The sequence below is a fragment of the Carya illinoinensis genome, chromosome 8, assembly GCF_018687715.1.
Source record: "Carya illinoinensis cultivar Pawnee chromosome 8, C.illinoinensisPawnee_v1, whole genome shotgun sequence".
Classification (NCBI taxonomy): domain Eukaryota; kingdom Viridiplantae; phylum Streptophyta; class Magnoliopsida; order Fagales; family Juglandaceae; genus Carya; species Carya illinoinensis.
In genome coordinates this window covers 18,077,475-18,149,563 of record NC_056759.1, presented here as the reverse complement: position 1 = coordinate 18,149,563, position 72,089 = coordinate 18,077,475, and the positions used below count along the sequence as shown (strand labels likewise).

The window sequence follows — 72,089 nt, the reverse complement described above, 5'->3', positions numbered from 1 at the left end:
CCGATGGCTCTGAAAATTGGTGGGGATGATCTCTGGTGGAAAGGGAAGAGAATGGTGGTGACGGTGCACTAAACAGTGGCCGGACGGCGGAGAACTGGCCGGTCAAAGTGGCTGCGACGGGAATGAGAAAGAGGGGCAGATGTGCGTACGTGGGAGAGGAGGAAAACGGGAAGAAGAAGAAGAAGAAAAGAAAGAAGAAAAGAAAGAATAGAAGAAAAGAAAAGGAAAAAGGGAAAAAGAAAAAGAAAAGGAAAGAAATGAGGTACAATCCTCACCTCTGGAGTCCAACAACTGATCCAACGAAAATAACTTTAAAAGCAATAAAACTAAGAAAATATTTTTAACACAACGTAAAGCTAAAATATAATAATCAACTAGTAAAAACAAACTATTTAATTTTAAATCTAAAGACAAGCTAAAATAAATTAAACAGCAATTTAAATTCAACAGCAATTAAAATCTAATTAAAATCTGATAATTTAAAATAAAAGAACTATTATATTAATTAAATTAAAATATTCATTCAGTGAAAATACACGTAAAAACGGGGTGTCACATCCTCCCCCCCTTAAAATAAATTTCGTCCTCGAAATTTGTGAGATCAATATCAGCGCCAAGTAGGATACACTACGCAACTCAGAGTATACTTGAGAAAATCATACCATCAGCCATTTCCACACAAGTATGATTAAAGATCTCTCCAATTACAAGCACCTTCTCGAAATTTTAAGTCATCACTAATTACTCAAAATCAGCACACCTAATCATGAACTATCACTCCTATTTCCTCAATCATCTCTAGCTACCTTAACTAAATCAAAATTCCGCAACGACACCCATGATCATCAACAAAGAAGACGATATCAATCAATTGCAACCTTCCAAATTAAAAACAAGTATCATTATCTCAAAATACGCCAATCTCATCTAAGATAAAGAACATAGGGCTCGAATCCGTCCCGACCAACTAATAAAGCACCTATAACTCCTACCTAACAACTTACACTTTCAAGATCATCACCTAAATTCTGAATATCGTCTAATTTAGAGATAACTAAATTCACTACGAACCACGATTAAATTCACGATAACCTTAGTAAACCCTTCTTATAAACTCACTTATCTACTTCTATTCTCATAACCCTAATATTAGCACGACTATTTCCTTCAATTGCATACAAAATTAAATCTCAAGATAGGCCATGTTATTCAAACCTCCAATCCATCAAAACTATGGCAATACTCTCCTGACTTCTACTGCTTATTACCTTACGTACCTGTTTAGGCTAATCACCGTTGATTCCCAAACTTCCACTTTCAAGATTTCATTATCCACTACACATGGCGACTCAACAATCTCTCTTCTAGTTAAATAAAATGTATATAATTCTCCCAATTGGACACTCAAACTCCAAAGGAAAGTATAGCCTCAAAATTTAAATTCCTATGTGACCTCGAGTCACAATTAATTCTTGAAGATAGTCTCAACAATAAATGCCAACCATCACTCCAATTGGTAACCCACTTCAACTGTACACTCCGATCAACTCATTAAGAACTCGAAGTTAAAATCTATTGCATTTAATACTATCACCTCTAATCCACTTCAGTACTCACCAAAGCCACTTCTCTTAAGCCAAAAAGAGACTAGGATTTGTACTCTCCGAAATCCATACACCCTCACCACCACTATAAATGGATCTCATGTACCCTTAGCTAAGATCAATAATCATTTTAACGTATAAGTGATCCATCACTTCCATTTCCAACATCCGTACCTTATCCTCAAAATAAACAAAATTTCATTTCCCAAAACCTGCATCATCTATTATCCTCAACTCGGTATGAATCAATCTTAAAACTTGTCACTATAACCTCGAGCTATAACAATTATTGCCAACCCACATTCCATTGATTAACACGCTTCGACTGAACGCTCCAATCGATTCACCACTATCACGTGTCAATTTCATACGTCCTTAGCCGAAACCAATAGTCATTCCAACGTACAAGTAATCCATTACTACTATTTCCATCATCTGGACTTATATCCGCAAATCAACATGAATCATTCCTATATCTGCTTAACTTATACCCTTAACATCAGCAAATAGTTATCGCTTAAAGCTTTTTACTGAAAATGACCTTAAACCTGCTAATAATCCGTTCCCAAAAGTCTCTAGAACATAAGGTCTCAACTTCAATCGAATTCAATACCAATAATTAAACTATTGCTTCCAAAACCTCAATGGATCTATTTCTTCCGAACCGACAAAAATCATTTCCTAAAATCGATTACTACAACCTCGAGTTAACAATAGTCATTTTCTGAACTAAATCAATATCTACAATCCTCAAAGAAGTATATGAACTAAATCATTACCTTCCATTCTGAAAGAAATGTACCCCAAAAAAATTTCATATTATTAACTAAACTCTGATCAACCCCATTTTAATGGTTGCAAACTAATCACTCTCCAGAGTGGATCAAGCTAGCACCCCAAGTCTGTAAAATTAAGAACTCAACTCTTATTATAAATTGGTCCTTCAACTCTGCAATTCTAAAACCTTAAATCAAATAAGAATAATTTCTAAAATTTCTAAGATCAATGAGCTTACACCCCATAATAGAACAATCGGCTCCCAAAGCTTTTAAAATCTAATATATTAACGGATAATAAATCATTTTCTGAAATCCTCGAGATTGATAGCTTTAATCCAAAACATTCACCTTAAAACTTGTAAATTTTAAAACCCCAATTGCCACCAAATTGTTCATCCGAATCATCTGAATCAGCGAACTTTAAAACTTGAAATTTAATTATTTCCCCCAAAGCTTGTCGAACCTAAAACCTTAATTACCAAAATCTTATTTCCTAAAATCTGTAAGGCCTCAAACCTTAGATAAAATTATCTTAAACCAATCCTTAAAGTTCGTTGAACCTACACTCTCCTATTCTATAGCTTCATTACATAAATTCCACAAAACCTAAGACCTCAACCATCTTAAGTGACTTAAAGCTAACTCCCCTCCTTAGTTGCAACTTACATTCCTACTCCCAAGAAATTGCCTAATCCATGTCGTTCCCTTCTAGCCACAATATTATAAAAGTAACCCACCTCTATAAAATTCAACCCTACTTCACTAAGTATTTTTTTTTTCCTATCAACGACATTCTCAATAATACCGTCCTCCTGCCATAGCACAATCCTCAACCCCACTTTAACTCCGGACAAAACAAAACAAAACAACTTAAAACAAAATAAATAAAACAAATAAACAACATACTTCCAATTCAAATAAAATAAAATCAAACCAAACCAAATCAAATGGAATTAATAAAATAAATTCAAATCAAATAAAATTGAATCAAGTTAAAGAAAAAAACAATTCAACTTAAATAAATTAAAATAATTTTAACACTAGCTTTTAAAACTTTCTGGTACTCCACCTATGGGACATATGGTTTTACCCAGAGCCGAACCGCTCTGATACCACCTGTGACACCCCCAAATCCCCACGCCCGAACACGGAAAAATCGAGACGTCCGGATGGTGACAACCCGGGTCACCATCCTATAGATGGGTGCCAAGTGTGTGCAAAAGCAACAAATGTGCACGAAAGAACACGCAGCGGATAACGAAAGTCATAACTAAGTACCAGAATTTTTCTTAACGTAATACAAGCTGTTTAAAACATACATAAATAAAGTATTAAAAAAACACAAATACAGCTTTAAACCAAATATAAAGCATAGCATCAGCAACCCGGCGGAGTCGCATCCTCGGGCTCGGCCTCCTCCTCCTCATCCTCCAATTCTGCACCAAAAGCTACGGAACCAAAAATGGTACCGCAGGTAAGTAAAACCCAAACACCACTAGATAAAAACACACAGAACTCAAACAACATGCATGAAGTGATGCCAATGCGCAAAATCCATAAAACATAACTTTCCACACACGCCAAAAATCCCATTGGCCCAAAAACATATCTTTTCCAAATATCACGCCAAAAGTCACATTTGGCCTTTATCCATTTCAAACCATTATCCATTTTATCCGTATGCACCATGACCTCCCCTAGGGGTCATCCGCACACCCTGGCTCCAGAGCCACACCGCAGAGTACCACCACGCATGTGAAACCTAACGAGCGATGCCCAGTTCCACGCCCCGCGTGTTCGTAGCCAAGCATCCTCTAGCCCTCGCCAGCGAAGGGCCACGGAGTCGGTGAGTAGAGCGATGCCCGGTTCCACGCCCGGCGCGTTCGTAGCCAAGCATCCCCTAGCCCCGCTCCCGTCGTCACCTAGCGACAACCTAGGGGACGTCACTCAGTTTATTCCACTCCCGAGTGACTAGAGGAGCTCCACTGAGATAATACCCCATCCCGGCTTGGGGTTGTGATACACACGCACTCGTAAGTCCACTTACGCCAATAAATAGGCTTTTCACACTTAAACAAAAACACACGTGCATGCACCATGTAATGCCATATCAATGCACAAAAATAACCAACCAACATAAATCAATAAAACAAGTAACTCCGTCCTCCATCCATCCGACTCCCGAACTCCTCGGACTCAGTCCGGAATCAGCCAACCAACAGATAAATAATTATTGAATGAGCAAAATATATTTAAATCTGAAAGTAGGGTTTGGAAAATACATACAGCACTATACGGTATTTTTAGAAAGCTCGCGGCGTTGCAAACGGCGGAGGAAGAGCAACGTAACAGTGTAATTTACACTGTTGCCGTGGGTAATAAATTACCCATTTTCGAACGGGGACAAACCAAGGCACGAAATTGATAGGATATGGTCTTGAGATATTTATGAAGCTAAAGGAAACGAGTTTTGGCCGTGGGTGGTGGTGGAAATGGCGGTCGAAGGCCAAAAAGGGGCTGAACGGAGTTGAGCTCGTGGAAGCTGCTCCGACAACGGATCGAGGCCAGAAATGAGTGGTTTAGGTTGGCAAGAGGTAGGGGAAGAAGCTGTGAAAAGATGGTGGCTGGAGGTGGTGCGACGGCGCCGAAAACGGTGAAAAACCGTATGGCTTGGAGGAGCTCGTGGCGGCTAACGGTGGCTCGGATGGAGGTGAAACTTGGTGGGGATGTTCACCGATGAGAGGGGAAGAAAAATGGGTGGGTGGTGTAGGCCACGCCGCCGGCGAGCGGCGGTTCTATGCTGCGAAAGCAACCGGCGACAGGGGCAAAAACAGAGCAGGTGCAGCGACTTCCGGCGGCTCTTGAAGGCTAACGGTTGGTCCGATGGCTCTGAAAATTGGTGGGGATGATCTCTGGTGGAAGGGGAAGAGAATGGTGGTGACGGTGCACTAAACGGTGGCCGGACGGCGGAGAACTGGCTGGTCAAAGTGGCGGCGACGGGAATGAGAAAAAGGGGCAGATGTGCGTCCGTGGGAGAGGAGGAAAACGGGAAGAAGAAGAAGAAGAAAAGAAAGAAGAAAAGAAAGAAAAGAAGAAAAGAAAAGGAAAAAGGGAAAAAGAAAAAGAAAAGAAAAGAAATGGGGTACAATCCTCACCTCTGGAGTCCAACAACTGATCCAACGAAAATAAGTTTAAAAGCAATAAAACTAAGAAAATATTTTAAACACAACGTAAAGATAAAATATAATAATTAACTAGTAAAAACAAACTATTTAATTTTAAATCCAAAGACAAGCTAAAATAAATTAAACAACAATTTAAATTCAACAGCAATTAAAATCCAATTAAAATCCGATAATTTAAAATAAAAGAACTATTATATTAATTAAATTAAAATATTCCTTCAGTGAAAATACACGTAAAAACGGGGTGTCACAGTTAACATGCATTCTAGTAGTATGAAGTAGTCGCAGCAGAATAAGTCATTTCATAAAATGTTGTACCAGAAGAAACTAGTACCCCGACTTCATTTATAACTTTAAATCATACTTTATAGTAATTGGAGTATCAAACTCCTTGTTATATTTTATCATAACAAGTATTGTCTTCAAATGTCTCTTACTAATAAGGAAATCATTAAAGCATATTTCTAATTTCTGCTATTGAATATGAGCAATTTTCAAGTAAATCACGACTAGCTTCATTCATTTCTTCGAGTCGGGCTCACCCTCAATCTTCCTCTTCCAAATAACCTTAATTATCATCCTGGCTAGCTATTTTCAGTCCTACTAAAAGTTCTACCATTCCAAGGGAAGTGGTAGTAAAAACTATCATCGTGAGATTTTAAGAAATCTTAGCAAGTTAAATAAAAAATATATACAGAGATAATATAAGCATGTATAAGGTAAACTATGAGTATGAATGCATGAAAATCTACTTTGACTGAAAACATATTTTTGTCCCATTTGTATTCTTCCTTTTACAAAAACACTGAACTTGTAACCATGTAATAAAGTAACAATATAACCACATAACAAAGTGTCATTTCTTATTAATTTGTTGTAATATTTTCAATATAACAATGTGGGTGGATACCTCTTGGCTTCCCTAAGCACTGTGGGCTCCCTGCTAGTTGCTGCGTCACATTATCGACCTTCTTGATCTGATGTGAGTATGCTAGACTCCATATGACACGAGAGTTTGCAATTTGCATTCACAACATTTAGAATATGATAAGATAATTCGCAATTCGCCTTAATTGTATTTTCAATGTGTTGCACCAACTTGCGTTAGGTGATACTTAGCTCCGAAATCCTTAAAAGGAAATCATTTGAAGTCTGTTGACTGTACACCCAAAGGTTAGCACTCCAATTTAAGCACTTCAGGGTGGATAACAGAGTTTCACTAGAATATTCCCACATCCTAGCATTGGGTCGTGACAAAACTATTTCTTTTAATACACAATCCAAAAACATGTGACATGTGACTATGTAACTTCCATGCCACAATATCATATACTTATGCCATATGCAAAGAGTGCATCAATGTATAGTTTGAATGAATTAGAACATGTTGAAACATATATAAGAATATAACTAGAGGTGCAACAAGTCCGATTCGGTCTGATTTTAACATTTTTTAGAACCGAACCTGTATATACTGGTTTTGAAAATTTAAGAATCGATACCGGACAAATTCACTACAAAAACTGAAATTTCTGACTTTTACAGTTTTGGTCCGATCCGGTCAAGTTTTTTCGGTTTTACTAATTATCTATATTAGTAATAACATGATATTTACATATACTAAACTATTAGTTTATTTATATATTATAGTATAAGTACATTATTTTATAATAATTAACACATATTAGTATAGTATTGAATTTAACTATAATCTATATAAGGTTTTAACTTTTTATATAAGTATATATGTAAAAATAATTTTACAAAATGAATATATATTATAATTTATTATGCTAAAATGTATTTATACTTGATATATATAAAAAATAAGTTTATTTTAATAATTTAATATTAATGTTCATGTTTAAAACTACAATTTATATGTTATATCAAATGTTATATTAATTTTATGTTACAAGATTAATTGGATTGAATAATAAGATTAGAATTTCATGTTATATTAATTAGCAATTTAGTATATAATATATTATATAATGTATATTATATAATATAAAAAATAAATATATTCACTAGTTGAGTTTTGTTTAACTTGGTTTTCAAAATATGAAAATCGATACCACACTAGTTTAGGATCAGTTTCCATTCTTAAGATAGGGTACCATACCGGATAGCTTACAAATCAGACCAAATCTATCGGTCCAGTTCGGTTCAACAGGTTTTTCATTTTTTTTTTAAACCCTAAATATGCCATATGAAAACTTCAACAAAGCATATACCATTTCTCAAAACTCTGAACATGTCATTTGAACAACTAATATTAACAAGCATCATTTGAGCATAACATGCACATATAAGGTACTAATCAATCATAGCATGTAACAAGTGGCAATTCAATAATCCAATTCAAGCAACCAAAATGCAGATTTTACACGTAAACATAAGTACATTATCTAGGAGTAAGTTAGAGGCTAACATAGAAACTTATCCTTACTTACAAAGAGTATAATCTTCATGGGCTAAAATAAAAGCGTACTAATGTTACGCCTAACTTTGACTCAAAGTTGTGAACAAAAAATTCAAAACAGCTTTACCTGCAAGTATACATGTATTGTAGTACCTAACAGGGTCGGATCCACAGAGATTGACTTATATGATAAAGAAAATAAACTTAAATAATTAAAACAAATTACTAAAAGGAATGTGCAATCGAATAGAAGAGAAAATTACTGAGACGAATATTCTTTAAAGTAACAGAATAAAACTAAAATGATAAAATAAATCGATATGGAGAACGACTAAGGTTTCAAGGATCTGTCTAATAATTTAGAATATTGTATCCGATCAATTTATTTGTTTTCAATGGAAGATTTAGCATTTAAGGTCAAGAAAACTAATCACTAATGATTAAAACATTCACAAACTCATTTGAATATCACAGGGATTTTTCAAGTATCTAATGTATTCAAAAATCACAATGAATCAAGATAAATATATAGATAATCAAAGTATCTAATAATAAAACCATTAAATCGATTAAACTCATAATAAAAACTCTATTGTTGATTTGAAAACAATGTCTAAATCATTAGATTTCACCTCTAACATTAGGACAAAAATTTAGCCAACCATGTTCATCACAAGAGCCATGGAAATCAAAGAAAAATTCTCCATTAGGAAATTGAAACAAAACACCAAACTCAACACTAGAGAAACAACCCTCACAAGAGAGCAATAGTTGAGAACCAGGAAAAACCAAAAGAAACTCTCCACGTGTTGCTGCATTATGTGCTTCTCAATGCCGCTACCCCCTTCGTCTGTCTATTCCCAAGATCGATCGTAAAGTCCCAAAGCTCTCCAGTCCATCTCTAAACAAAATAAGACCAGCGTCTTCATTTGTCTCCAAATGAGAAATAAAACTCTTGGGTTCTCCCTCTGTTTGCGTGGGATAAACGACATAGTCGTTCAGCCCACAGTGCCAAACGAAGCACCATTTTGGCTAGGAATAAATCTGTAGCCGTCAAGCCGAGCCATTCAGCCGAGCCATCAAGCCGAGCCGTTGTCTGAGCCAATAGCCAATCTCTAAGTCAAGCCAAGAGCCAAACTCCAAGCCGATTCTCGAGTTGTGCTGCAAGCCAATATCTGAGCCTAGCCGATAACAGAGCCATTGATCGAGTCGAGATCGGAGCCGTTGACTGAGCCTATATTGGAGCCATTGACCACCGATTTTATGCTAGACTCGATTTTACCCAGCTGAACCGGTTCGTGATAGATTTGCTTTTTCGGGCCGTTCAAGATCATTTCAAGCCCGATTTGGTCCATTCAAAAACCGTCGTGCTCCAAATTTTGTGCCAAATCATAAAAAATGCATTTATTGTCAAAATTATCATGGAAAAATCTATAGAAGCGGTGAAACATCAAGGAAAGGTCATGGAAATTCTCGATCAGGACGTCACTTTCATTATTCTCCTCACATAAATAGGAGAATTTCAAGGTTGCCTCCTTGGATTAAATCCAAGTATTATAATTATTAAGTTTGTAATAATTTTTAATTTATTCACAGTTGAACTATTGCATTAAGTTTATTTACAATAGAATACATCTATTATTTCTACATTTTCTTTGTTGTTAATTATTAAGGTTTAATACTTATGGCATTGAAGAAAAGTATTGATCCCTCGAGGATAGAAAAATTGAATGGAAGAAATTTCCGGGCCTGGAAAAGGCATATAACTTTTCTTCTAACCCATGAAAAAACCTTATATACATTAACAACACCAAAGCCATTGGAAAATGTAGAAAATGAAAATGGAAGTGACTTGACAAGTGAAGATAAATGGGTACAACACAATGCTTGGGCAAAAGTATTAATCTTGCATTGTATGAATGATCACATTATTCCTCTATTTGAAGACTATGAAACTGCTAAAGAAATTATGGATGCAGTTGAGGCAAAGTATGGTTTACGATCAAATACTTATATACAGTTATTATTAGATAAGTATAACCAAAATTGCATGAAAGAGAATGATGACATTGGCGATCATGTACTTCAAATGGAGTTGATTGCAAAAGAACTATATGATGCGGGTCATCCTCTCACTGATAAAATGCAAGTTACAACTATACTTAATAGTCTTCCTTCATCTTGGGATCATATTGTTACTTCATTAACACATAGTGGAAATGAAATAACAATGACATCACTTCCAGTACTTTTAATACTTGAAGGAGAAATGATGAAGAGGAGGAATAGAGATGGTGAATCATCTAATTTGTTAATGGCTCAGGACAAGCATTCTACACAGAACAAAATGAAGCCAAAACAATTTAAGAAAAAGAAATGGTTGAAAAAGAAACAAAAGAAACCATTTACTGGAAACTGTTTTAAGTGTGAGAAGAAAGGGCATTACAAATCACAATGTCCTAATAAGGGAAAAGAACAAGAAAGTAAGGAAATTGTGTGACAGTCTCAAAAGTAATGCTCGTGGAACCAGCATCAAATTCATGGTGGGTTGACTCTGTAGCAACAAGACATATATGAAGGAACTAAAATATGTTTGTCAAACTTGAAGATAAACAGGAGCACAGAGTGTACATGGGCAACAACACATACTGTGATATCTTGGGGCAAGGTACATGTAAATTTAAAGTAAATGGTTCTGTTATTTTACTAAGTGATGTATTATATGTACCTAGTATTCGTAGGAATCTAATATCAGTGCCTGTATTAGATCTAAAAGGCTACATAGTTGAGTTTAAGTCTGGAACCGTTGTAATAAGTAAGGGAAATGTATAGTGAAAGGCGTGAAACATCACGGTATGTATGTACTGAATATTGATACGAAAGTATCTATTTCTGATTATTTGAATGTGTCTACTGATTATGCATATTTATGGCATTTAAGATTAGGTTACATAAATAAAAATAAGATGATTAGAATGTGTAAAAGTGGATTAATACCACAAATAAACTCAAATAATTTTGATACATGTGAACCATGTATCAAAGGAAAAATGAGTAGTAAATCTTTTTCAAAAAGTTGGAAATCCATAGATTTACTAGAAATTATACATTCTGATGTTTGTAGACCTTTTAAAACTAAAACTCATAGAGAAATGGAGTACTTTATTACTTTCACTGATGACTATTCAAGATATGGGCATATCTACTTACTCAAACATAAATTTGAGGCAATTGAAAAATTTAAAGAATTTAAATTAGAAGTAAAAGCCCAGTTGGGTAGGCCCATTAAAAGTTTGAATAGTGATAGAGGAGGAGAATTTGAAGCTTTGGATAATTTCTATAAATTGAATGGTATAAGACACATTTATACTATGCTATATAAACCTCAACAAAATGGTATTGCAAAAAGGATAAATAGAACTCTATTGGATATGGTGCGATCGATGATGGCATATGCTGATCTACCAACACATTTTTGGGGTGACGCATTATCGATTGCAATATATATATTAAATAGAGTTGAAACCAAAGCAAAACCTCTTACACCTTACGAGTTGTGGACAGGACATAAACCAGACTTAAGCAAGCTCAAAGTGTGGGGCTGTAAGGCACAAGTGCTTATCCCAAGGCCACTAAGGGATAAATTAAAAAGTAAAACCTAGGAATGCAGGTTTATTAGGTATGTAGAAAATGGTAGTGGATACAGATTTTATCATTCTGAAAGAGGATTGATAGAAAGTAGGGATGTTGTTTTCTTAGAGAATACAAACCTTATTACTCTAGTTGATCAGATAGATTTATTAAATGATTTAGAGAATCAACAAATCTCCATGGACACTGACAATGAAAATTTTGATATTATTCAAATACAGAATAATAAGAATAAAAAAAAAAAGTCAGATGAAAATTAATCTTCAAGAATTGATGTTGGAAACAGTGGGAGTAAAAGAACTAGACGACCATCGATATTATTTCAAGATCATTATGCACTAAATACTAGTTTGGAAAATTTAGACAATGATCCTGAAAATTTTTTTGAGGCAATCAATAGTATCGATTCAGATAAATGGCTTGAGGCCATGAAAGATGAAATATAATCGATAAACAAAAATAATGTTTGGGAGTTAACAGATCTTCCAAAAGATAGAAAAGCTATTGGTTGCAAATGGGTTTTAAGAAGAAAATTTAAAGTCGATGGTAGTTTGAAAAGATATAAAGCAAGGTTAGTGGCCAAGGGATATACCCAACAACGAGGTGTAGACTTTGAAGATACATATTCGCCTGTGGCAAAGTTTACATCCGTAAGGATAATCATGTCTGTTGTTGCTAGGATGAATTTGGAATTACATCAGTTAGATGTAAAGACAGTTTTTCTTAATGGTGAATTAAAAGAGGATATCTTTATGATTCAACCTGAAGGATTCCAAATTAAAGGACATGAAGAAAAAGTTTACAGGTTGAACAAGTCACTGTATGGACTTAAGCAATCTTCAAGACAATGGTACTTGAAATTTCCCCAAGGCCATGGTATCAGAAATGGGATATGAAATGAGTTCGCTAGATCACTATGTATACATATGGAAAAATGATAATAAATTAACATTATTATCACTATATGTTGATGACATATTATTGGCAAATAATTGTATAGATATGATGAATGAAACAAAAGAATTCTTGAAATCTAAATTTGAGATGAAAGACATGGGTAAAGCCATCTATGTTCTTGGTATAAGAATTTCTAGAGATAGAAATTCAAATATATTGTATTTAGATCAAGAAAAATATCTAGAAAAAGTACTTAAAAGATTTGGTATGGAAAATTGTAAATCCTTAAGTACACCTGTTTGCAAAGGTCATGCTTTAAATAAAAGTATGTACCCAAAAGATGAGGAAGAAATAAGTGAAATGCTTAATGTTCCATATGCTTAAGCTGTGGGAAGCCTCATGTATGCAATGACAAGTACAAGACCAGATATTTTTCATGCAGTAGGATTGGTAAGCAGATATCAATCTAATCTAGGTAAAGAACATTGGCAAGCAGTGAAACGTATATTAAGATATTTACAAGGTACCAAAAATTTAAAATTATGCTTTGGAATCAGTGATCTAGAATTAATCGGCTATCGTGATGCTGATTTTGGAAGTGATGTAGATGATAGAAAATCAACATCTGGACACATATTTCTATTTGGTGGAACAACAGTTTCTTGGTTGAGTAAGAAACAAGGTTGTGTTGCTAAGTCTACTATGGAAGCAGAATATATTGCTTGTAGTAATGCAGTGAGTAATGCAGTATGGATGAAACGCTTTATTGAAAGTTTAAATTTGGGTACATCCATAGAACGAATCAATTTGTTTTGTGATAATTAGTCTACCATCTCATTGATAAAAAGTGGAACACAGAGTTCTAAAGGAAAACACATTGATGTGCATCATCACTATATTTTAGATATAGTAGAAAGATGTGAGGTCGAGGTTAATTTTATTTCCTCATCCGAGATGGTAGCAGATCCGATGACCAAAGGTTTATCTTTGGAGAAATTCAAAGAACATGTGACTAGAATGGGATTGAGAGAAACCTAGGAGAAACGATCTCATGGTCAATATGCATAACTCAGGAAATTCTAGGGACGCCTAGAAAATTGGAGTTATGGTAATACCCAAATAAAAATTTTGGTCATTTGAAAAGTCACTAATAAGGTGATCAAGAAAACCCCAGTAATGGCCTTAGGGTGAATACTTGATAAAATTTCAATGCAAGATGATTAACTAAGTAACAAGTTGATCATTTGTAAAGTCACTAATAAGGTGATTAACTAAGGAAAGACTCAGGTGAGGAAGTACTTAACGAAAATTCAGTGCCATTCACTAAAGTTTTAGTGAAATGTGATTTGATTGCCCAAGTAAACGGTTAATCATTTGCAAAGTCGTTAAGGTGATTAAGGAAAACCTCAAGAATAGCCTTTAGAGGAAGTACTTAATGAAAATTCAGTGCAAGTCGATACATGTGTTATGTATTTGGTTGAAGTCGTCAATTGTGACAAGATTATTGATAATTGATTAAGTCACAGAGAATTGATGCCGTTCACTAACTTTTGTTTTGGTGAATTGAAGTCACTCGTTATATGTGGTTAGTGGGAGCACATATAATGAAGGGTTTTGCTCACCTATCCGGACCTCTCACAGCTTTGACTCAGAAGAATACAGAATTTGTTTGGTCAGATAAGTGTGAGAGAAGCTTCCAAGAATTAAAGAACAGGTTGACGACGGCACCCGTGTTAGTGCTCCCAAAACCGCATAAGCCATTCGTAGTCTTCAGTGATGCGTCTAAGTTTGGTTTGGGTTGTGTCCTTATGCAGGAAGGACGGGTTGTTGCCTATGCATCTCGTCAGCTAAAGGACCATGAGAAGAATTATCCGACGCATGATTTAGAATTGGCTCCGATTGTTTTTGCACTCAAGATCTGGCGGCACTTCTTGTATGGGGAAGCTTGCGAGGTATTTACTGATCACAGGAGCTTGAAGCATTTGTTTTCCCAGAAAAATCTGAACATGAGGCAGAGGTGATGGCTAGAGCTAATCAGTGACTATCAGTGTGAGATCAAGTACCATCCGGGGAAGGCTAATATAGTTGCTGATGCTTTGAGCCAAAAGTCACGCTTGGAAGATGAAGCCGAGCAGACAGAATTGGATTCGTTGCTTTGTGGGATGAGAAGGCTCCTTATTGAGAGTTCGCAGCAAGAAGAGATTTTATCTTCAGTTCTTGATATTCGGGTAACTGATTTTGAAGAATTGAAGACTCTTCAAAGGAAGGATTCAAAGCTGCTAAATATCAAAAAAAGAGTCAAAAAATATCGAGGGCTGTTGCATTATAGCATGGATAAAGATGGGATACTTCAGTTCTGAGATCGCAGAGTGGTCCCCAAAGATTCAGAATTCAAGGAGCGGATCATGGCAGAAGCACATGCGGCCCCTTATTCAGTTCATCCCGGCAGTACAAAGATGTACCGGGACTTGAAGAAAAATTACTGGTGGGATGGAATGAAGAAGGATATTGCCCTATATGTTGAGAAATGCCACACATGCCGTCAAGTGAAGGCCGAGCATCAAAGACCTGCAGGTATGCTCCAACCCCTCCCTATTCCTGAGTGGAAATGGGATGACATCACGATGGACTTTGTAGTGGGTTTGCCGAGAACGCCTAGTGGGAAAAATTCTGTTTGGGTGATTGTTGACCGGTTAATGAAAAGTGCTCATTTCCTGCCTGTTAATAACACCGACTCCTTGGGTAAGTTGACACGCTTGTTCGTGAAAGAAATAGTGCGGCTGCACGGCATATCAAAGAGTATAGTGTCGGATCGAGACCCGAGGTTCTGGAAGAGTTTGCAGGCAGCTTTGGGTACTAAGTTGAAGTTCAGTACTGCATATCACCCGCAGACAGACGGCCAATCAGAGCGCACCATTCAGACCCTTGAAGACATGTTGCGAGCATGTGTCATGGAATTTCAAGAGAGTTGGGAAAACCATTTGCCGCTCATCGAGTTTGCATATAATAATAGCTTCCATGCGACCATTCAGATGGCTCCCTATGAAGCTCTTTATGGGAGAAAGTGCAGGTCACCCTTGTGTTGGGATGAAGTCGGGGAGAGTAGGATAATTGGACCCGAAATAATTCAAGAGATGCAAAGCCAAGTCCGGATCATCAGAGATTAAATGGCGGCAGCTCAGAGTAGCTAGAAAAGCTACGCTGATATCAGGAGGAGAGAGTTATCTTTTGAAGTTGGTGATTGGGTTTACCTTAAAGTCTCTCCCATGAGAGGTGTTAAGCGTTTGGGTAAGAAGAGGAAGTTGGATCCGAGGTATGTCGGCCCTTTTCAGATTCTGGAGAAGGTAGGGTCCGTCGCCTATAGAGTTGCTTTGCCAGGATATTTTGGGGATATTCACGATGTCTTCCACGTATCATCCCTAAAGAAGAGCTTTGGACAGCAAGAGCCACGCTTCGTCGACCCAGAGGTTATTCAGTTGCAACCGGATCTCACTTATGAAGTTGTTTCGTCACAGATCATAGATTGGAAGGAGCAACAGTTGAGGTCCAAGACGATACCTTTGGTTAAGGTGGCGTGGGGAGATCCTTTAGCACAAGACTTCTCTTGGGAGCGAGTAGCGGACATGAGGGAGCAGTACCCATACTTGTTTGAGTAATGAAGGTACGTATCTTAATCTTGGTCACAGGTGGTTTATGTGTTTTTATGTGGCTTCTTTAAGTTGGTGGTTGATCTTGCAAATTTCGAGGACGAAATTTGTTTTTAAGGGGGGGAGGATGTGATGACCTGCTTTCACGTGTTTTTTTTTTCTCTGAAGGGTTGTTTTTAATTTAATTAATATATTAGTTTATTTATTTTAAATTATTGCGTTTTAAATTTAGTTTTTATTTGATGGATGTTGTGTTTTATTTATTTATTTGTTTTACGGTTTTTTAATCTCTTTCTCGGCGGTTTTGTTTTGTTGTCCGGAGTGAGGATTGGACCTCATTTCTTCCTACATCTCTTTTTCTTCCTTTTTCCTTTTTTCCCTTTTTCTCTTTTCTTTTTCTTCTTTCTTTTTCTTTTTCTTTCTTTTTCTTTCTTTTCTTTTTCTTCTTCCCCGTGCGTTCCGTCGACCCTCTCTCTCTCTCTCCTCTCCCATGCCGTTCCAGCCCAACCCCTCGACCCACCCCCGTCCGGCCGCCGTGCTGCACACCACCCCCACCGGTCGAACCCCCTCCCTCCGGCGCACCACCCCACCGAACCTCAGCCCCATCCGGCCGGCCGGCCGTTTGCCCGGAAAACGCCCTTGAAGCCCCACGGATTTTGCCTCGATCCGCCGCCGTCGCTCCACCTCCGGCCACCACTTCTTCACCAATTCATCACCGGTTCCTTGTCGTCCTAACCCACCCATTTCCGGCCCCTAATAGCCACTGGAACAGCTCCCACGAGCTAGCTTTCCATTTTGGGAAATCTGGCCATCAACCTCCATTTCCACCGCCACCCACGGCCAACCACCACTTCCAATAGCTTCATAATCATCCTTAGACCATTCCCTATCAATCCCAAGCCCTGGTTTGTCCCCATTCAAAAGTAGGTATTTTACAACCCACGACCACAGTGAATTTTCACCGTTACGTTGCTTTTTCTCCGCCGTTTGCAATGCCGCAGGCTTTCTAAAAATACCATATAGCGCTGTAAGTATTTTCCAAACCCTATTTTCAGATTTAAAAATATATTGCTCATTCAATAATTTTATCTGCTGGTTGGTTGATTCCGGACTGAGTTCGAGGAGTTTGGGGGTCGGATGGATGGAGGATGGAGTTGCTTGTTTTATTGATTTATGTTGGTTGATTATGTTTGTGCATTGATATAGCATTTACATGGTGCATGCACGTGTGTTTTTATTTAATTGAGAAAAGCATGTTTAATTGGCGTAAGTGGACTTACGGGTGCGTGTGTATCACGACCCCAAGCCGGGATGGGGTATTATCTCGGTGGAGCTCTTCTGGTCACTCGGGAGCAGAATAAACTGAGTGATGTCCCCTGAGTTGTCGCTGGGCGACGACGGGAGCGGGGGCTAGGGGATGCTTGGCTACGAACGCACCGGGCGCAGAACCGGGCATCGCTCTACGCACCGACTCCGTGGCCCTTCACTGGCGAGGGCTAGAGGATGCTTGGCTACGAACACGCGGGGCGTGAACTGGGCATCGCTCGTTAGGTGTCACATGCGTGGTGGTACTCTGTGGTGTGGCACTGGAGCCAGGGTGTGCGGATGACCCCTAGGGGAGGTCATGGTGCATACGGGTTAAAATGGATTATGGTTTGAGATGAATAGAGGCCAAATGTGACTTTTGGCATGATATTTGGAAAGGTTTGTTTTTGGGCCAAATGAGTTTTTAGCGTGCGTGGAAAAATATGTTTTTATGGGTTTGCGCATTGGCATCACTTCATTCATATTGTTTGAGTTCTATATGCTTTTATCTGGTGGTGTTTGGATTTTACTTACCTGCGGTACCATTTTTGGTTCCGTAGATTTTGGTGCAGGATTCGAGGATGAGGAGGAGGAGGCTGAGCCCAAGGATGCGGCTCCGCCGGGTTGCTGATGTTATGCTTTATAGGTTGGTTTAAAACTATATTCGTGTTTTGTAATATTTTATTTATGTATGTTTTAAACAGCTTGTATTACGTTAAGAAAAATTCTGGTACTTAGTTATATGACTTTCGTTATCCGCTGTGTGTTTCTTCGTGCATATATGTTGCTTTTGCACACACTTGGCACTCGTCGATAGGGTGGTGACCCAGGTTGTCACCATCCGGACGTCTCGATTTTCCCGTGTCCGTGTGTGGGGATTTGGGGGCGTCACACACCCTCTCCATGGTGATGGTTCCCATAAAGGTTGATGTTTAAGGAAGTGTTAAGAGACACAACCCTTTGGGTTATGTGACTAATGAAGTGTTAAAGGACACAACCTTTTGATTTAGTCAAAAGGTTGTGTCACTTCTTAAGGTTGTGTCATTTACCAACAATTGAATTACCAATGGTTGTGCTATTTGCCAACTGGTGCATGATGGCCTATAAATAGGGGTTATTGGTGCACAATTTTACTCACCTAATTCCCTTTGTCTATCACCAACTTGTGGGACAAATACCCTCACGGGAGTGTCACCATTTTGTCAAAATTACGTTCAATTTCATGCATTTTATTTCTCCATTTTTCTACAAAAATAAATCTTCACAAAATAATTTCATTCAATTACATCACCAAGACTTCAAATTTCACAAAAATGCAAGAAAGAGTGTGTGTCAAACATTTGTGTTTCAAAGCACATCACATTTCTTTTTAACTGACACATTTTCAACAGAAAACCCACCCCCAACTACATGTGACATTGTCCTCAATGTTAAGCAGATGAATGTGTAATGCCCGTCCTTGTGGTGGGTCATTTAGAAGATAATTTTATGAAAATAGACGGGAATTACAGTTCCTTTTAAAATTTATTTTCCTTCCATGCCCGGATACAAAAGACTTCATGTTTATAAAATAAATGTGATTCTTAATTTAAAAGGTTACAGTAAAAAATATTAAATTTTATAATTAAAGTCTCTCGTACAAAATGTTATGCCTAGGCTTTTGTGCTCTTCCCCTTGGGCCGTGCTCGTCCTAACGCATTATGCTCATCTTGTCCCTAGGAGGGCATACATAAAAATTAAAATGAGTCGATGACTCGTAAGCATTACTTCATAGAGTTAAAATATAATAACATAGTTTTTTAGTCATGCATTCGTCACTCCATACATATCATACATAGACATTCAATTCATTTTAAAACGTTTTCTTCTCGTAAACAGTTCCTCACGCCTCGCTGCCTTCAGTTCTTAAATAATCCTTTTATGCATCTATCCTTTCTTAACATGCATACATTCGAATGCTGGCCTTTCAGTGAGAAAAAACCCCAAATTGGGTTCTAGAGAGAGAATCTCTCCCTTCTCTCTAAACATCTAACCGGGAACATCTCTAGAGGGAGATGGGAGCCTCGGCTCCTCCCTCCCTCCCCCCGTTAGTTTTTTTTGTTTTCTTTTGTTTTGTTTACTTTTATTCCAGTCTTTGTCTGGGCTTTGGGTGGGTTTTGGTTGTTTCTTCAGTCGGTGCTTGTGGTTACGGAGGCTTAGTTCTCACTCTCTATACGGAGCTGCCCCGAGGCGAGGAACACCTGCAACCAAAGACGTTTTGCTCCAGAGCGCAACCCTAAAGTTGGGTGGTTTCGCCGAGGGCAGAGATTTTGGACAGGGGTGAGAGGCTAGCCATCCAGTTTTGATGGCACAAAGCTGACGACGATGGACTATGGCGAGGCAAGGCGAGGCTACGGCAGGGCTGCTCGTCAGCGAGAGGCATGATGCTCTGTTTTAATAGAGATCTGATGGTACGAGCAGAGGTGCGGGATCACGACGAAAAGGCTGTTGGCCTTCCTTCTTTTGTTTTGGCAGTGGATCGTGTGCTTGAAACCGTGTGGTCAGCATGGCAGATCAGTGCTACACAACAATTGAAAAGTAAGAAGAAGGGGGGCGGCGGGAGAGTTAGAGATGAAACCCTAGCCGGTCGTGTTTCCTTCAGCCCTTATGGTCCGTGTGTTTCCCTTGTCTTAGGGCTTTTTAGGTGTGTTGGGCTAGGCCCAAGGTGTATTGTCCAGTTGTATGTTATTTTCTATATAGTGTTTTTTGGAGTGACTATTATGTAATTTTAGTTTGTCTTAAGTAGTATTAGGAAACTTTGTCTCTAGGACCTAGGGTCCGTAGAGTTTGTACTCCACTCCTTGGGAGGGGGAGTTGTGCAGGCTATCTTAGACCACCGTCTAAGATAGAGGTGTGTCTCCTAGACGGTTAGTCTAGAGGCCTGTCTCTCAGACCGTTAGTCTGGAGGGGTGGGACAAGACCCTACTAGCCGCAAAGAAATTTGCGGGCTGGAGTGCGTAAACTGATAGTTTTTGGCTTGTTTTTTCAAGTTAGAAGTTGTAATTGTTCGTTTATTGAATGAAAGAAACAATGTTTCACTTTAAAAAAAAAACATGCATACATTCTTTCTTATCGCTTTCATTGGCCGTTGCACACTATTACTGTCCATATGTGAGGGTTAGCGGTCTTTTGAACCTGATTCCGCCCATAGCCACGGGTTAGGAATCCATTCCGTCAGGGTGTAGCACTGGGTGCACTACCAGTACTACTTACTTGGCATTGCAATCTACCCAGTCCAGTCCTTCGATACCATTCATCTGTTCATGTGGCCGTTAAGTGTTTTCATACATAAATATTCAGTCCATTCGTTCATTTTAGTCCTTTATAGCTCTTTCAGTCCTTCAGTCATTTCATTCATAAAAGTCATTTTAAAAGCATGGGCTTAAAACGTCGTCTTCATGGCATCATTTAAAACATTAGTTCATGCATCCTGTAAAGCATCATCTTTCATAGGGGCATTTTAAAACACTTTCTTCACGTCGTTTAAAGCATAAGACATTTTATTTTCATTTCTTTTCATGAAAATGCATCTAGTACTTACTACGTACAGCAACTATTCACGTCCATACACTTACGTACTTGGGGTGCATGAAAATGGGCTGTCAAGGAGGGCCGTTACATACTTATACTTGAAAGCTTACACTTAGCATTCTTTCATAAAGCGTGTTTTGTATCATTTCGTAAATGAAAAGCATTTCAGTTATTTAAAAAACTCTAGAAGAGTATGAACGTAATACTTACTTGGACTTCATACCATACTCATTTCATGCAGTTCGTTCATGTGCGTGTCAGATGGCAACCTACATGCGTACACATAACCTTAATATCATTTTCTATCTAGTACATAAGCAACTATATTAGAAATAGAACTACATCTCACTTGTAACACTCTCCATCCATCCTTGTGTTCTTACGTGCTATTTATTATGCTAAAACCTTTGGGGTCTTATCTTCTAAAGTGAATCTCTATGATTCACCTTAGGGTTAAGATACTAAAACCTTCGTCTTATCTTTCTATTAACCACACGTGGACGCATGACTCAGACTGACTAAGTCATGCACCCCGATCCCAGATGACATACCCGTCACTACCTTTATGCATCTTAGCTCACACTAAACCCTCATGCCCATCCATACACATCACATGGCTTAAAGTCAACTTTGGAGCTAAAACATCGTGTAACCATGTTGAGGACAGATTACCCATTACATATGGTAAATTCGTCCAGTACACGTGTCTCACCAGATGCACATGTAACTTACCTCTTTATCACCTAAGATCAACTTATAGTCCAATAAACGCCCGCTTGTATAAACAAGCTCCATACTCCGATACCAATTTGCTCAGACCCAGATGGTAGGACTTTTCCTACTTCCCAGCCCATTTACAAGTTCATCCCAACACTTGACATGACAGGATTGCATCCACAAATGCATCTCTATCACGTCACGTAACTCAAGATTGACCCCGAGTTACGTCATGACGCCCGTCATGCTTCCGCTGCACTACTCTTACACATTTTCGCCACTTCACACATACTCTCAGCCATAAGTCAACCACAAGGTGACACCCGTCCTCTCGGACTACAGGCCACATCATAGCTATTTCAAGACACTGTGACACAGTTCCCGACAATACACAATATGCTCTACTCTTCTCAACCACGCTGTCCAAACCTTCACAACACGCCGTCAGGTGTATCATGACGCTGCACAGAGTACACTGTTTCATCTACACTACGCCATGCATCACTATAATGCATGCCTCACTGTGCATCACTGCACTACATGGAGTACGCACCAAGTGTACTCCCTTCACTACATCATGTATTACCACGATGCACTTCACACAGTGTGTTACTACAAGACATGGAACACACACCATGTGTACTCCCTTCACAATACTATGCAACATCACAACTATGCACACACCTCACACCCATACTTCATAGCACAGTCCACAACCTATCAACTAACATTTATCATATATAATGAAGGATAAAGGGTTATACCATCGAAGGGATAACCCGTGCGTTGCTCGCTGCCAGTTACAATCAAAGTCGTCGGAAGAGTCGTAAGTGGTGGTTAAATCGCATATGGTGGTTGTCCACCACGTAAAGTGGCAGTTTGAGCATAGGGAAAGGCTAGGGGTGGTCTTGGGAGGTTCATGGTGGAATCGAAATGGTGGTGAGAGTAAGGGTTTGTGAGGTTGAAGGGGGGCTATGGAATTTTGTGGGGACCTAGGAGAGGAAGAGGGAGGCTGGTGGTGGTGCTTGGTGGGGCCAAAACCGGCATACGACGGCGCTAGAGTCATCGGTGGTAGATCTAAGCCATGAGAGACCCATTTTGATCAAGGGTGAGAGGGGGAGAAAGGGAGGTCAACGTGGCTTGGGTTCATTGGAGGGAGTTCACTGAAGGAAGGGGAGGCTGTTGGTGGGGTCCAGTCGCCTAGACGGTGGTGTATAGTGGTGCAAAGTGAGAAACTCGTACATTTCGTACAGGCTGTGTGCGTGCGTGAGGTGGTGCAATGGAGAGGGAGAGAGCTGGGGGAAAGGAGACCATGGAGAGGAAGCCCATGAAGTGGTGGTGTCGATGAAAGTGCTCGGTGGCTCAGTTGAGCACGCATGGCGGCATAAGGAGGAGAAATGGGCTTGAAACCCATTTCGGTTGAGTGTTCATGGGAGGAGGAGTAGGCTACCGTGGGACTCACCACCGATGAGAGGGGGAGCTGTCGGTGGTGGAGGTGAGGCTAGGCGGTCGATGGTGGTGTCGGACTAGAGGAGGGAAGGCCACAGTGGAGAAGGAGAAGGAGAGAGCACACCGACGGGTTGGAAGAAAGGGAGAGGAGAGAGAGAGAAAGGAAAGGAAAAGGTGAGGGAGAAAGGTAGAGGCTTGGCTATTTAATTCAAACCCTTCGTTTCGGGATCCTCAAAGCGATTTAACGATGAGTTTAAATACTAATTTAAAAATACGTAAGCATTTTATTTAATTTAAAACACTAAGAGGAATTAAGATAGCCTTCATTATTAATTAAAATAATGAAGTCTAAATAATCACTTGAAGAGAATAAAACCATCTAAATTAATTTAGAGTTTTCAACATAATTTAAATCTCGTAATATTTTTAAATGACCGAAATCATTTAATTTAAATAATTTTCCAAAATTATGATATTTTTTAGGCTTTTCAAAAATATTATAATTGTGTTATTTAAAAATAAGTTTAGTCCAATAACACTGAAAATATCACTTATAAATATTTACAGAATATTTAAAATATTCGTAAGTTTTAAAATAACGGTCTTGCTTTAAAATCCACTTAATATATTTTAACACAGGCCATTGAAATTTGGCACGTAGATCGATGGTCATAATTATAAAAGAAAAAAGGAGCGGGTTATTACAGAATGTTCGATGAGGTATGCTATAGAGGCATGAATTGAAATAAGCTGAACAATGCAGAACTTATAGTGAAACAAAAATGATTAAACAGAGGAAAGAAATCACCTGAGATACTTGAGTGCACACAAGGAGTAGATTTCTATCAAAGTTAGAAGACGCAAAAGTAAAGGAAAGAAAAACAAAACAAACAAATAAGGTATATATAATGAGAATTTAGAAATTAATTCTGAAAAGTAGGATCTTTCGGAATAGTGGACTCAATCTCTGGAGTAAAATCATCCAAAAATGGTTTCAACCTCTTTCCATTAACTTTAAAAATATTACCATTCTCTAGATTTTCTATCTCAATATTCTTAAAAGGATAGACAATTTTTACAACAAAGGAACCAGTCCATCGGTATCGAAACTTGCTAGGAAACAAATGGAACCTTGAATTATACAACAAAACTTTTTGGGAAGGCTCAAAAAACTTTTGAAAAATATTTTTTTCATGAAAAATCTTCATTTTCTTCTTGTAAACAAGAGACTTTTCGTAAGTTTCATTCCTAATTTCCCCTAACTCATTAAGTTGAAACTTACGATAAGAGTAAGCTTGGTCCACATCAAAATTAAATTGCTTAATTTCTCAATAAACTTTGTGTTCCAATTCCACAGGTAAGTGACAAGCTTTTTCGAAAATGAGTCTATATGAGGACATACCGATTGGGGTTTTAAAAGCAGTACGGTATGCCCAAAGTGCATCGATTAGTCTAGACCAATCTTTGCGACTTGGGTTAACCGTATTTTCTAAAAAACATTTAATCTCCCAATTGAATACCTCAACTTGTTCACTTGTTTGTGAGTGATAAGGGGTAGCAACCTTATGGGTAATACAATATTTTCGCATTAAGGCCTCAAAAGGCTTATTGTAAAAATGTTTATCCACATTATTCATAATGGCTCGAGGTGTTCCAAACCTAGATAAAATATTTTCTTTAAAAAATTTCAGCTCAACTTTATGATCATTTTTCTTACATGGAACGGCCTCAATCCATTTAAACAAATAATCAACAGCTACAAAAATATAGAGATTGCCAAATGAGACTGGGAAGGAAATCGATGCCCTAACAATCAAATATTTCAACTATCAAAATTGGGTTAATGGCATCATATTTCGGTGAGTAATCCCTCCCAATTTTTGATAACGTTTACATGCTTTACAAAATTTATGGGTGTCCTTGAAGAGAGTAGGCCAATAAAAATCACTCTGTAGGATTTTAAAAGCTATTTTCTTATTAGAAAAATGGTCACTACATGCCCCAGAATGACAAAAAGATATTATACTTTGAAATTTATTATCAGGCAGACAACTTCTAATTATTTGATCTGGGCAATATTTAAACAAATATGGATCATCCCAAAAGAATTTTTTTACCTCTACAAAAAATTTCTTCTTATCTTGCTGAGTTCAAATATGAGGAATTTCACCTGTAATAAGAAAATTAGCAATGTCAGCATACCAAAAAAATTGAGATATACCAAAAAGTTGCTCATCTAGAAATGTTTCTTCAATAGGAACTCTCTCCATGGAATCTGAAAGAACGAGTCTAGAAAAATGATTAGAAACAACATTCTCAACTCATCTTTTTATTTTTAAATATTAAATCAAATTCTTACAACAAAAGGTGCTCATCTAGAAATGTTTCTTCAATAGGAACTCTCTCCATGGAATCTGAAAGAACGAGTCTAGAAAAATGATTAGAAACAACATTCTCAACTCATCTTTTTATTTTTAAATATTAAATCAAATTTTTACAACAAAAGGACCCCTCTAAACAACTTGAGTTTTGCATCTTTTTTAGTCAAAAGGTATTTCAAAGCTGCGTGATTATTAAAAATGACAATTTGGGACCCAATCAAATAAGAACGAAGTTTGTCAAGTGAAAAAATTACTGTAAGTAGCTCTTTTTCAGTTATTAAATAATTTATTTGAGTACTATTTAAAGTTCTACTTACATAATAAATAACACAAAGCTTTTTGTCCTTACATTGGCCCAACACAGCTCCAACTGCATAATTACTAGCATCACACATAATCTCAAATGGTAAATTCTAATGAAGTGATTGCATAATTGGGGCTGAAATCAACATAAATTTCAGTTTTGTAAAAGCTATCTCATAGTCCTCAATCCACACAAAAGAACTTTTCTTTGATAATAAATTGCACAAAGGTCTAAAAATTACACTAAAATCTTTAATGAACCTCCTGTAAAATCCTATATGACTAGAAAAGATCTGATATACTTGGTGTTCTTTGGAATGGGCAAATTAGCAATTAATTCAATCTTGGTCTTGTCAACTTTAATGCCTTGAGAAGAGACAATAAGATCAATGATAATTCCTTGAGTGATCATAAAATGACACTTTTTTCGACTCAAAATCAAATTCTTTTCTTTGCATCTAATCAACACTTTTTCTAAATGAGTCAAATATTTATCAAATAAATTACCAAAAATAGAAAAATCATACATGAATATTTCAACAAAACAATCTACCATGTCATTGAATATGCTCATCATGCATATTTGAAATGTAGTATGAGCATTATAAAGTCCGAATGGCATCCTTCGATATGCAAAGGTACCAAATGGACATATAAAATTGGTTTTTTCTTGATCTTTAAGAGCAATATCAATTTGATTGTATCCAGAATAACCATCTAGGAAGGAATAAAATTTACGACCAGTTACTTGTTTAAGGATTTGATCCATGAATGGTAGAAGAAAGTGATCATTCCTAGTGACTAAATTTAGTTTTCTGTAGTCAGTGTACATATGACAACCAGTAGTAACTCTAGTTGGGATCAATTCATTATCTGCATTCTTAACTACAGTCACACCAGATTTCTTAGGTATCACCTGTGTAGGACTAACCCATTTGCTGTAAAAAATAGGATAAATGATCCCTACATCCAAAAGTTTGAACACCTCTACTCTAACAACCTCTTTCATATTGGGGTTGAGTCTACGCTGCATATTTCTAGAGGGGTTAGCATTTTTCTCTAGATATATCATATGGGTACAAATTAAAGGACTAATACCTTTGATATCAACTATGATTCATCCTATTGCCTCTTTGTATTCAATGAGAACACCAATTAATTTCATCTTATGAATTTTATCCAGTTTTGATGAGATGACCACTGGTAATGTCTTTGTTTGGCCTAAAAATGCATATTTCAGTTCAGCAGGTAGAGGTTTCAAGTCGAGTTTTGGTGTTTGCAGACTTGAGAGGAGGGGCACAATATCACAACGTGGCAATTCCTCAAAGCGTGTCATCCACTTATCAGTGCCCATTATAAGAGTAGATTCTAACAAAAAATTCATCGATGCAAGCACATAATCATCATCAAATTTTTCACCATGAGCCAAACAAACCTCCAGAGGGTCAGAAAAAATTGACAAATCAAATTTATCTTGAACAAAAGTTTGAATCAAATTTATTTCATGCACATCATCATCATCACCAGGTTGTTTACAAATATTGAAAATATTTAGATCCGAAGTCATGTTGCCAAAAAAAATTATCATTACACCACTTCTACAATTTATCAAAGCATTTGAGGTTGCAAGAAATGGTCTGCCTAAAAACAAGAAAAGGAATTACAAAATCGCTTTACACCAAATGAGAATTTTGTAACAGATCATACTCAAAAATATAATAGTAATAACTCAACATGGATAAATGCAAATTTTCCTAGGCTTTATATTCTTATCCTTCCAACTTTTACCATGTAAAGTAAAATCCTTCAAGGACTTTTTTCCCCAAGTACAAATGCGGAAAGCATAAGCTGCACTATTGATCAAACATTTCAAATGCAATCTCTTTCCCAATTTCACAATTACTTGAATTTGCCACATATATATTAGGGGGTGAAAACAACTTCAGAAATATTTGCAACATATATAAAAATCTAGACAACAATTCATTGCCAGCACACAAACTCAAACCCCCAGTTCAAAAACATTGCCTTCCATACGACACGATCATTCTTCAATGACATTAACTAGCTCTTCACAAGAGAGAGATTGTTATCTTCTTTAACATCAAAATTTGTAGGTTCAGTGACCTCAACGCGACCCCATGATTTATCAACTGCTATCCTCATAAACCCTTTAAACATTTTAATCTTTGCATTCCACAGGACCATAGTGGGACCAGGCTTCATGATATCAACTTGATCACTATGAGCAGTGAAGATGATGGTCCCCGTCTCGTCGCCAACGAGGCACTCAGAGATTTGTACGGGGTACTGGGGCTTGGGGTACTGTAGGGGCCAAGATAATAAAGACGTGTTCAAGGGCTTGGAGTGAGACAATAAAGACGTGTTCAAGGGTTTGGAGTGAGATAATAAAGACGTGTTCAAGGGCTTGGGTTGAGATAATTGAGACGTGTTCAAGAGCTTGGATTGAGATAATTGAGACGTGTTCAAGAGCTTGGATTGAGATAATTGAGTCAAGCTCAAGGGTTTGGAGTCAGATAATTGAGTCAATCTCAAGAGGTTGGAGTCAGATAATTGAGACGTGTTCAAGGGCTTGGAGTACTGTAGGGGCCAAGATAATAAAGACGTGTTCAAGGCCATGTTGGTGACCTTTACTGCATTGGAGCTGACAACCTTAACAACAAGGGTGTGGCCTTGCGTGCCGGGTTTCAGCTGGTCCACCTTGATGAACACAGGCTTCCTCTTCGCAACTGCTTTAAACCCAGTTGACGTCATCGCTGTCGCCATTTATACGGTTTCCGAAATCTCAAAACCACTAGAAAGCTCAGAATGAGAAGACGAAAGGCCAAAAAAGGCCTTGGATTCTTTCAAGGACTTCAAAAGTAATTCTTTATGAGCTAATTTTCTTGTTGTTTTTCCGTTGGCAGCTGTACCTGTTTGCTCGAATGAGAGACCTTTAGCATATTTGAGAAATGAGTCTCGAAGCGGTTCTAAGGATTCCAAGTCAAATGTCTCTTGGCATTTCTTTGTAGTATTTGCTTCTAAGACCTACCAACTAGATATGGTTAACAAAAGTTCAACATGCCGTTAGTCAAGCAACTAAATGGAAAAACTGACGGCTTATCCGCAATGTTCAAATATTTTCTCAATGCACATTCTATTCTGAAAGCTTATAATGATAGACAATATTGTCATATAAGGAAAGATACATAGTACTCGCCAACGATGGGAACAACTAGCAAGAGCAAATTTATCAGAGGGACAACGCACCTTGGAGATTGGAAGAACATCATTCTGCTTGCAATGATCCAAATGCATCATTTTTAAGTTGGCAGCTTTGAGCAATGACTCAAGCCAGTGCATGATTGAAGGAACAAATGAGAAAGAATAAAATGTATTGATTGATATCGGGGACATAAATATATAATAAAGCTCCGGAGGCAATTCAAACGACGGCATACTTGATTCTGAAAGGATAAAACGTGTAATGTTTACTGATAAACAAGTATCATAGGACCAACCAAGAGAATCGTGATTGACTAGTGTTTGTGTCAAAAGAAATGATGAGAATCTAACATATAAGAAGTAAGAACTTCAAACCTTTCTCTTTTTGATTTCTGCAGCTTTGAAGGTAATTATGTTTCACCCTAAAACGAGGTCTCCCTCTAACCAAGGATTCATGCTCAAAACACAGCTTGATTCCATGCCTGTGTTTGTAATGTTCTACTGCGACTAGAACTCTTTTCAGACTTTCTATTTAAAGGGATTCGGTTTTGTATCTTCTGAAGGACTTTGAGTGACGAATTTCAGAGAGGATATTCTGAGCATTTATGAGAGAAAATTCATTTGAGAATTTTCATGGGATTTTTCATATCTTCTTGAGTGTGATCGTGCTTTGAGGGTGAAGGAACATCGATTGGATTTCAGCCTCTGGAGTTCCAGAATGGAAGTCAACATTTGAAGATTGCCAGAGGTTCTGGCTGCTACTGCGGTAGAAGACAAACAGGTTGTTTGTCTAGGCAAGTAAGAGAGTCGAATTGCAAAGGTTTTGTAATTGATTATTGCTTGTAATTGTTCTTCAAATAATAAGATTGACTTTCTTGGGTTTGGCTGCCCCGTAGGGTTTTACCTTTAAAGAGTTCTTTAAAGGGTTTCCCTTCGTAACCAATCCTTGTGTCTTGCAAGTTTGATTATTTATTTTTAAGTATTTGATTCGTTTTATAATCTTGATAATTGATATCTAACCTATTTGTTCAAAGAAATTGGTAGACAATTTCATGGTTTTACAGGGCTACCTTGGGAATTTCAATTGGCATCAGAGCGTGGTTCATTCATTCGAGTGTTATCCGTGCCCTTCTAGATCATGTCGACGTCATTATACGTTCCACCATACTTCGATGGGGAAAACTATGCTTATTGGAAAGTTCGTATGAGGGCTTTTCTCAAGTCTTTAGATGAACATGTATGGCATTTGATTGAATGAGGATGGACTAAACCCGAGACATCTATAGATGCTTGGACAAAAGATGAAATCAACAATTGCAATTTGAATAGCAAAGGATTTAACGCTATTTTCATGGCAGTATCCTCTTAAGAATTTAAAAGAATCTCTATGTGTGAGATTGCTAAAGAAGCTTGGGATATTTTGGAGGTTACACATGAAGGCACAAGAATAGTAAAAAATTCGAAATTGCAAATGCTAACCTCAAAATTTGAAGAGATTAAAATGTTGGAAGATGAAAATTTTAATGATTTTTATGCTAAACTAAATGATATTGTGAATTCTAGGTTTAATCTCGGCGAGAAGGTGGAGGATTCAAGGATCGTGAGGAAAATTCTAAGGTCTTTACCTGAAAGATTTTGACCCAAAGTTACCGCTATTGAAGAAAGTAAAGATCTTGATGCAATAAGGGTAGAAGAACTGATAGGTTCTTTACAAATGTATGAATCTTCACTTCCTCAAGCAAGAAAATGTAAGTTTATTGCCTTAAAAACTATAGAAGAAAATCAAGATTGTTTTTCTGATGAAGAAAATCTTAACAATGAGGATATAAATATCATAGTAAGAAAGTTCAGAAAATTCATGTTTAATAAAAAGTATAGTGGAGAGAAAAAAAGAGGTAAAGAATTTTCTACAAAGAAAAATTATTTTGAAAAATGGAATAAAGAAAAATCTGATAAAGTAAAGTGTCATGAATGTTCTGGTTATGGTCATATAAGAATTGAATGTCCAAATTTCAAGAAAAGTAAAGGAAAAGCATTGAATGTCACACTTAGTGATAATTCAGAATCTGAAATTTCAAGTTCATCATCTGATTATGACAATACGTTTGTGGCTTTTTCTACTATTGTTAATGATTTTTCTGATATTGAGCTAACAAAATCTGAAAATGATGATGACAATAGTGATTCGGAGGTTGCTCTAGTTATGGATGATCATGAGTTGAGTTTACAAGAAGCTTACAATGATGTGTGTGAAGAAGTGATCAAATTAAAGAAACTCAACAAGAAGCTGTACAAGAAATTCACTAATATGGAGAGTGAGAAAAATGACTTATCTGAGGCATTCAAAATTTCTGATATTGAAATAGCAAAATTAAGGGATCAAAAAATTGCATTAGAAAAGGAATTGGAAAAGGTTCAAGAAAAAACAGCAACACAGAAACTAGAAGAAATGTTGAGTTTTCAAAAATCTAGTTGTGATCGCACGGGTTTGGGGTATATGACTTTCCAAGGTATGGAACTTAAAGACTCATCTTCCGCTGCCACATCATCAAAAGATATCATTTTTGTTAAAGGAAGTCAGGATGAGGAAACTCCAAAGAAGGCCGTGTCTACAACTCATGTTCCAAGAGCTTCACATGATAGATCAATGACAAAGAAGCCCAACCAAGGTAAGTTTATTCCTATTTGTCATTATTGTGGTGTTGTTGGTCATATAAGATCAAATTGCTTTAACTTAAATAAAGTGAAGAAAAATGGATGTGAAAGAAATCCAAAAATGAAAGGAAATAGTCTAGAGAATCAAGTTTGTGATATGAGTCAACAAATCAATTTTTTAAGTCTCAAAATTAGTGAAGTAGCAGATTTTTGCTTTCAAAATAAAGAAAAGATCATACAAAGTGATGTTGATAAAAAAAAATAGGCCAAAATTTAAAGCAAAGTGGGTGGTCAAAGAGGATGCCATGTCACATTAATGGATAGGACTACTTGCATGTTCTTGCATCCTTTATATTATTGCATTAGCCTAGGACATGCATTTTATTTTTCTGTTTTATTTTTATGTTTTTATTTTTATGTTTTTATTTTTCTGTTTTAAATAAGAAAAATATAATATATAAAAAAAAATTCTGGTTTGGTTCAAAACTTTTCTTTAAGGAAAGTGCATGCTTGATGTGTCAAAATTTGAGCATTTGTGTTCTCACTTAATAAATTCCTGAACCTATGCATCCCTCTACTTTGTGCAATTCATTTTGTGCATACTAACCCTATGGATTATTTTGGCAAAGTTCATTTTCAATGCACAGTGAGAAACTTATATGTATGTTTTTTTATAATCAAAGTTCACATCATTTAATGAGATGCTCATCAAAGAGAGTTCATTCCTTAAATTGACTAATACTAGTTGAACCTAGTACATAAATAAAGAGCTCTCTTCTTGCCAAATACAAAGAGTTGATCCATATAGAAAAAGTCGGTGTTAATTCATTGCGAAAAAAGACAAACACCCTACATAGATCTACCACCTTAAAGTTCTTATAGAAAAAATCGTTGCTCTAATCATTATGGAAAAAGATGAGCAACAAACATGAACACAAAAAGGGGGTGTACAAACTAGTGTTTAGAGGAGATGCTCATGTATCTAGGCCCTAGCATAAAGTTTGACTTTTAAGGTGAAGCAACAAACTCTTGTGAGCATCTATAAGAAGCAATCATTCATGAATAAAGGTATCAAAAAAATAAATAAATAAAGATATTGAAGAAATGAGTTCATAAAAATGCTATGTTATAAGTATACTCACTCACACACTCACATGAACTTTGATATTGATGATCTTATGAGAAGTGAACATCCATAGTGATTGTTACAAATAAGAGGGTGTACTCTATTGAATTTGTTTTGTGAGTTACACTATGTTTGAATTAAGATGCATCTAGGCATGTTACTTGCCCTTTTGTTTTTTTTTATAAAAAAAATTAAAAAAAAATATTTCAAATTTTTTGATTTCTTTCTAATATCTATTTTTTTTTTTTTTTGGTTTATATAACATGGTATGCCCATCAAGTGTTTGTTTGTTTGTCTCAACCAAGTTGTCTCAATCATTTGTTCCTTGTTTAACATACATTCATGCTCATACATCATGTGCATTTAATCCATGAAAAATTGAGGCACATGGGAGTTGTTCATCATGTCTTTCTTAGTGTTTTCATATTGGCACACATAAGTGATATTTATTCTATTTTGTATCTTGTCAGATTAATGAAAAAAATGGGGAGTATTGGAAGAGCACATTGAAATATTTTGATATTATGAAATTTAGGGGGAGTTTGAGTAAGTGAGAGTTTAATGAATTTGCTGAAAATATAAAAAGGGGAGCAACAAAATATTGAGGGGGAGAACTATATACTTTAGGGGGAGCAGCAGAATATTGAGGGGGAGAACTAAGTATTGAACATGGTTATTGATGATGACTAGAACACTTTTTTTTTGTAGGTTTACATTACATCTAACCTTTGATTATTATTGGGACTAGTTTCAAAGAATGTTCTATGTCATTTCTTATCATTGCTGTATTAAGATATTTTTCACGGGATCTTGGTCTGCTGGTTGCTTTTGTCTTAGGTACACACTACATTCATCAAGTTGGTTTTGTGACTGATCCACCAATGGGAAGATTGTATATGCAAGACATTCATCAAGTTGGTTTTGTCACCAATCCGCCAAAGGGGGAGATTGTAAAGGCAAAAATTGGCTAGGATTAGATAACTAAATGATAAGATTTATCTTATCATTATTTGATTAAATTTGAATAAATGATAAGGTTTATCTTCTCATTATTTGATTAAATTTGGATGAATGTAAAATAAGTATTGATTTGTATCTAAACAATATTGAGTCTATCTAGAAGTGTTAGGAGTTGTTTAGATAAGGCCCTAAAGTCAAAATCGAGTTCTGATAGTTTTGCCCTTATCCAGAAGAAATCTGAAACAGAGTTTAGTATATATCAGAAGAAGTTATCACGAAATGTTAGCAGTCCGTCGGGACGCGTTTTCGCGTCTGTTGCTAACCGTCAGCAGAGTCCTACTGCAACTAGAACTCTTTTCAGACTTTCTATTTAAAGGGATTCGGTTTTGTATCTTCTGAAGGACTTTGAGCCACGAATTTCAGAGAGGATATTCTGAGCATTTATGAGAGAAAATTCATTTGAGAATTTTCATGGGATTTTTCATATCTTCTTGAGTGTGATCGTGCTTTGAGGGTGAAGGAACATCGATTGGATTTCAGTCTTTGGAGTTCCAGAATGGAAGTCAATATTTGAAGATCGCCAGAGGTTCTGGCTGCTACTGCGGTAGAAGACAAACGGGTTGTTTGTCTAGGCAAGTAAGAGAGTCGAATTGCAAAGGTTTTGTAATTGATTATTGCTTGTAATTGTTCTTCAAATAATAAGATTGACTTTCTTGGGTTTAGCTGCCCCGTAGGGTTTTACCTTTAAAGAGTTCTTTAAAGGGTTTCCCTTCGTAACCAATCCTTGTGTCTTGCAAGTTTAATTATTTGATTCGTTTCATAATCTTGATAATTGAGATGTAACCTATTTGTTCAAAGAAATTGGTAGACAATTTCGTGGTTTTATAGGGGTACCTTGGGAATTTCATAAAACGTTAACAACATTTTCAACTAACAATGTGTATCATATATGATTCAGCGAAATCGATGTCGAAGGCATGGGTGGCCTTTTATCTTCTCCTTCGCCCATCTCACTATTTAACTCAAATTTGATTACAGGTAACTAACACCCACCCCTTCAATTGCACATGCAAAAATAAAGTGTAGGAAGATATGAAAATCATAAAGGTCATGACAAAACAGCACTTAAATGATAGATGGATCAATCAGAATCATGACTATCATTCATTTTCTCACCAAAAGCAACCAAAGAGAAAATCCATAAAATAAAAAAGGTATAACAATTGAAGAATAGGAACTCACATCTTCAACAGCAATGCCAAAATGGCTAAATCCAGTTCCGATATCATAATTTTTAGCTCCATTAATCTATTTACCTATCTTGTACAAACAACAAACACTTGTCCCGACCCGACCCCAACCCATGCATCCAAGGCTAACCAAACTTCATGAGGTTTGTCTTCTTTCTCTTTATTATTTGTCTTTTATAGTGTATTGTAGTTTTTGTCTCCATCCCCTATAATTGATAAACCAACTAACATGTGATTGATTTCTAGTAGTTTCTTGCGGTGACATACCAAAAACAAACTCTTTTTTTGTTCCCAATAAGATGGCTTTTAAGATAACCTTTTGAGATTTGAATTTATATGTCAACTTCCAAAGCTTTCAGCAATTAAAAGCCATCAACTAGCTAGCTAGCCTTGTTTATTTCTCTGTGAAAAAAAGAAGGAATCTGCACTATCAACATGGAAGTATATCTAAAATTCTTTACCAGCAATCATTTGCTCTACTTTTTGCATTGAACAATAAATCCAAACCAAAATGGAAGAAACTTTTCCTCACCCGGCCTCTATGATTTTACCCTCTTCCTACACTTTCACTACTACATGAGTGGCGGTAATGGACCACTCCCAATACCATGATGAACAAAAACTCCCCACAAAAGAGAACAAAAGAGAAATTTATAAAATACTATTCCTTATTAATTTTACAAATAGATTTCAATTATAAATAGTAAGTGTTTTAATTTTATGATTTAATCTAATTAAGTCTATTTTATTAAATGAGATTAGACGATTGGCTTTGATAGATTTTATTATATTTATGTACTAAGTTGTGAATTAAAAAAATATATATGTTACAGATATTTAAATGATATTAATATTTATTAGATTTCTTGAAATGTTAAATATAAGAAAGTAAATCTATTATATTTTCACGACTTATTTTCTGGGATTTGAATTAACCCAAGTATTTTAATAAATTTTAATATGTTTAATTATATGATACATACGATTCAATGATTTTTGTGTGAAACTTTGTGTGTATTGAATTATTCTCCATGATATGTATTAATCAAGCAAAAGATTAAGGTTGCGTTTGGATGTTGAGCTGAGCTGAGTTGAGCTAGATTGTTTATGAATAATAGTGAGTTAAGATAATAGAGTGGGTTTTGCAAGGCCCACCTAAAATGAGTTTAGATATATTTATGAGAAGTTAAAAAAAACGTTGTGGGTCTCACATACAAGAGTTGTTGAGTTAAAAATGATTGTGGGTTCTATGTGTAAAGTAGTTTTGAATTGAGATAAGTTTAGTGATTTGAGAGTTGTATACTTAGATGTTAGACTCTGCTTAAAATTAGATTAAACTGAGTTGCTTTAAGTGCACTCCAACAACCAAACAGGGCTAAGACGTTATTTTAGACAGATTTAGTGACGCTTAAATACTCGTATAGGTGACAATCTATGAAGTGATTTTCAGGAAGTAGTGCAACAAAGTAAGTAAATTTGATCATAAATTAGAATAATCACAATTTAGATTACATAAGTATTCAAGCCAGTTTATTAACAACTATTTTTATGTACCACGCATGTCATGATATATGCCAGCATGTCATTCATTCAAAAATTACAGCTATGTATATCAGTATGTATATTATGCATCTCATGTCTCATTAAGATATACAAGCTATCTTAAGTACAAGTTTAAGATAAGATCATAACAATTTATTTAGAGCAGTTAATCATCTTAATCAGATCAGTTAAGCAGATGACCATTCATTTCATATCAAGGTGGATGGACAAGCCACTGACTCAAGCGTGGTCCACTGTAGTACTCTAGAGTACTGCACAGTCGACTTTTTCACATCAACAAGGGAAGTTAGTGAACAACCTTGCATATAAGGTTAAGTGTGTTGGCCAGTCAGCTTAGTATTATAAGTAAAATAAGTAAGAATAAGTCAACTTAGAATAGATATGTCAGAATAGTCAGTTAATTCAAATAATTCAAGACAAGTTATGCATAACATAAGTATTAGTATGATCAGTCATAATTTAAGTTCTTAGCATGAAATGATTTATGACAAATCCTTACGTTATTATGTTTACATTGTGATGAGTTTATTATAGAGTATTCGACTCATTTTAGCCTTATTTCATGTTTTTAAACCACACAGGTTGGGATGATGATCAGTACGAGTAGACGAGCCAGTTTAGAAGGAACAACCTATGAACTCAATATTTCCAATTTAGAAGTTTGAGATTTTGGTTATGTTTCTTAAGATTGTTTATTTATTTATTTTAGTTATAAAATATATAAGTATCTTGTCTAGCTTTATATATAAGTAAGCAGGTGACATTCCTAACCTATGGGATGAGACCTGATTTGTGGTGAGATTAATCACTCCTACATACTTAAAGCTCACTGTCAAACAACCCTTGTCAACATCCAAGTCAAAATGCAAGCTTCCAAGTTCAGCCTCAAGCTTATTTCTCAGAACAAGCACAATATCATGAACTGGAATATCGTAAACAAATTTCTACTGTAGCTCCATTAAGTAGTAATGATACAGATGACCGACCAGTTCTGGTTGGAAATAATTGGGTTGCTCATCAATATAAGGTTCGTCTCCTGCAAATTTAATAGTTATAGATACAAGTATAAGTGGCAATAATCAAGACGTTAAAAACACGTTCTTGTCTTACATATGACATTGTAAGCATAAAATGGATAACAGTCCATGCTTGAAGAAATAAACACCCACAATACAATAAATTTACCCCTTTTAGGTAGTTTCTTCAATGATTTCTTCCATGATCTCAGAATTCCTATTTCCTTATTGAACAAAGATTTACAAAGGAAAGTTGTTGGGAACTGCAAGTCTTATGATCCTTGAAAGTTTGAAGTTTATAAGTCAATGAACAGAACACGTGGCAGCAAAACACATAGTAAAGATTACTGATGAGGAACAATTTACGAGATTTTCACGAGATTTTCATGAGATTCCTAAAGCCTATAAAAATTTCACCATTGAATTTCTAATGGGCTGTTACAACTATTATTCGCAAACTATCTTACTACTATTCATAAAATTATTATCTCATCTAACTTCCTAAACTTGTCCCTAATGTTTGGAAAGATCGATCAATATCAACAAGGATTATGAGGTTGTTTATGTGGGAAGGCAGGATAATGAAGTAACACATTTATTAGCTCCACATGTAGAAAGGATTGAAGATACGGTACAATGGTGGCACTCTTCTCCTGATTTTATTTCGAATAGAGTGATTGTAGATACTAATTTGTAATTGGCTATTAGTATTTGTATTAAGAGAATGAAACTGTTTGCTGTAAGCTATTTTATGTTCTTGAACCTTGAAAGAAATCATAAGTTTGTCGACAAAATAATAATAATAATAGTAATAATAATAATGATGATGATGACGACGTTGATGATGCGGCAAAATTTGCCAAATCAACAACCAACATCGCTTTGTTAGAGGAATTACAAAATCACTTTACACCAAATGATCAGAACTTTGTAAGAGATCATACTAAAAAATATGACAGTAATAACTCAACATTTAAAGTGCAAATTTTCCTAGGCTTTATATTCTTATCCTTCCAACTTTTACCATGTAAAGTGAAATCCTTCAAGGACTTTTTTTTTTCCTCCCCAAGTACAAATGCTGAGAGCATAAGCTGCACCATTGATCAAACATTCCAAAATGCAATCACTTTCCCAATTTCACAATTACTTGAATTTAACATAGATATATTACAGGGCAAAAACAACTTCAAAAATATTTGCAACATATATAAAAATCTAGATGACAATTCATTGCCAGCACACAAACTCAACCCTCAAGTTCAAAAGCATCGCCTTCCATACGACACAATCATTCTTCAATCACATTAACTAGTTCATACTCCACAAGAGAGAGATTATTATCTTCTTTAACATCAAAATTTGCAGGTTCAACGACCTCAACACAACCCCATGATTTATCAACTACTATCCTCATAAACCCTTTAAACATTTTAATCTTTGCATTCCGCAGGACCACAGTGGCACCAGGCTTCATGATATCAACTTGATCACTACGAGCAGTGAAGATGATGGTCCCCGTCTCGTCGCCAACGAGGCACTCAGAGATTCGTACGGGGTACTGGGGCTTGTGGTACTGTAGGGGCTGTGATTAATACATGTTGGAGACCTTGACGGCCTTGGGGTACTTGGATTTCCGAGATAAAAACATGTTGATGACCTTGACCGCGGGCTTGGGGTACTGTAGGGGCCGAGATAAAATCATATCGGTGACCTTGACGGTATTGGGACTGAGAACCTTGACACCAAGTGTGTGGCCTTGCGTGTCGGGTTTGAGCTGCTCCACCTTGATGAACAAAGGCTTCCTCTTTGCAACTGCTTCAAACCCTGTTGATGTTGTCGCTGTCACCATTTGTACGGTTCTCGAAAGCTCAAAACTACTAGAAAGCTCAGAATGAGAAGCCGAAAGGCTAGAAAAGGCCTTGGATTCCTTCAAGGACTTCAAAAGCAAAGACTCGAGCGGGTGCATGATTGAAGGAACAAATGAGAAAGAATAAAATGTATTGATTGAAATCGGTGACATAACTATAGAACAAAGCTCCGGAGGCAATTCAACCGACGGCATACTTGATTCTGAAAAGATAAAATATGTAACGTTTACAAATAAACAAGTATCATAGGCCTAACCAAGAGAATCGTGATTGACTAGTGCTTGTGTCAAAAGAAAGGATGAGAATCTAACATATAAGAAGTAAGAACTTCAAACCTTTCTCTTTCTGATTTCTGCGTCTTTGAAGGTGATTTTTCTCCCGAAAAATGGGTCTCCCTCGGACCAAGGATTGCTGTTCAAAACACAGCATGATTCCATGACTGTGTTTGGAAAATTTTGGATTAATTACAATTAGCATTCCACAATCACAACATATTCCTAAAGAACAATAGTAGATTAGTCTATAATTATGAAATCACAATTTGTCCTAAAAGCTTAAGTTGATAGGAATACGTAGATTTTATTATTTATTTTATATCTTAACACTCCTCTCAAGTGTGGCCCGGACTCTCTCTCATTGGGTGGCCCAACACATGGAATATTTAATTAAAATGGATAAAGTGTAGAGTCAGAATTCAAATTTAAAACATTTGCTCTGATACTATATGAAATTACCATTTATTTCAAAATTAAAGCTTAAACTAAAAAGAATATATAAATTTTATTATTTATTTTATATCTTAACAATAATAGTTACGTACCGTTCTTCAAAGTACTTCTTGTAAGTATTGATTTTGCCACGACGATGGTGCTTCATACGTGAGTTTGCATTCAATTCCAAAATCCCAGTTGTGCAATACATCTGATCAGTGTGAGGGGTGTACACCAAAGAATTCTGAAGCAGGGAAGTGCATACAGGACCATCTTTGGTTTGTACAATACGAGCACGACCCTCGGCTAAAGAACAATTCAAGGGAGATTCACCATTCTTCTTACACGAAAATAGCACAGAATTAACGCAAGGCCAATCAATGATCACAGGTCTCTGATGCTTTGCTGTGGCTGGGAGCAAAAGATATTCAGTCTCAATTTCCAAAATATCTCCATCCATATGCTCGTTTAAACTTTTCAAGTCATGATCAATGAGAACTCTTAAAAGAGTTTTCTGAAACCTTCTACACAAAAGGACCTGCAAACAACATGCTTTATTATTTAATATACCACTTAAACTAACAAAGTAAAGCAAAGTGAAAAATACAGAGAGAGAGAGAGAGACAGAGAGAGAGGTGACCTGATCTGTGGTGAGATTAATCTCTCCCACATATTTCAAGTTCACTGTCAAACGACCCCTGTCAACATGCAAGTCAAAATGCAAGCTTCCAAGTTCAGCTTCTAGCTTATTTCTCAGGACAAGCACAATATCACGAACTGGAATATCGTAAACAAATATCTGCTCCAGCTCAATTAAGTAGTAATGATGCAATATATTCGAATTCTTTGGAAGATGACCGACCGGTTCTGGTACTGGGAAATAACTGGGTTGCTCATCAATATAAGGTTCGTTCCCTGTAGATTTAGTAGTATAAATGGCGTTGTAAGCATAAAATGAATAACAGTCAATGCTTGAAGAAATAAACACCCACAATACAATAAATTTACCCCTTTCTTGAGCATCAGCTTCTTCCACAAGGTTATCTCTCAATGCATCAATCTCATGAATTTGATTGCATACTTCAAGGCAGGCAGTTTCTTCAACGATTTTTTCCATGATCTCAGAATTCCTGTTTCTTTATTGAACAAAGATTTGCAAAGGAAAGCTGCTGGGAAGTGCAAGTCTTCTGATCACTGAAAGTCTGAAGTTTATAACTCAATGAAACGAACACATAGCAGCATGAGATAATATTGATTACCGATGAAGAACAACTAACCAATCTGAAGATAGAGTCACAGTTGCAACAATGCTTGCAACACTATCAAATTTCTCTCGTCAATCGAATCAAATATAGTTGAAGCAGAGAGTGATTGAAGGGGAAAAAAGAGAGCACTAGAGAGAAGAGTTCCAAACCGAACGGGTAGTGGGTGGAAAGAATCTAAAGAACTTCGACAAATAAAGTGGGATGCAGAGAATGAAGCGACTGCAACGCTATTTTATACAGAGACAGCTACGAGATCATTGCGGAGGGTCGTTGCTGGGTGACGGGAAAATACGTGGAAAATCTATTTGCTTCCTAGCCAAGGAACTTCCTGCCTAAGGCTTCGGAAAACTTATAAATATATCTAACATTTGGACAACTTTTAAATATATCTAACATTATTTTTTTTTTTTTTTTTTAAATTTAACTCATATAGTCCGACATCTATGACTACATAATGTGACTTGGCACCACATGCATAATGGCAATTCGCCTTTCGGTCCTAAGTATGACCCTTTTTTTAAAGAGCACTGCTACACAGCAGTTTTACACCCAACACACCAGTGTAAAATAACAAAAGATAAAATAGTAAATTCACATTTTTTAATAGTATAAAAAAGTGTGAAACTGCTGTGTAGATTTTCTGTTTTTTAAATGCGTGGCAAGATACTCCTACTTATAAAGTTAGTGATGTAGCTTTAGGCTAACACCATTACTTAATATGTAAATTAAACCTGTGATGACCCGCTTTTAAGTGTATTTTCGCTTAAATGGTTGTTTTTATTTTAATTAATATATTAGTTATTTATTTTAATTTATTTGCGTTTTAAATTTAATTTTTAATTTATTTGATGTTGTGTTTTATTTCTTTTAGTTGTTTTGTGGTTTTTAATCTTTTTTTGGCGGTTTAGTTTTGTTTTCCGGATGAGGATTAGATCTCCTCTTTTCCCTACATCTCTTTTCTTTTTTTTCCTTTCTTTTTCTTTTTCCTCTTTCTTTTTCCTTCTTCTTTTCTTTTTCCTTTCTTTTTCTTTTTTTTCTTTTTCTTTTTTCTCTCTTCTCTCTCCCCGATCGGTCCCCCCCCGAGCCCTCTCTCTCTCCTCCCTCTCCCTCACGCCGAACTCCTTCTCTCTACCGGCCCAGCGCCGTCCGGCCACCACTCGGCCCCCCACCGGTCCCATTCTCTTCCCCTCCCTCCGGCGCACCACCCCTCCAAAGCCCACCCCCAACCGGCCGGCCGTTTGGCAGGAAAAGCTCCAAGAAGGGCGCACGGATTTTGCTCCGATCCGCCGCCGTCGCTCCACCTCCGGCCACCACTTCATCACCGACTCCTTGCCGTCCTAACCCACCCATTTCCGGCCTCCAACGACCACCGGAACAGCTCCTACGAGCTTAGTTTCCGATTTGCACTTTCCGGCCATTTCCGGCGATTCCGCTGCCACCCACGACCAAAACTCATTTCCTTTAGATTCATAAATATCTCAAGACCATTCCCTATCAATTTCATTCCTTGGTTTGTCCCCGTTCGAAAATGGGTAATTTATTACCCACGGCAACAGTGTAAATTACACTGTTACGTTGCTTTTCTTCCGCCGTTTGCAACGTCGCAAGCTTTCTAAAAATACCATATAGCGCTGTAAGTATTTTTCAAACCCTATTTTCAGATTTAAATATATATCGCTCATTCAATTTATTTATTGTTGTTGGTTGTTGATTCCGGACTGAGTCCGAGGAGTTTCGGGGGTCGGATGGATGGAGGACGGAGTTGCCTGTTTATTTGATTTATGATTGTTGGATTATTTTGTTATGCATTGTTATGGCATTACATGGTGCATGCACGTGTGTTTGTGGATTTATGTGAAAAGCCTGTGTATTGGCGTAAGTGTATTGCGGGTGCGTGTGTATCACGAGCCCAAGCCGGGATGGGTTATTATCTCGGTGGAGCTCCTCTGTTCACTCGGGAGCGGAATAAACTGAGTGATGTCCCCTGAGTTGTCGAGAGCGATGACAGGAGCGGGGCTAGGGGTTGCTTGGCTACGAACGCGCCGGGCGCGGAACCGGGCATCGCCCTACGCACCGACTCCGTGGCCCTTCGCTGGTGAGGGCTAGAGGATGCTTGGCTACGCACACGCGGGGCGCAGAACTGGGCATCGCTTGTTAGGTGTCACACGCGCGGTGGTACTCTGCGGTGTGGCACTGGAGCCAGGGTGTGCGGATGATCCCTAGAGGAGGTCATGGTGCACGCGATTAAAATTGGATAATGGTTTGAGAGGCCAAATGGGACTTTTGGCGTGGTATTGGGCCAAATGGACTTTTGGCGAGATATTGGGCCAAATGTGACTTTTGGCGTGTTAGTTAGAAAGGTTGTGTGTTTTTGGGCCAAATGGGTTTTTGGCGTGTGTGGAAAACTTGTGTTTTATGGGCTTTGTGCATTGGGCATGTTTCATGCATCTTGTTTGAGTTTTATGTGTTTTTATCTGGTAGTGTTTGGGTTTTACTTACCTGCGGTACCATTTTTGGTTCCGTAGCTTTTGGTGCAGAGTTAGAGGACGAAGAGGAGGAGGCTGAGCCCGAGGATGCGGCTCCGCCGGGCTGCTGATGCTGTGTTTTATATTTGTTTAAAACTGTATTTGTGTTTTGTAATATTTTATCTATATACATTTTAAACAGCTTGTATTACGTTAAGAAAAATTCTGGTACTTAGTTATGACTTTCGTTATCTGCTGCGTGTTCTTTCGTGCACATTTGTTGCCTTTGCACACACTTAGCACCCGTCGATGGGATGGTGACCCGGGTTGTCACCATCCGGACGTCTCAATTTTCCCGTGTTCGGGCATGGGGATTTGGGGGCGTCACAGGTGGTATCAGAGCGGTTTGGCTCTGGGTAAAACCACATGTCCCGTAGGTAGTACCAGAATGTTTTTAAAGTTGTGTTTTGAAAATTATGTTAAGTATGGTTGTTTTATTTGTTTTATTTGTTTGGGCTTGTTTGCTTGTTTTTATTTTATTTAGTTATGTTTTGGCATGCTGGTTTCTTTTGTTTCTTGCTGTGTAGTGCTGTTTTTGTTTTTGTTGGTTTTATGATGGTTTTATTTGTTTTCTTAAAGGAGGGTCAAGAGTGGTGTTGTGACAGGAATATGGGGAGACCAGGGAGACCAAGGAAAAATACTCAGGAGCCACGGGACAATACCTCCAGGGATGACTCCATAGTCGAAGCAATTCGGCAGATGACGGAGTTTATGCAACAGAGTGCGAGGTCTCAACAGGCAGGGCCTTGGCCACCACAAGGACCTTGGCCACCACAAGGGGGTCCTTGGCCACCATCGGGAGGGCCTTGTCCACCATCAGGAGGGCCTTATCCACCGTCAGGAGAGCCTTGTCCGCAACAAGGAGGGTATTGGCCACAACCAGGAGGTCCCTGGCCATATCAGGGAGGGCCTTGGATGTATCCAGGAGGGTCCAGTAGCATGGTGCAAGCCGGATGCACCTATGAGCGCTTCCTGGCGCATAGGACTCCACACTTCACTGGAAATGATGATCCACTTCAGGCTGGAAAATGGATCAAAGATCTGGAGAAGACTTTTGAGGTGTGTGGGTGCACTGAGGCACAGCAAGTACTTTACGCCAGCTATCTCTTGCAAGGTACTGCTTCTGATTGGTGGGATACCAAGAGGGTGCTATTGGAATCTGAACTGGGATCTTTCGCTGCGGTGACCTGGCAGCGTTTCAAGAAGGAGTTCAATGACCGCTTCTTTCCCGCATCGGTAAGGAAGCAAAAGGCAAGAGAGTTCTCCAATCTGGTCCAAGGGGGCGCGACAGTGGAGCTGTACGCCCGGAGGTTCATAGAACTTGAGCGGTTTGCTCCTCACCTTGTCGCCACTGAGGAGATGCGAGCAGATCGTTTCCAGGAGGGGCTGCGTCATGACATACGCCGTATGGTGGTTAGCCATCGGATATCCACTTTTCAGGAGTTAGTGGATGTGGCCACCCTTATAGTGCGGGAAAATAATCTGAGTATGGGCTCCCCTCTAGGGCAAAAGAGGCGGAGTTTTTCTGGTGAAGGAAGCAGCTCGGGTTCGCCCCAAAAATTTGTTCAGCGGACCGGGGCTCGACCTCAAGCATCCTCAAGTGTTCGCATGGGAGGACGTATGCCTATTTGTGGAGCTTGTAATAGAGCTCATGAGGGCGAGTGTCGGATGAGTAGCGGACCCCAGTGTTATCGGTGCGGCTAAGTGGGACATATTGCTCGGGATTGCCCCGTCAGAGTTCAAGGAAGCCATGGAGGTAGACACGGTGGAAGAACCAACCCGAGACAAGCAGTGCAAGCCCGGGTTTATGCTGTCACACCTGGAGAGGTGGATGATGAGGCACCAGCGACCCATGATGCTGGAGTAATCACAGGTATGGATTAATTTAATTTTTAAGTTGGATTTAATTTTTGGTGCATTTGGTTTCTTCGTTGTTTTTTTTTGGATTTCATGGGTTGTGTGTTTGGTTCAGGAAGAGTCCGTTTGTATGAGTTTTATGCTTGTACTTTGTTTGATTCCGGTGCCTCACGATCGTTTGTGTCTTCCACGTTTGCTCGGGTGTGTAATTTGGTCACGGAGCCGTTGTCGAAGTCTATGGTAGTGGCTCTACCCGATGGTGAGATGGTGTGGTGTTCCAAGGTTGCTTTGGGATGCCCGTTAAATTTTGAGGGAAGATTCTTGGATGCTGATTTGGTGGTGTTCAAGCTGTTGGGTTTTGATATCATCCTCGGGATGGATTGGCTATACCGATATTCTGCGAGTATTAATTGCAAAAGTCGGATAATTAGCTTTCAGCTTCCAGATGGTGATTGTCTGGAATTTGCGGGGAGTAGATTAAAAGAAAAGCCGATGATTATATCGGCGATTCAGGCAAGAAGAGAGATTGCATGGGGAGCGGATGCATTCTTGGTTCAGATGGTGTCCACGCCGTCTGAGAAGAAGTCCTTGACAGACATTCCAGTTGTGGAAGAATTCCCCGATGTGTTAGTGGATGACTTGCCCGGACTACCCCCTGTTCGGGAGATGGAGTTTGTTATAGACTTGGAACCTGGAGCGGCTCCTGTGCATAAAGCTCCTTACCGCATGGCACCGGCTGAATTGAAAGAGTTGAAGACTCAGTTGCAAGAGTTAGTAGAGAAGGGATTTATTCAGCCTAGTACGTCGCCGTGGGGTGCACCAATTTTATTTGTTAAAAAGAAAGATGGAACCTTTCGTATGTGCATTGACTATCGGGAATTGAATAAGGTGACCATCAAAAATAAATATCCTCTCCCGCGGATAGATGATTTATTCGACCAGCTTCAAGGAGCAGCCGTGTTCTCTAAAATTGATCTGAGATTGGGATACTATCAACTGAGAATCAGAGACCAGGATGTGCCTAAAACTACCTTCAGGTCGAGGTATGGACACTATGAATTTAAGGTGATGCCGTTTGGGTTAGCTAATGCCCCTGCTGCTTTCATGGATTTAATGAATCGAGTGTTTCAACCTTATCTGGATTCTTTTGTGGTGGTATTTATTGATGATATACTGATTTATTCCCGAGATGTTGAAGAGCATGTATATCATCTTAGTCTGGTACTTGAGAGATTGAGAGAACACCAGCTATACGCCAAGCTCAGCAAGTGTGAATTCTGGTTAGAAGAAGTTAAATTTCTTGGGCATGTAATTTCCCGGGGCGGAGTGGCAGTTGATCCTAGTAAGGTAGAAGCCATATTGTCATGGCAGCGCCCGACAACAGTGCGCGAGGTCAGGAGTTTCTTGGGGCTCGCCGGTTACTACCGAAGATTTGTAGAGGGTTTTGCTCGCCTATCCGGACCTCTCACAGCTTTGACTCGGAAGAATACGGAATTTGTTTGGTCAGAGAAATGTGAGAGAAGCTTCCAGGAATTGAAGAACAGGTTGACAACGGCACCAGTGTTAGCACTCCCAGAACCGCATAAGCCATTCGTAGTCTTCAGTGATGCGTCTAAGTTTGGTTTGGGTTGTGTCCTTATGCAGGAAGGACGGGTTGTAGCCTATGCATCTCGTCAGCTAAAGGACCATGAAAAGAATTATCCGACGCATGATCTAGAATTGGCTGCGATTGTTTTTGCCCTTAAGATCTGGCGGCACTTCTTGTATGGGGAAGCTTGCGAGGTATTTACTGATCATAAGAGCTTGAAGCATTTGTTTTCCCAGAAAAATCTGAATATGAGGCAGAGGAGATGGCTGGAGCTAATCAGTGACTATCAGTGTGAGATCAAGTACCATCCGGGGAAGGCTAATATAGTTGCTGATGCTTTGAGCCGGAAGTCACACTTGGAAGATGAAGCCGAGCCGTCAGAATTGGAATCGTTGCTTTGTGGGATGAGAAGTCTCCTTATAGAAAGTTCGCAGTAAGTAGAGATTTTGTCTTCAGTTCTTGATATTCGAGTAACTGATTTTGAAGAATTGAAAGCTCTCCAAAGAAAGGATCCGAAGCTGCTGAACATCAAGAAAAGAGTCCGAAAATCTCGAGGGTCGTTGCACTATAGCATGGATAGTGATGGGATACTTCGGTTCCGAGATCGTAGAGTGGTCCCAAAGGACTCAGATTTCAAAGAACGGATCATGGCAGAAGCTCATGCGGCCCCGTATTCAGTTCATCCCGGCAGTACAAAGATGTATCGAGACTTGAAGAAAAATTACTGGTGGGATGGAATGAAGAAGGACGTTGCCTTATATGTGGAGAAATGCCACACGTGCTGTCAGGTGAAGGCCGAGCATCAGAGACCTGCAGGTATGCTCCAACCCCTCCCTATTCCTGAGTGGAAATGGGATGATATCACGATGGACTTCGTGGTGGGTTTGCTGAGAACGCCTAGTGGGAAGAATTCTGTTTGGGTGATTGTGGACCGGTTAACGAAGAGTGCTCATTTTCTGCCTGTTAATAACACCGACTCTTTGGGTAAGTTGACCCGTTTGTATGTCAAAGAGATAGTGCGACTACACGGCGTACCAAAGAGTATAGTGTCGGATCGAGACCCGAGGTTTACGTCGCAGTTCTGGAAGAGTTTGCAGGCAGCTTTGGGTACTAAGTTGAAGTTCAGTACTGCTTATCACCCGCAGACAGACAGTCAGTCAGAGCGCACCATTCAGACCCTGGAAGACATGTTGCGAGCATGTGTCCTGGAATTCCAAGGGAGTTGGGAAAATCATTTGCCGCTCATTGAGTTTGCCTACAATAACAGCTTCCATGCGACCATTCAGATGGCTCCCTATGAAGCTCTTTATGGGAGAAAGTGTAGGTCGCCCTTGTGTTGGGATGAAGTTGGGGAGAGTAGGGTAATTGGACCCGAAATAATTCAAGAAATGCAAAGCCAAGTCCGGATCATCAGAGACAAAATGGCGGCAGCTCAGAGTCGCCAGAAAAGCTACGCTGACACCCAGAGGAGAGAGTTGTCTTTTGAAGTTGGTGATTGGGTTTACCTTAAAGTCTCTCCCATGAGAGGTGTTAAGCGTTTTGGTAAGAAGAGGAAACTAGATCCGAGGTACGTCGGCCCTTTTCAGATTCTGGAGAGAGTAGGGTCCGTCGCCTATAGAGTTGCTTTGCCAGATTATTTTGGGGATGTTCATGAGGTCTTCCACGTATCATCCCTGAAGAAGAGCTTTGGACGGCAAGAGCCACGTTTCGTCGACCCAGCAGGTATTCAGTTGCAACCGGATCTCACTTACGAAGTTGTTCCGTCGCGGATTTTGGATTGGAAGGAGCAACAGTTGAGGTCCAAGACGATACCTTTGGTTAAAGTGGCTTGGGGAGATCCGTTAGCTCAAGACTTCTCTTGGGAACGAGCAGCGGACATGAGGGAGCAGTACCCATACTTGTTTGAATGATGAAGGTATGTATTTTAATCTTGATCACAGTTGGTTTATGTGCTTTCTTGTGGCTTGCTTTAAGTTGGTGGTTGATTTGCAATTTCGAGGACGAAATTGTTTTTAAGGAGGGGAGGATGTGATGACCCGCTTTTAAGTGTATTTTCACTTAAATGGTTGTTTTTATTTTAATTAATATATTAGTTATTTATTTTAATTTATTTGCATTTTAAATTTAGTTTTTAATTTATTTGATGTTGTGTTTTATTTTTTTTTAGTTGTTTTGTGGTTTTTAATCTCTTTTTGGCAGTTTAGTTTTGTTTTCCGGATGAGGATTAGATCTCCTCTTTTCCCTACATCTCTTTTCTTTTTTTTCCTTTCTTTTTCTTTTCCTCTTTCTTTTTCCTTCTTCTTTTCTTTTTCCTTTCTTTTTCTTTTTTTTCTTTTTCTTTTTTCTCTCTTCTCTCTCCCCGATCAGTCCCCCCCGAGCTCTCTCTCTCTCCTCCCTCTCCCTCACGCCGAACTCCTTCTCTCTACCGGCCCACCATCGTCCGGCCACCACTCGGCCCCCCACCGGTCCCATTCTCTTCCCCTCCCTCCGGCGCACCACCCCTCCAAAGCCCACCCCGAACCGACCGGCCGTTTGGCCGGAAAAGCTCCAAGAAGGGCGCACGGATTTTGCTCCGATCCGCCGCCGTCGCTCGACCTCCGGCCACCACTTCTTCACCACTTCATCACCGACTCCTTGCCGTCCTAACCCACCCATTTCTGGCCTCCAACAACCACCGGAACAACTCCTACGAGCTTAGTTTCCGATTTGCACTTTCCGGCCATTTCCGGCGATTCCGCCGCCACCCACGACCAAAACTCATTTCCTTTAGATTCATAAATATCTCAAGACCATTCCCTATCAATTTCATGCCTTGGTTTGTCCCCGTTCGAAAATGGGTAATTTATTACCCACGGCAACAGTGTAAATTACACTGTTACGTTGCTTTTCTTCCGCCATTTGCAACGCCGCAAGCTTTCTAAAAATACCATATAGCGCTGTAAGTATTTTCCAAACCCTATTTTCAGATTTAAATATATATCGCTCATTCAATTTATTTATTGTTGTTGGTTGTTGATTCCGGACTGAGTCCGAGGAGTTTCGGGGGTCGGATGGATGGAGGACGGAGTTGCCTGTTTATTTGATTTATGATTGTTGGATTATTTTGTTATGCATTGTTATGGCATTACATGGTGCATGCACGTGTGTTTGTGGATTTATGTGAAGAGCCTGTGTATTGGCGTAAGTGTATTGCGGGTGCGTGTGTATCACGAGCCCAAGCCGGGATGGGTTATTATCTCGGTGGAGCTCCTCTGGTCACTTGGGAGCGGAATAAACTGAGTGATGTCCCCTGAGTTGTCGAGAGCGATGACGGGAGCGGGGCTAGGGGTTGCTTGGCTACGAACGCGCTGGGCGCGGAACCGGGCATCGCCCTACGCACCGACTCCGTGGCCCTTCACTGGTGAGGGCTAGAGGATGCTTGGCTACGCACGCGCGGGGCGCGGAACTGGGCATCGCTTGTTAGGTGTCACACGCGCGGTGGTACTATGCGGTGTGGCACTGGAGCCAGGGTGTGCGGATGATCCCTAGGGGAGGTCATGGTGCACGCGGTTAAAATTGGATAATGGTTTGAGAGGCCAAATGAGACTTTTGGCGTGGTATTGGGCCAAATGGACTTTTGGCGAGATATTGGGCCAAATGTGACTTTTGGCGTGTTAGTTAGAAAGGTTGTGTGTTTTTGGGCGAAATGGGTTTTTGGCGTGTGTGGAAAACTTGTGTTTTATGGGCTTTGTGCATTGGGCATGTTTCATGCATCTTGTTTGAGTTTTATGTGTTTTTATCTGGTAGTGTTTGGGTTTTACTTACCTGCGGTACCATTTTTGGTTCCGTAGCTTTTGGTGCAGAGTTAGAGGACGAAGAGGAGGAGGCTGAGCCCGAGGATGCGGCTCCGCCGGGCTGCTGATGCTGTGTTTTATATTTGTTTAAAACTGTATTTGTGTTTTGTAATATTTTATCTATATACGTTTTAAACAGCTTGTATTACGTTAAGAAAAATTCTGGTACTTAGTTATGACTTTCGTTATCCACTGTGTGTTCTTTCGTGCACATTTGTTGCCTTTGCACACACTTGGCACCCGTCGATGGGCTGGTGACTCGGGTTGTCACCATCCGGACGTCTCGATTTCCCCGTGTTCGGGCGTGGGGATTTGGGGGCGTCACAAAACCTCTAATTAATAATCTGAGACATTTCTACGTTTGATCGGTGCATTTAACTCAAGTGGTACGTATTTTATTGTTATCTCTAGGAGTACACAAAACACATAAAAGAACAACCTTGGCGACATCAATGGATCACTGTGACACTTGGGGCTTGTTTGGGTAATGGGATGATTTCATTTTATCTTATTTATTTTTTAAACATATTCAAATACAAACATTTTTCAATTTTAAATTTTTAACTTTTTTATCTAATCATTACTACTTTCATAAATTTTTTTTTTTAAAAAATCAACTTCTTTCAAATTTTAAAATAAAAATAATATTAAAAAATTATATTCTGATTATATTTTAACTTTTTAATATATTTATTCAACTTTTTCTCTTTTATTTCTTAAAACCTCAAAGGACATAACAATTCAAACAATTCCATTACTATTCACAAACAATTTTATTACTATTTACAGATCGATTTCATCTCATTTTTCAAGCATTCTATTACTTTAAATATGTTTGGTTGAGGAGATCAATTTGGACAATGTTTGGGAATTTCTTAGATATGTTTTTGAAAGAATATTTAGATGTTGAAGTATTGTTATTTTGTGAAGTATAAATGAAAATTTGAATAAAATTTCTTTTCATATATCTTTTTGAATTAGGAATGGTAAATATGTGGATTGGAAGAGCTAAAAACTTATTGAATATATGTTTTTAGGGCAAGTTTTTATTTATAGAGGTTGTTTTTCATTTTTTCTGTCTAATGTTTCATTGAAATCAAAGCAGTTATTAGTTGAAAAAAGTTAAAAAATATCTCGACAGAGAATGAGTTGGGATGGATATTCTAACTACCCGCTCTTTTCTCTCTAAGGGTCACAAGTCTTGTTCTATGTGTCAGTCTCGATGACATGTTTTTTAAGATATTAAGTAATTTCTAAAGCTAGTAGAGTGTTTTAAAGCTCTCGAATATTTTAAATGTCTTGAAAATTTTTATAATGGATATTTCCAATGTTATAGGTCCAAGTTTAATTTAAATAAGACAATTAAAATATCACTACAATAGAAAGTATTTTTCCCGGCGCTTTTAAATCGCCGGAAAATCAACAAAAATTGCCGCTATATCCCTATAACGGCGATTACATACTTGCCGCATAATCGCCGGTACTATTCAGCCATTTCTTCTATACGTCAGCGAACATAAAAAATCGCCGTCTAATACATGATCTATTCCGGCGAATTTATAATCGCCGCAATTTAATTTCAAAAACCTAAATCTAGATGCCGGCGATTTACAAATCGCTGGAAATTAAATATACGGCGATTTAGTTACTGCCGATAAATAAATAATATCACTGGAATGTATTCAGTGGCATTTGTTAAATCGCTGGCAATTTAATGACCGGCGTTTGAGGAATTCCTGGCAATTTATTAACCGGCGTTTGTGAAATCGCTGCTAAATAATTAACCGGCGTTTCAGAAATCGCTGGTAATTAAATCTCTAGCGTTTTAAAAATCACTGGAAATTTATTATCCAGCGTTTTAGAAATCGCCGAAAATTTATTAGCCAGCGTTTCACAAAACACTGCAAATTTATTATCTGGCATTTTAGGAATCGCTGGAAATTTAATTAGCGGCGATTTAGGAAACGCCAGCTAACCAAATTAAATGACAGAAAGATATTTTTCAGCGTTTATGGAATGGCCGGTTAATAAATTGCCAGTGATTCCTCAAACGCCGGAATACATATTTACACTTTAAAAATCATATACCGGCGTTTAGGAAATCGCTACTAATTTAATAGCCGGCAATTCCGTAAACGCCGGTATATAAACAACGCCGTTAAATAATTTTCCAGCATTTATATCATCGCCGTTATTTAAATTAGCAGTGATTAATAAATCGCCGGTATATACTATAACGCCCATTCGATCATATTCCAGTGATTTGGAAATCGCTGGAATTGGAATTACAGCATTTTTTTGCGTTATAATTTTATTATGGTGTTTTGTAAGTTTTTGGCGGCGATTGAAAAATCGCTGGAAAATCCTAAGAATTCCAAATTTTAATAACCCAGTATTCCTACATGGGTCTCATTTAAATGAGACCAATGAGTTCTCATTTAAATGAAACCCAATAAGAATACTGGATCTCATCTTTCACCCATGCATTAATCATAAAAACCAAATATTTTCCCCTCATTCATCCAAATGTACTTGATTGACATGAGTAGCTAATTAATTATCCATACATCAACAAATTTGGAATATATCAATATTCAAGTAAAGTCGTCAATCAGACCAAAGTCATATATATTCATTTGCTTGGTGGTGCATTATACTGTCATATCGAGTACAAGCTGAGCTACTGATTATGTGAAGAGATAATCATCACTAATATTTGAAACATGTTCAAGCCTCTACTACATCCAAAATCAAAGAGCTACCAAGTTGTGGTTGTTGGTGCCTTCAGTGCACGCCAATGAACAGCACTGAAGTTTTGAAGATTGTTCCCATCTGTTTAAAATTAGCAAAACCAATACAAACTCGTATTGCTGGTTGCATCGTCCCCCTGTAAGAAGCCTACCCGGCCAAGCATTAATCCTGCAGTTGTGCTTTCGTGTTCTTGAGAAGTAAAGTGTGAAAAAAGCAAAATGAGTCCCTGGTTATTCAAAGAATAAAAGACTACAAAAAAAGATTATGATGGTAGATGAGGAGAGGGAAAAAACAGAGGTGCATGGCATTAAATTGTTAAATGGAATATTGACTTCTATTAGACAAAGACAAGAAACAACTGGCATGCATGCCTGTTATGCAAAAGGCCTGCATATACAAATTAACAAAAATTACAAAACAACTCTAGAAGAATCCATTTAAGTCAATTAAACCATTATGCCAAAGCAGAACTAGCAGCAAATAAACTGAAAATAAATACTTTGCTTTATAGATGTTTCAAAACAAGTATGGTTCTATTTATTGCACCATGGTGCTAAATGTCCATGATCATCTTTTTTCGATTGTAAACTCTAATTAGGTTATTCTCATGTACACTCCCTGTGTACTTGGACTTTGCCTACTTCTATGAATAAAATTTCTTGATTACCTATCAAAAAATTTAGTGCACCATGGTGCATGTGGGAGCAAATAAATGACAGGATTGATGCATACTACTGATGGCAATGAACTTATATAGTTGGTGAAGCAGCTTCCTAGGAAGAAGTAGTGATTATTTGGGGGGCAGGGAGTAGATAGGAAGCCATTGTGGATGTAGTTGCAGCAACTTGGCTCTGCAATGGCAGTGAGGAAGATTTGCAGTTTGGTGGCACCATCATGCACACAGCTCCCATTTTAGATAAACAACATATATCACAAAAATGACATTTTGGATTTAGATCTCACCTTTTCTCCTCAAGGGAATATCATGAACCTTTTCTTTTTTCCACTTTGAATATTTCACAACTGAACATAAGATTAATTTGATAAATGTTTCTCCTACCAGAACAAAAACCAAAATGTCCAAGAGGCTGCCAGTAAAACATTTACAGTTTAGGGGTAAAATACAACATTAGTAGGACCGTACAAGCAGATGTCATAGAATGCATGCTAAACATGATTGGCGTGGATAAATGCAGCAATACCAGCAGCCAGTTGGCAATACAGCAATTAAAACTTAGCATGGTTGGATGGTTAGAAATATATAAAATCTGACAAGTTTCCATAATGATCTTTTGTAGTTGAAAAATTACAAGTCTATTTTTAGCTTGCAGTGTTGACCGATAACTACTCCTTGGTTTCAAATCACTCCTATCAAGTATGCATGTTAGAGTGGTAAGCCTGATAGACATATTTTGCCCATTTTCATTAAGCTTAAGTTTTTGGAACCAACAACTAATTAAAAGTCCATCGTCACTATTGCCTTTTCCATAATCCTCCTATATGATATAATAAGGCTTGCTCATTTTTTCCAATTATAAGTGTCTACACATGAAGGAGAGTGTAAGTGCGTGTTAAGCTGGATATACAATGCAGGCATCGTGTGCAGATTACAATAACTTGGGGACATTTACACAGCCATCTCCATCAAAAACAGATGCGATGAATTTTAACCTTCCACATGCAGTTATAGTATGAACAGCACAATCTAGTGACAAGAACAGCAGGTAATCTGCTGTTGAAACATCGTACTATCTCTATTTCTGTTGAAATATAGCAACTGCACAAGTCACATAACTTGCCTCACTGGTATTTAATACCCAATCCTAAGGACAATAATTGTTTTTCGTGATTTATTTCTTAGGCATGTCACATTGGATTTCCTTATTCTTTATTTTAAATAAAGACAACTGATTTCAAAACATAAAGATAACTAAGAAATTAAAACTTAAAAAAAATGTCATCTCTAATAGGAAATGGATACCACACGGCATATCGGTATAGCAAACATCACATTCTATTGACAAGCACATATGGTCCATTTGGCGGCCATCTTCTAATTATCATACAGCACAGCCACGAGATTCTCACTTTGGAAGACATTCTAAAGAAGAAAAGGGGACAGCCAAAGATACAGACTGATTCTAAGGAGAGATCCACTGAATAGATTTTATTTCTAGCAAAGACGACTTTCATCACAAACAACAAATAACAAAGGTGGCATGCCTGTTTGAAATATCATATGAAAAATAGGAGCACGATTATCTGCAATGCTGCATCCACTCAGAAAATGGAAAAAAAAGACGATCTGCATCTTGGATTACATAGAGAGTTGAGATGTGGCCATATATTTTTGCTATAAAAGCGAACATAGAGCAAAAAACAAGCCATCAAAAGCAGTCCAAAAGGTAATTTTTTTCCCTCTTTTGTTTACACTGCAAGACCTTGAAGCATATATTGTATATGGAGAATATCATCAGAGTTGACTTTTCACACACGTACAGCAGACACGCTCATCTATCAATCTTTTTGCCCTTTAACTTTTTTTTTTTTTTTTGGATAAGTATCTTTTAGCCCTTAACTTGAGCACCCAAACCAGATGTCAGAATGCTATTTGGCAATCCTTGACTCTTGGATATATTTTATACATTTCAAGACTAGGAACAACTCTCACAAAGAAAAGCCATAGGAATTGAGCACAAAATGTCATGCAAATGGTTCATACATTTTCATTTGTTTGCTATTGTCATTGGATCCAGATTGGTGAGTGCAAAGAAGTTCACGTGAGGAGAGAGAGGCTGAGAAGTCAAGGGTGGTTGTCCTATTACCTAAGTGAGTTGGAAGAAGGATAGAAAATGACTAACCCTTTGACAAGCCCAATGAGTTGTGGGTAGAGCTCGGTTTCCCTTAATTTGAAAATCTTAGCAGAGGTGGTCTCTATGGCCCGGGAAGCAACCATCATTTGCGACTCCAACTTGTCAATTTCTTTCTTGCTCTTCTCGGTCTTCATATAGTCTGCCCTCTTCATCTCTAGACTCCTCAGCTGCTCCACCCTCTTCTCATGCTCTATCTTTAGGGTCTCTGCTATCTAACAACATCATGCAAGAACATAGAAAGGAGAAAAAACAAAACACTCAAATACAAAATGAAAATTAGTAACGAATATTTGATCTCGTGATACACATGGGCCAGGGGTCATCACAAAAGAACAAAAGAAACAGATAAAAGTTATCACACACTATGATATGCAAAAAACTCAGTGCCTATGGTTAAATTAAAAACTTGAAATTTCCTACTCATAACCTAGAGGTTACAGCTATAGAGTGTTACTTTCGTTTTCTGTGATTCTAACTTTATGTAAAGGAAGTTCAAGCACATGCCCACAAGGGAAGCAAAGCATGGTGCTGCAAAGCTTGGGAGCTCATGATCTCCCTTACCGGACCCCTTATATATCTCATCCAAGGACATAACATAATTTCACAATAGCATGCCAGAGGGAAAATGGACCAAAAGCTTCCACCATCTCTAGCTATTGACACTAAAGTGTAATTGACTGAAACAGAGAAATCTTACTAGAAGAAAAGCACTATAATTTAATTGATAAAATCCAAATTGCCTAAGATGTAACGAAATAAATCTACAACTCCCACCATTAGGGAGAAATTAGTATGATCAAATGAAAAGCAGTGGATCATCTTTTCTCCGAGCATATTGCGTAAAGTAAAATCAAAAGGTTTACAAAAGGAAAGTGCTAAAATGGAAATAGATCCAAAAAATGTTTCTGGCTTTCATTCCAGCTGATAACCAACCTTCCTTAGAAATTGCGCGAGTACTGACCGGTCGCCAAACATGAAGTAATTTTTTTGTGCTTATTTTTCTGGTCAACAACACTTTGCTTATCCTCTCCACCACCCATTTTCATAGTATAGCTCAAACCACGATAAGCACACTGTCCCTGTTAATGATTGTTTCACTAAAATCAACCCAAAGCTGACTTAAATAAGCTTCAGAACTACCCCAAGTTAATGTATATCTAGTTCTGAACTAGTTGCATCGTTGGAAGCAGTTTTGTCTAAGAACGCCTTTCTCATTGTTTATAGCATATACAATTATTAATTACTAGTAAGATGCAGTCGATTCAAAACACATAGCAATGCAACCCAAGTAAATAGAAAGTATTGGAATGTTTATATATGAAGAAACGTTTATAAATAATAAATACAGTGTATTTTAATTTTACAACTGTATTGCATTGTAAGTTATCAAAAAAAAAAAAAACTGTATTGCATTGTATAAATTTCTCCAAAATATAGATATACACTGCCGGCCTTAGTTGGGGAAACACGATTCCATTCTCTCATCAAACCATTCACTTTGATTAATCAGAAAGGCCATGATAAAAAAATATATATATTCAGAAGTTTCAAAATTGAATTTAGAAAATCATGTAATAATGTTCATAAACTTCTAAATAATTGTTTCACAGGTAATGAGGCAATATGAAAAGCAAGGGAATTTGTTGCTGACTCCCTTCTATTAGATTTAACTCTCTATTATGTAAAAATCTGAAACCTTAACCAAATGGTGCTCCTCCCAAGTCACTTGAGATGGTACTGCAAAATTAAATTAAAAAATCTGCTTCAATATCATTTATCAACATCTAACAACCGAATTAAAAATAGAAATCAAACTTTAATAGTCGTGGCCCTTTGAAACAGTAAATTGCGAGCAACAATCATGTTTCACTATGACTGAAGGTGAAATAATAACAAATATAACTGGCTATGCCTATTTACTTATCTTAGTATAAATTTCTTTTGGTAATTTTTCTAGCATATAAAAAAGGGCTATAAAGAAATCTGCATTACCTATTTTATTTGTCTTAAATTGAGTTCTAGGAAATATCTATATAGAAAGGGCTAGACCAACAAATAATTAGACTAATCTAATTAGTGTGCATGCAAATTCATCTGTAAATCCTTAAAATTAGGGTTGTGGCCAATGCAGCTTGGTTTATTTGAAGATTTAGAGAGTACTTACCTGTTGGTTTTGAAGTCCTTCGAAATAATGATTGAAATGACGAACCGGAACCATCGAATAAACATCAATAGTAATGAAGTGTTAACCATTTGCTCAAAAACTTCTCACAATCCAGTCATGAGAAGTAAACTTCCCCAATATCCCTAGTGTTGGCATATACCCCTTACTATATATATATATATTGCCCAGCTGTCTTTTTGACAAACAAAAAAGCACCCAAAATGCCAAAAAACACTCGACCCCCCCTTATGGATCGGGGGAATCATTACACTGAGTCTGGCGATATGACTCAGTGAATGTGGGATGATCCTTAAAGAACGCTTGCAGCAGCCTGTCAGTTTGAATCGCATGCTCCCTAAGAGCCCGCACCTCTAAAGTAAGATTATCCAACTGACTCTTATAGTCTTCGGCATCTTTCTTATGTTGTTCAGCATCTTTCTTGTATCTTTCAATCTCTGACTGGTAGCATTGCATTTTAACTTGGTCATGTTGTCTACTTGACTTGGGGATGACCATCTCCCCAAGTCCTCGTGCATATCCAGGTTGATGTTCGAGGACCTCCCTAAAGACCGTCGCTGCTGCCTCACCACTTCATTCCTCTGGTTCCAGGCCATCCAATCTACCTTGCATCTCATTCTGCACAAATGGAAAACAATATTTATAAAAATCAGAAATAATAATAGATCAAGTAGCCAAGACTATAAGTACTAGTACTACTGTACTAGTGGAAGGACTAGTGTACTACTCACGTAAGTATCTTCAGTAGCATCTGTCACAAACTTATTCTTTTTCTTCGACCAACGTGTCTCCTTATAGAATTCCACCAAATTCCCATTCTCAGCATGCTACATGTGTGACATATGGGGAATCAGAATATGTTTGAAGTTTGAAAAATTAATTTATTGTGGTTGCCATTTGCAAATTAATCTCATTGATGTTGAAATGAGACCACTACCCAATCAATAAGGAAAAACATATTGGCTACAAAAAAGGGAATCTAATTTCAACGGATTAGGATGCCAATATTTCTTGTGGTGTATGAGTTCGGAATGCATACAAGTGTATTGATTTATATAGGGCGGCTTCCTCATACCTTTTGCTCAACTATTTTGGACGAATGATTTACGTCCTGATGTGTGATTAATTGCCTGCTTCTTTCGGTTCTCCCGATTCTGAAATGACATTTTCTGCGATGCACGCACACCCAATGTTAGCAATAATATACAACCGGATTTGCCTCAACTATATTGCTCCACTATTTAATGGAAGGATTTATGGTAATTAATAGTTTCAGAGCATATTTACCTTAAAGGCATCACTGCCCCACCTGCCACACAACTTCACCCATACAAGTAGGTCCACGATGCTTGTGCCATTAGCTAAAGCTTCTTCATGGCTTCCAAAGGATTGGTAAATCTTGTGCAAGTCATGATAGAAGGAGTTGAAGCGCTTACGAAGTGCCTTTGTCACCGTCAACCGGTGGTTTTCCCTTTCCCAGTCTAACACAAAGTCAGCCTATAATAATCGGCGAATTAGTATTTGTGCTACGGTTATACTATATAACACACTTCCATAGTAACATTTCACTACTAACACATAAAACTTACCCGAACACTGTCAATTACCTCCTCTTTCATCGCTTGTGGGACATCAGTCCATCGCGCATAACTCATGTCACAATATTGTTTCACAATCCATGATACTCATGTTGTGAACATAGGGGCATGATCACAACAAAGGGCAGTCTCACCATCATTTATCTTTAAAAGTACTTTCCCATTCTTTCTCACCTTCTCAAACTCAATGCATCGAGATGGCCCACGTTTTCGTTTCCTCTATTGCTGCGTTAGTACGGGCTCCGTGGGGCCGTCTGCCTCTGTATTGCAAAATTCAGATGATTAGTGCATGTAATTATAAATTATCTAAACTCTTACAAATGGGTTTAATATGTCATTGCATTAAATATGTATATGAAAAACACCCACCAATTTGTGGTATACTAGAGTCTTCCAATCTTGCTTGTTCTCTAGTAGGTGATTGTTCCCGCACCGATGAGGGTTCTCGAATAGATGCTGGTATGGGAATTGGGTTGGTGGATGGTGGGGGGCTTGGGGGCTATGTGGAATCATCCGAAGACTCTTGATTACACTCCTCAAGCTATGATATGAGGAGATTTTTGCTCCCCGTGGTCGGTTGTGTCGAGCCGAGTACGGTACATGGCGCCTTGCCCGAATACCCCGAATTCTCCCTCTGCCTCTAGAACTGGGTCCCGCTCAGTCACCTGCATGTGATGGGTTATGAGGATTGTAATAAAAATCAATCTCATTCTACAAAATAATCTGAAAGTCACAGACATGGTTCGAATAACTCCAAATATCCTACATTTTTAATTACTTTTGGCAAGAAAAACCCTTACATTATGAGCATACTATAGACAAATGAATAACTTTTCGATCAAAAGTATATACCTTGATAATTCCACGGCCTCCTCATGCCTCCAGCTTCAAGATGGGATTGCATGATAAATTGTAAAGCCAAGAAGATGACAACACAATTTTGTTTTCTTGTAACCTGACCAAGAATAATATGATACACATTATAAGTCAAACAAGTTTATTAGGTATTAAATATAAGAAAACATAAATGTTATCTTTAACATATTAGTTCATTCTTAGAATTCAAACATCCAATACTTGATGGTTTTAAGCAAGTAAAGCAGAAATTGGTATTTCATACAAAATAATATTGTGCTTTCTGTGTACTAGCTTACATTTGGAATAGGTAAATGAATGTACCAACCTCAACTCATGTGAAGTTTCTAGCTTTTGATTATAAATCTGACATAGACTCTTTGTCTGTTGATAGGTCATCCTCATCTGAATATTCCCCCTCACTATCCTCATTTCCAGAACCAGAAGTAAGCATGTCATCATTAATAAACCCGGATGAAGAGTTGCATTGACCATCACTAGCCATGACTTCTTGTGCATTGATAAAGGGTTAGAATTGCATAATTAAGTTGTTTAAATGAGTGATTTATTTTATCAAATAAAGATTGAACACTTAATTATGCATCAAATTCTAATATTGAATGTCAAATTAATTGATGCCAATATTTTTGCACATCAAAGTCTCATATTTGCCCTTGAAATACTTAAACTATAATATCATTTCATTTATATATTGTAGGGCATTTATGGAAGGAAAGAAAGAATGGGACCTATGAGAAAATAGAGAAGTTAATTATGGTTTTATGGAACCTCATCTAATAGAGATCAAATGCAGCATCATTCGGATCACACCAACTCACACATGAAGAAAGAAAATCACATGGACAGCAACCACTCATTCGGACACCATGCAGCGGACTCACACATGCAAACATGCAGACCATTTACACAAGCAAAATCACAAGGACAACAACCACTCATTCGGACACCATGCAGTGGACTCACACATGCAAACATGCATACCATTTACACAAGCAGCATCACATGGACAACACGTTGCAGAAAAGTGACACACCCACTCACTTGGATGTGCAGCAGCTGCTACAGCAGAAGCTACATCAGGAGAAGAGAAATAAAACATGTAGAAAACGTGGACCAGCTCACACATGCATGCACACATGTACACATGCAGACCAGTAAACGTACAGCAGCAGAAAGACACCCAGATCACTCGGATGTGCAACAGCTACTACAGCAGGAGAAGAGAACTTACATGTGCAGCAACAAGACCACTCAGGCAGCACGTTACAGTAGACTCACACATGCAGAAAAGTGCAAAGACAGCATCATTCGGATAGCACTCACACCAGCTCACACATGCAGACCAACATGCAATACACATGCAAAACCAACAAAGCATTCGGACTCACACATGCAACACACACATGCAGAAAGGCACTCGGACGTTACAGCAAACAGCAAAGCATTCGGACCAGTTCACACATGCAGACCAACAAAGCTGTTCACTTCACCTTTCTTGCTTCTGCACATGGAAGTTGAACGTGCAACAGCAGAGCTTTTTTATTTCTTTTTCATGTGGACGGGAAGCAGCAACAGGAGAAGGCCTTTGGAAGCAGCAGCACCGAGAGGAGGAGGGACAGTTCAGTAGCTTAGTTGGAAGTTCGTTTTTTCTTGCTTTTCATTCAGACCTGGAGTAGAGTAGTGGAGCAGTTTGTTTACTTCCTATTTTTAGCTTAGACGCTAGGCAGCTGGGGGATTCATTCCTTCTTCTTTTAATTTTGGAGACGGAGGAGGCGGCTGGATTTTTTTCTGGTACTCATTCCTTTTCACGTTGCAGACTGAACTTGATTGTTCTAGGGGAGAGTTTTTTTTCTGCTTTTAATTTTTTTATGTTTCTTGCTGTTGTTTTCTATACCTGAACTAGGTGGTTTGAATTGAGTTTCCTTTTAGTTGGTGGTTTAGATGCAAGACAGACTTTCTTTCATTTTTCTGCGTACTGTTTTTTTTTTCGTTCGGTGTTTGCAGAACAAGAGTTCATTCTTGCTTTTATGGATAGTTGTTTCTCTGTTTTGTATTATGAATGTTAGGGATGGAAGCTGGTAGTTTTTTTTCTTTCTTTCGTTGAAGACGCTGGGCGGAAGCTTCTTCCTTTCACCTTACTTTTCCGTTTAGATCACCGTAGAGTGAGCTTTGACTGTATTTTCTTTTCACTTTGTCTCTTTCATTCGGCAGCAGGAGTAGCGTTCCCTTCATTTGACAGTTTTTAGTTTTATTTATTTATTTAGTTTTGATTTGTTTTATGTCTTTGAGCTTTGACCGTTTGAACTGCTGTTTTTTTTATAGATCATCTATTTTGCATTTTAAGATTTATTCTATGTTAGTATTTTCTTTAATTTTAATATTAGTTTACTTTGATTACTTTTTATTGCTAGAAATATTATGCGTAGCTAATTTCTCAAGCTTGGGTTGTGGAATGGGACGTGATTTGTTTTGGATTCTAGTTTAATGCAATATTCTATGATTGATTGTTGATTTCACTAAATTACTAGTTGGATTTAAATTGAAAATAGATTGCGGCTCTTGCTCTTGTTTTGTTGTTGACGTAAGGTACAACAAAAGCTTGAAAACTATCAAGGCCTGTCTTAGTTGTTTGTTAATGTGTGTTTGACTAGTAAAGTAGAGAATCTATTAGGAAAATATTGCAAAACTTGAGCTTAAATTTGTATCTTCCGATTAGCAATGCCTTGATTGGATTGTTAATCGAGAAAATTATCTAGAATCCGAAATAAAGAAAGTCTCATACCCAACCCAAGTGTTCGTTAATTTGTTTGTTTTAGAAACTCTAATTTCAACTTCAATTATCTTCTTGCATTGCATTTGAATTTTATTTTCATCTCTCATACTTGATTCATTTGTTACTCACAAATCTCTTATACGCTTTGATAACCCATTGTCCTTGTGGAATACGATCCTGGACTTATCCTTGATACAACTTAACACTTCTACACTTGGAAGCACATTCTACCACGAGTCATGCATCAATATGGCTAGGTGGTATATCATGCCTATCAAGTGGAGTTGACACTGGATTTTCATTATCACTCTACACTGGTTCATAATAATGTGATGACTCATTTTCTTGATCGGCTTCATTAATACTTGAATCGCCATCATTAATATCTTCTGTAGTAGTCAACACTGACGAAATGTTGTATACATTCCTATTTTTATAGTTCTGCACAACACCCCAATTCCCTTTTGCCCTTAAATCTCTTATGTAGAAACATTGATCTGCCTGACTCGCCAACACGAATGGTTCATCCTTATACCAAGTCCTATTCATGTTGACACTAATCATATGGTCATCCACCCACACCCCCTCGTTTTTTATCACCAATGTCAAACCAATCACATTGAAATAGGTACACCCGATGCCACTCCATGTAGTGTAACTCTATGATATTATTAATAACACCGTAAAAGTCAACATTATTTGTATCCTCGTCCCCAGTCACCAACACCCCAGAATTTTGCGTATGCCGGCAAAGTTCATGCTGCTTCGTATGAAACCTTTCTCCATTTATTATGCTTGCAGCATATGATGCAACCCAACGATCAGGCCCGCAAGCTAACGCATAAAGATCATCATTCACATCATGTGGATTCTTCATACGATGTTCCTGGATCTATACCAAAATTGTTGAAAATTCACAATGTGAATAATTGTCATCGTTCAAAAACATATCGAGGAAACATGTTTGTTTTCAGTACGTAGATAAGGTTGGAAAATAACTTACACGGTGCTTGAACCAAGTTGGAAAGTCAGTTTGATGTGTGCGATCGAAGCAATTTGGGTGTTGCACCTTACATTTCTCGATGTGTTCCCTACATATGGAGCACAGAATCGCAAAACAAAATATTTGATGTTATGGGCATTGCATGTATAAAATTTTGTATATGGAGAAATAGAAGTAGATGATGAAGGAAATTAGTTTATTCTTACTGTATATAGGGTACAATCTTCGGGCAATTGTTGAGCACATACCAGATGGCTGCCTTAAAGAGTTTGTCTTCTAATTGCACATTATAAGCTATACCCAAGGGACGGACCTTTTGGTTGAAAATTTTGAATCCATCTATAGTTTCCTCTTCATCAGCATCAATGTTTCGGTCCGCTCGATTGAACCTCGTCTCTACATCTTGGAGGTACATGGAGCAAAATGTCAGGCATTCAGTGTGAATGTAGGCCTCGGCTATTGAACCTTTAGGTTGGGCTTTATTCTTAACATACCGCTTGAATTTTCCGAGATATCTCTCAAATGGATACATCCACCTATATTGTACTGGACCCCCAAGTATGGCCTCACGGGGCAAATGAACAGCTAGGTGGACCATGACATCGAAAAATGATGGAGGGAATATCATCTCCAGTTTGCATAGAATGGTTACGATATCAGTTTGGAACTGTGATAGGCGATTGACATCTAGTGTTCGAGCGCACAACTCTTTGAAGAAAGTGCTAAGTTCAGTCAAAGCCAAGGTAATGTCACTTCTTAAACACCCCCCAGCAGCAATTGGGAGTAGTCTATGAAGGAAAACGTGACAGTCGTGGCTTTTCATCCCACTGATTTTGTCATCACGTAGAGAAACACAGTTCGAGATATTAGAAGAGAACCCATCTGGGAATTTGATATCGGACAGCCACTCACAAAATTTATTCCTTTCATCTCTGTGTAATGTGTATAGTGCATGTGGCATTGTTACATGATCACCTTCATGCCTCAAATGTAATTCTTTTCTATAGCCTAAAATCTCAAGGTCACGTCTTGAATTGATATTATCCTTAGTTTTTCCTGGAGTGTTCATTAAAGTGAATAAGATGTTTTCGGCAATATTCTTCTCTATATGCATAACATCTAAATTATGCCGAAATCGAAGTGTTGACCAATAAGGTAACGTGAAGAATATGCTAGACTTTGTCCAGTTAAGCTCTTCAGCATTACGTTTTCTCTTCCTATGAGATTTGCCAAATTGAACATCCCCAATCATCTGCAATTGACCTAGAATATCGTATCCTCCTATATCCCTTGGTGGCATACGATGATCTTCCTTGCCATTAAACAACCCTTTCCTCCTTCTCCACATGTGATCTGGTGGTAAGAAACGGCGGTGTCCCATATAACAATGTTTTCGGCCGTATTTCAACCAATTGGAGTCTGTGTCAGCATTACAAGACGGACAAGCTAATTTTCCCTTTATTGACCAACCAGCCAGAGAGATTCCCGTAAGTAGGGAAGTCATTTATTGTCCACAACAATGCAACATGCAACATAAACGTCTCCTTAGTTGCTGCATCATATGTAGGGACCCCATATTCCCAAAGTTCAAGCAGTTCATCGATCAACGGCTGCAAGTAAACATCGATCTCATTCCCTGGTGACTTTGGACCAGGAATAATCAAAGATGTCATAAAGAATTGATCTTTCATGCATGACCAAGGCGGCAAGTTATATGGGATAAGGATCACTGACCAAATGCTATGAGGTTTAGCCAAGTTGTTGAAGGGAGTGAAGCCGTCACAGGCCAAACCGAGCCGGACATTGCGCGAGTCCGCAGCGAACCAACTATGATGTTCATCAAATTTTTGCCAACACTCAGAGTCAGCCGGATGTCTCAGGCTAATATCATCTATCGGCCGTTGATCTTTATGCCATCTCATATCACCTGCTATCTTCGCAGACATAAAGAGACGCTGCAATCTCGGTTTCAACGGGAAATGGCGCAACACTTTTTGAGGTATAACTCATGAGCCGTGTGTATTTGGCATCCACCTCAAAGCCTTACATACAAGGCATTCATTAAGAGAGGTATTTTCCTTCCAGAATAAGATGCAGTCGTTGGGACATGCATGGATTTTGTGATAATTGAAGCCCAACCCGCGCTCCAAAGACTTTGACTCCTCATATGATTGTGGCAAGAGTGCATCAGGGAAGGCAGACCGCAACAGATCAAGTAGCATGTTAAATGACTTAATTGACCATCCACCGATTGATTTGATGTGTAATAACTTGACAATGAATGACAACTTCGTAAATTTTGTACACCCCTAGAAAAGAGGACATCGGGCATCCTCCAGTAGCTTGTCAAAAGTAGTTGCTGGTGAATCTTCAGGTATTGGTGGCCTATTTGGTGTAGTAGTGTTGTGTTGGGGCACATCAATAAAGGTACCTGCTCGGATGTCATCCAACATATGTTGCATGTCATCTATGTAATCATCTTCTGGTATAACCTCATCACTAATATCATCATCACTGACGTACGAGGTTGTCTCCTCCTCCCCATGAAATATCCACTGCGTGTAATTTGGATTGATCCCTTTGATAAACAAATGGGTTTCCACCTCAAATATAGGCAGCCATAGATTGTTAAGGCATGTACGACATTGACACCGAATTTGATCCCGTCCACTTGCATGATTTCATGCTTGTGTGAGGAAATTTTTAACACCCTCGGCATATGCAGGTGATAAGAGTCTATCGGGCTCATTCATCCAACTTCTGTCCATCTAAAGAAAAATATGGTGGGAAAGAGATTTAGATAAACAAAACTCCGTCAACATAGATAGTTGATGAAGGCTGAAAACTATATTGAGGAAGTCTCATAAAGGCATAAGGCATAAAAACATGAGATTTTCCATATAGGACTAGCAAGTGTTTGCAAATTGAGTCTAGGTCATACTAGAGAGGTGGGCATGTTATAGAAGTTATATCCATGAGTCCACTAAGAGGTGCATGGATTGAGTGATGTTGTGCAATCATGATGGTTTCATCGAATATAGTCATGGCTCAGACCTTGATAAATATTTCACTTCCATACTAGATTGTTTACCAGGGGATACTAGGGATAACATCTCTTCATTTATAGTCATGTATACACCAATTCGAATTGACTGTCTAAACATAAATGAACCAGATGACAATACTAGGGCAATTGGACATCGTGTTTTGAAACGTCTCCTTAGTTTATGATCTTGATTGTTATCACAGATCAAGAATGGTATTGAATAAGGTCAGTTAAAAGGTGTGAATAACGCTGATGCTACGTAGTCTGTAGTTGTATATATAGGGGTTTTTATAAAGTGGCAAGGTGAAATGTGATTTATATAGTATATACATTGTGCTGGTCAACCCTTAAGCTACGTAGCCAACACTACCGTGTCTACACAAAATAAGTCATCATAGATAATAAGATAACGCATTAACAAATGACAATTTAGATCAAGCCATGAAGTAAGATTACAAATCACATGTCAATACTAAGAAAATACATGTGGAATGTGATGTGTAATAACTATCTGAAGAGTATTACATGTCCACCACCCTCATTAGGAATATACCGATATAGGCATTATATAACTAACTATATATATCTGTATATGTATAGTCATGCATACCTTGGAAATTTAATAGAAATATCATAAGTAATGAGTAAAACTGAGAAACAGGTTGTATATGACAAGTATACAACATAATGAGGAAGCATGGTCCTATTTATTTCACAAAGCCATAAAACATCCATATATGTAATGAGAGTTCATGGGAACGAAAGTAAAACGAGGAAGTGTAGCTGCAGATGCAGATGCTTTGGTTACCTTCAATAACCAGTAGACTATGTCTAGTTTCAGCTCACTCCTGGATGGGTAGGCTCAACAAATGACAATACTCACAAAGGCTATTGTGAATGCCTTTTAGCGTCAAAAGAAACTCGACGTCCAGTTGCAATCTACAGGGGAAAATCCATGTAATTTTCAGTTTCAGAAATAATAACAGAATATATTTATCACGAAATCAGGGTAAAAAAATACACTAGAAAACTATAGACAAAGATTGTTGTTATCACAATATGGACTACATAAATCAAGTTGGGAAAATCATTTGCTTATAAATTTCCTGGCCTACTCTTCACTTGGGGAAAATAAACAACGAAGCACAACCTCAACCCAGGAACTTTCTATCCATACATTCAGCATAGTCTACACATAATGTACATTTGGCAATTTATCCCCTCCAACACGTTAGCTTTTTATTGGAGTTTATATTAAGCCTACCCGGCCTCCACCATATTAAAAATCTTAAAATTTAGAAGAAGTATAGAACAGTGATTAGTGGTTGGCAGCCACCTCCGGTGCTGGATATATGCATAATTCATGTCCCCCAGAAAAATTATTTTCTGGGTTTACTTTTATTGCATACATCAAACAAGGAAAAAAGAGAAGCTAGAATCTCTCAAGATTACATAAATCTGAAGAAGTTTTCACACACGTACACACACACACACAGATATATATATATATATATATATATCCAAAGAAGACTTAAATCACAAAGAAGACTTATATACATTGATTTAAAGAGATTTAGTCGGGTCTGGCGGTGTCGATCGATTCCGGACAAGTCTAGAATATGCATGATTCAGGCATAATACGACACCACATCCCATTTTGGAATTTGGCAGTTTCGATATAAAAGATTGCGGAATCCTATAGCGAAGTGTAACGTCTAAGGCAAGTTATATTATAGTATGGATAGAGTTTCTTCCAAACACGGTTTGAGGAAGTTTCCTACAGCTAGGCTATCATTAAATTTGTCATAGGTCCCTTAAACATATGAGAAACTTTATGTTTTTTTATTATTATTTTTAATGATATGGCATTCCAGGCATATCCGTGGAGATTTTTAAATTAACATGTCGTTATTACATGTGCAACATGTAGATATATACTTGTCATTTTTATATATAGAAGGGATATTGGTGAGATTTTCATCCTACTAAGTTTGGAGGAAAACTCTCTATACCCTTTTAATAATCTTTCTTTCTTGTTTTTTTTAAAGCTAGCCTGTACTGGATTTTTCTGGGGATTTTTCCAATTATACAATTTGTCCCTTTCCCTTTTAGGAGGAAATTCAATATAAACAAAAAGAAAGTACACCAGAAAGTAGTACCCATATCTACAGGCAAAAGAAATTTTAACATAGGTGAAGCTAATGCTTTAGCTTTCCCTTTTAGGAGGAAATTCAATATAAACAAAAAGAAAGTACACCCGAAAGTAGTACCCATATCTACAGGCAAAAGAAATTTTAACATAGATGAAGCTAATGCTTTAGTGCATTTTTACCACCCTCCTTCCCCTTGCTGATTAGTTTCTTCAATCTCAGTGCCTATGGTTGATTAGTCCCAGCTTGACCATTGGTTCCCGCCAGAGGCTTCTGTTGATCCTGCATTGTTTCCCTTGCTTCCACCAGCTTCATTACTTGAACCGGATCCTTTGTTCCAGCCACTACCAGCAGCATCTTTAGCTGCTGTTGGCTGGTTCATACCCTTGCTATAGCTCAAATCACTGGTTTGATTGCTAGTTCCACAGCTTCCTGCATTCCAACTCTGCGATTTATTCTTATCTCCGGCTCCAATCCAAGTTTCTACACCGTCATTTTTCTTCCTACACTAGCCTGGCTTGCCTCTTGGTTCCAGTTACATGGGTTATCCTCACAAGCTTAAGTTTCTGTTATTCCAACCACCACTTTGACCCCACCTTCCACGGCGTCTGCCTCCAAATCCTCCTCGGTCTGACCTACCACCATAACCTCCTATGTCTGATCTACCTCTACCTCCAAAACCCCCCCGTTCTTTGCCTCTGCCACCAAAACCCCCTCTACCTCTAGAGCCTCTCCTGTCTGAACTCCCTCTACCTCCAAAACCTCCTCTGTAATTTCCATTCACTTGCCCTTTAACTAAAACTCTCCGTTTGGTCTCCACTTCCACCAGCTATTGACTGATTGCCACTTGCCCAATTGCTTTTATTGCCCCAGCCTGAGTCCTTGTTTGCATCACCAGATTCGGAGTTCCAAAAAGTACTTTTGCCCCAATTAGAATCTTGGTTCCCATCTTCATTCCCATCACTTTTTCTACCCCAGCTTGAAAGCTGGATTTCTAGTGGCATCACTTGATCCGGAGCTCCAACTACTTCTGCCCCAATTAGAATCATCATTTTTTCCATCATTTGATCCACTTTTCCAACCAATACTTTGATTCCATCCAAGTGCTGCACCATCACATGATGTTTTCCCCTTGTTCCAATTAGACCATTGATCTTTATGGTCATCCTATTCATTGTTTCCAGTAGTAATATTATTCCAGCCAGAGGACTTACCTTGATACATTTGGCGAGTATCCCCACTGCCCCAAGAAGTTTATTGATATGGAAAGAAGATATTCTGGTGCTTTTGGGTACAATGAGAAGTCAAGTGGCAGGGGACTGTATTTTCTGGGTTGGAAAGTCCAGTTAAGAGCAACATTAATGACCGTTTATTATGGAGCACAAGTATGGCATAATATACAGGTACAAGTCGACGAAAATAAGTTAAGATCTAAGCCTCCAACCAGAAGCAAAAAGAAATTTAGGGAAATGGAGAAAAAGGA

The 72,089-nt window shown here is 38.0% G+C and overlaps 1 protein-coding gene across 2 annotated transcripts; it reads right to left on the bottom strand.

Annotated features, from left to right (window-relative positions):
* Positions 1-38,835: 38,835 nt before the first annotated feature.
* On the bottom strand, positions 38,836-41,765 carry LOC122317802 (endoribonuclease Dicer homolog 2-like). Of its 2 annotated transcripts, none has more exons than XM_043134825.1 (6): positions 41,564-41,765; positions 41,295-41,488; positions 40,927-41,201; positions 40,397-40,824; positions 39,912-40,015; positions 38,836-39,778 (listed from the first exon to the last, which is right to left on the bottom strand). In XM_043134825.1, exons 2-6 carry the CDS (start codon positions 41,401-41,403, stop codon positions 39,297-39,299), a joined length of 1,398 nt encoding a protein of 465 aa, XP_042990759.1. In that variant the 5' UTR covers positions 41,404-41,488; positions 41,564-41,765; the 3' UTR covers positions 38,836-39,296. The 2 variants fall into 2 exon arrangements, with proteins under 2 accessions (XP_042990759.1, XP_042990760.1); XM_043134826.1 differs by having other exon boundaries at positions 41,295-41,480.
* Positions 41,766-72,089: the final 30,324 nt, after the last annotated feature.

Bases quoted from the DNA above. Each gene is read 5' to 3' on its own strand.
- LOC122317802 (XM_043134825.1), bottom strand. From the start codon at position 41,403: ATGGAAAAAATCGTTGAAGAAACTGCCTGCCTTGAAGTATGCAATCAA. The intron at 41,202-41,294 runs GTAAATTTATTG...CTAAATCTACAG, and splicing joins AGCTGATGCTCAAGAAAGGG to GGAACGAACCTTATATTGAT. The intron at 39,779-39,911 runs GTTTGAAGTTCT...TTATCTTTTCAG, and splicing joins CAGAAATCAGAAAGAGAAAG to AATCAAGTATGCCGTCGGTT.